Source organism: Bombina bombina, chromosome 2, assembly GCF_027579735.1.
Source record: "Bombina bombina isolate aBomBom1 chromosome 2, aBomBom1.pri, whole genome shotgun sequence".
In the NCBI taxonomy this organism is placed as follows: domain Eukaryota; kingdom Metazoa; phylum Chordata; class Amphibia; order Anura; family Bombinatoridae; genus Bombina; species Bombina bombina.
In genome coordinates this window covers 1,238,622,004-1,238,694,092 of record NC_069500.1, presented here as the reverse complement: position 1 = coordinate 1,238,694,092, position 72,089 = coordinate 1,238,622,004, and positions in this window count along the sequence as shown.

Genomic DNA, 72,089 nt, shown 5'->3' with positions numbered 1-72,089 from the left:
ACGGGGGGCTGGACCATGTCAGACTACTGTGGTCACTTTATAAAGTACTGGGACGGGTAGGGTCAGGCCAGCTATCTCACCGGCAGATTACAGACTGTGTCACTAACTCACTATATACAGTACTGGTGGGTTAAACAGTGTCACTATATACAGGAATAGGGGGTCAGACCATCTCACAGACTGTGGGCACAGGGTACCTCCTTTTGCAGACATTTAATCTGATTCATTTTTTTTTTCTGTGTTAAAGGGACGTAATACTCATATGCTAAATCACTTGAAACTGAGCAGTATAACTGTAAAAAGCTGACAGGAAAATATCACCTGAGCATCTCTATGTAAAAAAGGAAGATATTTTACCTCACAATCTCCTCAGCTCAGCAGAGTAAGTTCTGTGTAAAAAGTTATACTCAGCTACTCCCAGCTGCAGGTAAAAAAAAATAAAAAAATGAAGACATGAACAGCAGCCAATCAGCATCAGCAGTGCTGAGGTCATGAACTCTTTTACTGTGATCTCATGAGATTTCACTTAACTCTCATGAGATTTCATAGTAAGCTGAATAGGGAAATAATATGAGAGTGCATGAGGCTCATCCCCTTACCTGTCCCAGGACAGACATACTAAAATGCTTCTTAGAAATCCTTTACAATGGGATGTGGCTACTGAGGAACTTTTGAGGTAAAATATCTTTCTTTTTTTTACATAGAGATGGTCAGGTGATATTTTCTAGTCAGCTTTTTACAGCTATGCTGCATCACTTTCAAGTGTTTAAACATTTGGGTATTATGGCCCTTTAAATGTAAAAAAATAAAATAAAAGATACGTATAAAATTCACCTTTTTTTTTGGGGGGGGGGGGGCTTCTTATATTCTTGCACCTGGGTCCTGTGGTTTCTAGTTACGCCTCTGAGTTATTACTATATTTTAGTATAATATTCGTAAATGGTTTCCCACAAACATGTTTATCACAATAAAACATTTGCATCATAGCGGCAATTTCTTGCACTTAGTGTAATTCAGCTGAACCAATTATTTAAATAAGGGTCCAATTCTTAAAACTTCACCAGGCTAGCAACGGGTTTTCATGCCAAAACTTACAGGGGAAGCCCTATTGGAATTCTAAAAAAAAAAAGGGGGGGTGTCCCTGTGAGTAGCAACATGTCTTCCATATAGGGTGACCATATTGCCTCTTTAAAACGCCTATGAAAAATCCATGTTAGGGCTGTTTTCAGGGCTGTTTAAAGAAATGTTTTGTATAAGAACCCTGACATATGTATGTTTCATATGTGTCCCTTTTTAAAGCGGCAATATAGTCACCCTACTTTCATAGAAATAATGAGAGCTCACGGCTATGTAAACAAGAGTACTTGGCGCATGTTTAAACTTTAATATTATGCCTAATACAAATCAAATTATGCTGTTTTCAGTGCACTTACCTTGAAATCGCTGTTATTTTCATACGCATAGGTTTTCATTTTAGAGTAATCATTGTTTTAAGAATTTTAATAACAACTCAATAATTTATTTGCAAGAAAATAAAAATGAGAATTACCCATGGAACACCCATGTTCAGCCCATTTTACAATACAGTTATGCTTTGTATTTACAAATTTTCATGCGTTTTTGCACATCCAGTGTACTTAAATTATGATTTACACTGTGCATATTTAATATGATTTATTCCTGTGTAATTTACATACAAATGGGTTTTTTTTAATAAAATACGATTTTTGGAGAACAATTTTGTTACGATTTTTGATGAACGTCAGCAATACAATTTTTATGGTAAAAAGTGGCTTTAAAAAACTCCACCAAGGAAAAGTAAGTACTTGTGAGCAATCTTATAGAATTAGGTTCTAAGGGGTATATTTATTAATGTGCGAGCAGACATGATACGCTACATACGCTGTCAGCATTAATCATTGCACCAGCACCATACGAACCACTATATGGAGCTTGATAAATCAGCCTCTAAGTGCTCTTAATTGGAAATAATAATAAAGTGTTGTAACATTCAAAAACACTAGAAATAAAACTGGTGAACCAACAATTATACAGAGAATCTGAAAATGTGAAATAGATAATCTAATACAAAAATGACAAGCTTTAATTAATTAGCGCATGTGGTTTTTGTATTACTGACCCCATATAATTATGTGTTTTAACCCTCCTCTGCGGCAAATGGATTAAACACATAGATAAAGAAGTAACGCCTTGCGGCTCCTGAGCAGAACAGGATAAGTAGGAGTAGCACTAGCAATAGTATAACCCTGCCAATCACCAGCAAGACTTTATATGTTTAACCCTTTATGAAGGTTAAACACATTGCAATCTCACCTAAGTTCTGCTCTGTGCCAAGGGAATTCAAGGGACGCCATCTTGGATGACGTCATTTAAAAGAACCTTCATTCTTCATTAGGACGTTGTTTGAAGAGGATGGCTCCGCGTCAGCTGGATTGAAGATGGCTCCGCTCCACTCCGGATGGATGAAGATAGAAGATGCCGCTTGGATGAAGCCTTCTGCCGTCTGGAGGACCTCTTCTGCCCCGATCAGATGAAGACTTCTGCCGTATGGAGAACCACTTGTGCCCGGCTGGGTGAAGACGGCTCAAGGTAGGGAGATCTTCAGGGGGTTAGTGTTAGGTTTTTTTAAGGGGGGATTGGGTGGGTATTAGAGTAGGGGTGTGTGGGTGGTGGGTTTTAATGTTGGGGGGGGTATTGTATTTTTCTTTTACAGGTAAAAGAGCTGATTACTTTGGGGCAATGCCCCGCAAAAGGCCCTTTTAAGGGATATTTGTAAATTAGTATAGGGTAGGGAATTTTTTTTATTTTGGGGGGCTTTTTATTTTATTAGGGGATTAGATTAGGTGTAATTAGTTTAAAATTCTTGTAATTCTTTTTTTATTTTCTGTAATTTAGTGTTTTTTTCATAATTTAGTTTATTGAATTTAATTGTAATTAATTGTAGATAGTTTAGGTAATTTATTTAATAATAGTGTAGTGTTAGGTGTAATTGTAACTTAGGTTAGGATTTATTTTACAGGTAATTATTTACTTAGTTTAGCTAGGTAGTTAAGTATTTAATAACTATTGTACCTAGTTAAAATAAATACAAAGTTGCCTGTAAAATAAATATAAATCCTAAGCTAGCTACAATGTAACTATTAGTTATAGTGTAGCTAGCTTAGGGTTTATTTTATAGGTAAGTATTTAGTTTTAAATAGGATTCATTTATTTAATTATGTTAAATGTAGACAGGTTAGGTTTTATTTTACAGGTAACTTTGTATTTATTTTAACTAGGTAGCTAGTAAATAGTTAATAATTATTTACTAACTAGTCTACCTAGTTAAAATAAATATAAACTTACCTGTAAAATAAAAATAAAACCTAAGATAGCTACAATGTAACTATTAGTTATAGTGTAGCTAGCTTAGGGTTTATTTTATAGGTAAGTATTTAGTTTTAAATAGGATTCATTTATTTAATTATGTTAAATGTATTTAGTTTAATTCAAATTATATTTAAGTTAGGGGGCGTTAGGGTTAGGTTTAGACTTAGGTTTAGGGGTTAATAACTTTAATATAGCAGCGGCGATGTTGGGGGTGGCAGATTAGGGGTTAATAAATGTAAGTAGGTGTCGGCGATGTTAGGGATGGCAGATTAGGGGGTAATAAAATTTAACTAGTGTTTGCGAGGCGGGAGTGCAGCGGTTTAGGGGTTAATACATTTATTAAAGTGGCATCGATGTCCGGTCGGCAGATTAGGCTTAATAATTGTAGGTAGTTGGTGGCGGCAGATTATGGGTTAATAAATATAATGTAGGTTTCGGCAATGTTAGGGGCAGCAGATTAGGGGTTCATAGGTATAATGTAGGTGACGGCGATGTCCGGGCGGCAGATTAGGGGTTAAATAATTTTATCATAGTGTTTGCAATGTGGGGGGCTCGGTTTAGGGGTTAATAGGTAGTTTATGGGTGTTAGTGTACTTTGTAGCACTGTAGTTAAGAGTTTTATGTTCCGGCGTTAGCCCATTAAACTCTTAACTACTGACTTTTAAATGCGGTCGAAGTCTTGACAGAAGAGGGTCTACCGTTCACTTCTTCCAAGACTCGTAATACCAGAGTTAGGCAAATCCCATTAAAAATATAGGATACGCAATTGGCGTAAGGGGATTTGCGGTAGCCTCGAGTCGCGGAAGAAAAGTGCGCGGTACACCTGTACCTGTCAGACTCGTAATACCAGTGTTAGGTAAAAAGCAGCATTGGGACCTCTCAACGCTGCTTTTTAAGGCTAACGCCAAACTCGTAATCTCGGTGATGATTTGCAATCCAGAGTTATAGCTCATTACATGCAGTTTTATTTTAGTATACACACACCAATGACACTATGATAATGGTATATATCACTATTTACTGAACATCTAATCTGTAAAAAAAAAAAAAAAAAAAAAAGAGATAAAAGTGTGTTTCAGTTATCTTTAAAGATTATGGGGCCGAATTATCAAGCCTTCATGCTCCCTGGAAACAGTAGTTATGAAGCAGCGGTCTAAAGACCACTGCTCCATAACTTGTCCGCCTACTCTGAGGCTGCTGACGTCAATCAGCCCGATCCTATACGATCGGGCTGATTGACACCCCCTGCTAGTGGCCAATTGGCCGTGAATCTACAGGGGGCGGCATTGCACAAGCATTTCACAAGAACTGCTTGTATAATGATAAATGCCAACAGCGTATACTGTCGGCATTTATCGATGTGCGGTGGACATGATACGCTACATCGTATCATGTCCGCTCTAACATTAATAAATAGGCCCCTATCTAGATAGATAGATAGATAGATAGATACAGGGAGTGCAGAATTATTAGGCAAATTAGTATTTTGACCACATCATCCTCTTTATGCATGTTGTCTTACTCCAAGCTGTATAGGCTTGAAAGCCTACTACCAATTAAGCATATTAGGTGATGTGCATCTCTGTAATGAGAAGGGGTGTGGTCTAATGACATCAACACCCTATATCAGGTGTGCATAATTATTAGGCAACTTCCTTTCCTTTGGCAAAATGGGTCAAAAGAAGGACTTGACAGGCTCAGAAAAGTCAAAAATAGTGAGATATCTTGCAGAGGGATACAGCACTCTTAAAATTGCAAAGCTTCTGAAGCGTGATCATCGAACAATCAAGCGTTTCATTCAAAAAAGTTAACAGGGTCGCAAGAAGCATGTGGAAAGGCGCAAAATAACTGCCCATGAACTGAGAAAAGTCAAGCGTGCAGCTGCCAAGATGCCACTTGCCACCAGTTTGGCCATATTTCAGAGCTGCAACATCACTGGAGTGCCCAAAAGCACAAGGTGTGTAAAACTCAGAGACATGGCCAAGGTAAGAAAGGCTGAAAGACGACCACCACTGAACAAGACACACAAGCTGAAACATCAAGACTGGGCCAAGAAATATCTCAAGACTGATTTTTCTAAGGCTTTATGGACTGATGAAATGAGAGTGGGCCAGATTCACTCTCAGATCTTGATGGGCCAGATGGATGGGCCCGTGGCTGGATTGGTAAAGGGCAGAGAGCTCCAGTCTGACTCAGACGCCAGCAAGGTGGAGGTGGAGTACTGGTTTGGGCTGGTATCATCAAAGATGAGCTTGTGGGACCTTTTCGGGTTGAGGATGGAGTCAAGCTCAACTCCCAGTCCTACTGCCAGTTTCTGGAAGACACCTTCTTCAAGCAGAGGTACAGGAAGAAGTCTGCATCCTTCAAGAAAAACATGATTTTCATGCAGGACAATGCTCCATCACACGCGTCCAAGTACTCCACAGCGTGGCTGGCAATAAAGGGTATAAAAGAAGAAAATCTAATGACATGGCCTCCTTGTTCACCTGATCTGAACCCCATTGAGAACCTGTGGTCCATCATCAAATGTGAGATTTACAAGGAGGGAAAACAGTACACCTCTCTGAACAGTGTCTGGGAGGCTGTGGTTGCTGCTGCACGCAATGTTGATGGTGAACAGTTCAAAACACTGACAGAATCCATGGATGGCAGGCTTTTGAGTGTCCTTGCAAAGAAAGGTGGCTATATTGGTCACTGATTTGTTTTTGTTTTGTTTTTGAATGTCAGAAATGTATATTTGTGAATGTTGAGATGTTATATTGGTTTCAATGGTAAAAATAAATAATTGAAATGGGTATATATTTGTTTTTTGTTAAGTTGCCTAATAATTATGCACAGTAATAGTCACCTGCGCACACAGATATCCCCCTAAAATAGCTATAACTAAAAACAAACTAAAAACTACTTCCAAAACTATTCAGCTTTGATATTAATGAGTTTTTTGGGTTCATTGAGAACATGGTTGTTGTTCAATAATAAAATTAATCCTCAAAAATACAACTTGCCTAATAATTCTGCACTCCCTGTAGGTATAGGGGGGTAGTTATCAAGCCGTCTACTTTTCTGGCTTCGCCGGCCCAATACGCCTGCCTAAACTCGCCTCACATCGCCGCCGCGGACCTGAAAAAATACGCCTAAGTTATCAAATAAAGCTGTCCAAAAGCCGCGGGGCGATGAGCAGCGGACTGTGACAGTTATCACTCATCCGATCTCGCTGCCCTTCGGCTTTTTCCCAGCTTTATTGCTAGCCTGTCACTAAGCACTCACACTAAACTACACTGTTCTACCCCCTATACCGGCGCCCCCGGAGCCTCCCGCAACTAAATAAAGTTACTAACCCCTAAACCGCCGCTCCTAGACCCTGCCGCAACTCTTATAAATGTATTAACCCCTAAACCGCCGCTCCTAGACCCTGCCGCAACTCTTATAAATGTATTAACCCCTAAACCGCCGCTCCCGGACACCGCTGCCACCTACAGTATACCTAGTAACCCCTATCCTGCCCCCCCTACACCGTCGCACTCTATTATAAAATTATTAACCCCTATCCTGCTGATCCCACACCTCTCCGCAACTAAATAAATAGTTTAACCCCTAAACCGCCGCTCCCTGAACCCGCCGCAACCTATATTAAACCTATTAACCCCTATCCTGCCCCCCCTACACCGTCGCCACCTATAATAAATTTAATAACCCCTAATCTGCCCCCCTACACCGTCGCCACCTATAATAAATTTATTAACCCCTAATCTGCCCCCCACTACACCGCCGCCACTGTAATAAAATTATTAACCCCTAAACCTAAGTCCAACCCTAACCCTAACGCCCCCCTAACTTAAATATTAATTAAATAAATCTAAATAAATTAACTGTTATTAACTAAATGAATCCTATTTAAAACTAAATACTTCCCTTTAAAATAAACCCTAATATAGCTACAATATAAATAATAATTATATTCTAGCTATCTTAGGATTTATTTTTATTTTACAGGTACCTTTCAATTTATTTTAACCAGGTACAATAGCTATTAAATAGTTATTAACTATTTAATAGCTTACCTAGCTAAAATAAAGAGAAATGTACCTGTTAAATAAATCCTAACCTAAGTTACAATTACACCTAACACTACACTATACTTTAATAAATTATTCCTATTTCAAAATAAATACTTACCTGTAAAATAAACCCTAAGATAGCTACAATATAATTAATAATTATATTATAGCTATCTTAGGATTTATATTTATTTTACAGGTAACTTTGTATTTATTTTAGCTAGTTAGAATAGTTATTAAATAGTTATTAACTATTTAATAACTACCTAGCTAAAAGAAATACAAAATTACCTGTAAAATAAATCCTAACTTAAGTTACAATTAAACCTAATACTACACTATCATTAAATTAATTAAATAAACTACCTACAAATAACTACAATTAAATACAATTACATAAACTAACTAAAGTACAAAAAATAAAAAAAGCTAAGTTACAAAAAATAAAAAAATAAGTTACAAACATGTTAAAAATATTACAACAATTTTAAGCTACTTACACCTAATCTAAGCCCCCTAATAAAATAACAAACACCCCCAAAATAAAAAAATGCCCTACCCTATTCTAAATTAAATAAATTTCAAAGCTCTTTTACCTTACCAGCCCTTAAAAGGGCCATTTGTGCGGGCATGCCCTAAAGAAAACAGCTCTTTTGCCTGTAAAAGAAAAATACAACCCCCCCCCAACATTAAAACCCACCACCCACATACCCCTAATCTAACCCAAACCCCCCTTACAAAAACCTAACACTAATCCCCTGAAGATCATCCTACCTTTAGTTGTCTTCACTCAGCCGAGCCACCGATGGAACTGAAGAGGACATCCGGAGCGGAAGAAGTTAATCCTCCAAGCGGCGCTGAAGAAATCTTCCATCCGATGAAGTCATCATCCAGGCGGCGCTGAAGAAAAGTCTTCGATCCGGCCGATGTCATCTTCAGAGGTCTTCTATCCGGGCGAAGTCATCTTCCAAGCCGGGTCTTGAATCTTCCTTCCGCTGACGCGGAACCTCCTTCTTCACCGACGGACTACGACGAATGACGGCTCCTTTAAGGGACGTCATCCAAGATGGCGTCCCCTCAATTCCGATTGGCTGATAGGATTCTATCAGCCAATCGGAATTAAGGTAGGAAAATTCTGATTGGCTGATGGAATCAGCCAATCAGATTCAAGTTCAATCCGATTGGCTGATCCAATCATCCAATCAGATTGAGCTCGCATTCTATTGGCTGATCGGAACAGCCAATAGAATGCAAGCTCAATCTGATTGGCTGATTCCATCAGCCAATCAGATTTTTCCTACCTTAATTCCGATTGGCTGATAGAATCCTATCAGCCAATCGGAATTGAGGGGACGCCATCTTGGATGACGTCCCTTAAAGGAGCCGTCATTCGTCGTAGTCCGTCGGTGAAGAAGGTGGTTCCGCGTCGGCGGAAGGAAGATTCAAGACCCGGCTTGGAAGATGACTTCGCCCGGATAGAAGACCTCTTCAGCGCCTCTTTGAAGATGACATCGGCCGGATCGAAGACTTTTCTTCAGCGCCGCCTGGATGATGACTTCATCGGATGGAAGATTTCTTCAGCGCCGCTTGGAGGATTAACTTCTTCCGCTCAGGATGTCCTCTTCAGTTCCATCGGTGGCTCGGCTGAGTGAAGACAACTAAAGGTAGGATGATCTTCAGGGGATTAGTGTTAGGTTTTTGTAAGGGGGGTTTGGGTTAGATTAGGGGTATGTGGGTGGTGGGTTTTAATGTTGGGGGGGGTTGTATTTTTCTTTTACAGGCAAAGAGCTGTTTTCTTTGGGGCATGCCCCCACAAATGGCCCTTTTAAGGGCTGGTAAGGTAAAAGAGCTTTGACATTTATTTAATTTAGAATAGGGTAGGGCATTTTTTTATTTTGGGGGGGTTCGTTATTTTATTAGGGGGCTTAGATTAGGTGTAAGTAGCTTAAAATTGTTGTAATATTTTTAACATGTTTGTAACTTATTTTTTTATTTTTTGTAACTTAGCTTTTTTTATTTTTTGTACTTTAGTTAGTTTATGTAATTGTATTTAATTGTAGTTATTTGTAGGTAGTTTATTTAATTAATTTAATGATAGTGTAGTATTAGGTTTAATTGTAACTTAAGTTAGGATTTATTTTACAGATAATTTTGTATTTCTTTTAGCTAGGTAGTTATTAAATAGTTAATAACTATTTAATAACTATTCTAACTAGCTAAAATAAATACAAAGTTACCTGTAAAATAAATATAAATCCTAAGATAGCTATAATATAATTATTAATTATATTGTAGCTATCTTCGGGTTTATTTTACAGGTAAGTATTTATTTTTAAATAGGAATAATTTATTAAAGTATAGTGTAGTGTTAGGTGTAATTGTAACTTAGGTTAGGATTTATTTAACAGGTACATTTCTCTTTATTTTAGCTAGGTAAGCTATTAAATAGTTAATAACTATTTAATAGCTATTGTACCTGGTTAAAATAAATTGAAAGGTACCTGTAAAATAAATATAAATCCTAAGATAGCTAGAATATAATTATTATTTATATTGTAGCTATATTAGGGTTTATTTTAAAGGTAAGTATTTAGTTTTAAATAGGATTCATTTAGTTAATAAGAGTTAATTTATTTAGATTTATGTAATTAATATTTAAGTTAGGGGGGCGTTAGGGTTAGGGTTAGACTTAGGTTTAGGGGTTAATAATTTTATTACAGTGGCGGCGGCGTAGTGGGGGGCAGGATAGGGGTTAATAAATTTATTATAGGTGGCGACGGTGTAGGGGGGGCAGATTAGGGGTTAATAAATTTATTATAGGTGGCGACGGTCTAGGGGGGCAGGATAGGGGTTAATACATTTAATATAGGTTGCGGCGGGTTCAGGGAGCGGCGGTTTAGGGGTAAATACATTTATTATAGTTGCGGTGGGCTCCGGGAGCGGCGGTTTAGGGGTTAATATGTTTATTATAGCTTGCGGTGGGCTCCGGGAGCGGCGGTTTAGGGGGTAATAACTTTATTAAGTTGCGGCGGTGTAGGGGGGACAGATTAGTGGTGTTTAGACTCAGGGTACATGTTAGGGTGTTAGGTGTAGACAGCTCCCATAGAAATCAATGGGATGTCTGTCAGCAGCGAACTTGTACTTTCTCTATGGTCAGACTCCCATTGATTCCTATGGGATCCGCCGCCTCCAGGGGTGGCGGATTGAAAACCAGGTACGCTGGGCCGTAAAAGTGCCGAGCGTACCTGCTAGTTTTTTGATAACTAGCAAAAGTAGTGAGAATGTGCCGCACTTGTGTGCGGAACATCTGGAGTGACGTAAGAATCGATCTGTGTCGGACTGAGTCCGGCGGATCGATGCTTACGTCACAAAATTCTACTTTTGCCGGTCTCGAGCCTTTGATAACTAAGGCGTATCAGCCTCGCCACAAATACGCTGCGGAATTCCAGCGTATTTGAGGTTGACGGCTTGGTAACTAGGCCCCATAGTCTTTAAAGGGATGTGAAACCCACATTTTTTTTTATTTTTTTCATGATTCAGATAGAACATGCAATTTGTTAACAATTTTCCAATGTACTTCTCTTGGTATCCTTTGTTAAAAAGCAGAGAGGTAAGTTCAGGAGTGTGCACGTGTCGGGAGCACTATATGATAGCAGTTTTGCAAATATGTTATACATTTGTAGGAGCACTAAATTTCAGTGATCCAGATGTGCACACTACCTTCCTAGGTATCTCATAAACTAAGAATACCATGAGAACAAAGCAAATTTGATAATAGAAGTAAATTGGAAAAAAAAAGTTTAAATTGTTTGCTCTGCTTGAATGATGAATGAAAATGTAAGGCTACTTAAATATTGATTTGCAGTTGCAATGCGGTAGGAAATTGGCCATCACTGATATAGAGATATTATTATATCCTCTTATCATATGATAGTGATTGATTGCAATGTTGAATGTTTTTTTCTATGTTTTTGTATGATGAGATGTTTTTTAAGCATCAAACTACTTTGGACAAACACTTTGCCAACTTTAAAACCCAAACATTTTCTTTCAATATTTAGAGAATACAATTTTTTAAAAGTTTCCAATTTACTTCTATTATCAAATTTTTTTTTCGTTCTCATGATATTCTTTGTTGAAGGGATACCTAGGTAGGTAACGTGCACATGCCTGAAGCACTACATGACAGGAAATAGTGCTGCCATCTAGTGCCCCTGCTAATGTATAACATTGTTGCAAAACTGCTGCTATATAGTGTTGTGGACACGTGCACATGAGCTTACATCCCAGCTTTTCAACAAAGGATAACAAGAAAACGAAGAAAATTTGATAACAGAGGTAAATTGGAAAGTTATTTAAAATGGTATGCTCTATCTGAATCATGAAAGAAATTTTTTTGGGTTTTATGTCCCTTTAAGTCATTTTTGTTGTTTTATCAATGAGTTACATAAATTGATTTTAACTTGGAAAGGCAAATCTAAGCTATGGCTGTACACTTGTACAATAGAGCCCTGAGTTAATCAAGTCCAACATCTGCTTATACCATAAGTGTATACGTTGAATCATACCGGGATCATAGATTATGTTAGAATATGTCTAACTTTCTCAGGGTCCAAAATGCATAAGTATTAAATCAACTATCTTTTACCCCTTGGAATTACCTAATTATTATTTCATGTGAAAAATATGCAGCATCCCAGGGTTGCAAGACTCTTCTCCATGTCTATGATCAGCATGACGGCCTATAGGGACGCAAAACAATGTTTATGCAGATTATTTTTCATCAGACGTGAAATGGAGATTTGCGTATTCTGTGACTATGATGTCTTATGACTTCTATATAGAACAATAATGAAATCACCGAGTGAGATTGTTTATTTTTCTTATATGTACAAACCATTTAGAGGGAGGACGTTCAACAACTATAATGTTTTTCTATAAAGTAATTATGGGCCAGATTACGAGTGGCACACTAAGAGTTGCGTGCAAGCGATATCAGGTTTATCTTGCCTGTTTGCTTGCGTCTAAAGTAGGGTGCGTATTACAAGTTTAAAGTAGAAGTGTTTGCTCGAGTGTAATTATATTTAACGCCTGTTGTGTTAGCGCGACCTCAGAGCTCTGGTTAACTGTTACATTTGAATAAAATGTTGCACAAAAAACTTTTAAATTACAGTTTCATAATAACACTGTAATAAAAAAAAATGAAAAAAATTGCAATAATAAGTTATAAGGGCTCAAAGATATGAGGTCTCAGGTGTTAGAAAAAAAAGGGCTTTTACATAAAGATACATAAATATAGATGTCTAAAAATGTATATATATGTACAGTATATATATGATATATTTATTTGTATATCTGTGTACATATGTATTTATATGAGTATTTATGTATTTACAGACATATAAACACATATAAACACATGAATACATATAAAGACATATATAGAAGTGTATTGGAGCCCTTTGCAGTCAAGTAGCTGAAAATATGTAATCATGTTTATGCCATTTTCATATTTAATAAAGATTTTAACTGTATAAGTTGAGCGCAGTTAGTGCAAGCATAAATTATAAATAGCACTTCACTCTTAATCCAGTCATATGTCTTTTGGCTTATTTTTTTCTATCTACTGAAATGCAAATCAGACTTTACAATTCCACTAATATTATAATTACTATTTATTTGTATAGCACTACAAGATTCTGTAGCGCTGGGTACAGAGATAGGGGAATACAATGACAAGGATAACATACAAAACATAACAGCCTAAACAAATCTAGTAGTGCTGCGGAATCTGTTGGCGCTCTACAAATAACCGATAATAATAATAGTACAGGAGGAAGAGGGCCCTGCTCCAGAGAGCTAACAATTTACAGGTATTTTGGGTAGGATGAAAAACAGTTGCAAACCTCAATGAATTAGTGTGTTTTCAAGGATCATCTGAAGCTATACAAGGTTGGGGACAGTCTTATGGTACAGGATAGAGTTTCAGAGGACAGGAGCAGCATGTGAGACGTTTTGGAGGCAGGAGTGGGACGTTTAGATAATAGTAGTGGAGAGAAGTAGGTCAGAGGTTGATCGAAGGGAATATTTGTAGATGAGAGAGAAAATATAGTTGGGAATGAGTGCTTTGTAAGTTAGGGTTAATACTATGTTTTCTGGAGTGTATGCAGAGCCAGTGTAGAGACTGGCAGACCAGGGCAGCTGATTTAGATTGGCGACTTAGGTGGATGATAAAAGGCCATATAGAAGTATATTTCAATAGTCAATGTGTGACAAAATGAGGAAATTAATTTGTATTTTTATAGTTTTTTGAGTAAGAAAAGGACGAATTCTGGAAATGTTGCATAGGTATGCACGGCAGGATTTGGTAAGCACTTGTATATGTGGGGTGAATGTGAGTTTTGAGTCAAGTGTGACCCCAAGACAGCGGACCTGGGGTGAGGTGTTGAGAATAGAGTCTCCAACCATCAGAGAAATGTCAGGTGTCAGATGTCTCGAAGAGGGGCGGAATAAGAAGCAGCTCAGTTTTGGACAGATTGAGTTGGAGGTAGTGTGAGGACAAGAGGAAATTGCAGAAAGACAGTTAGTAATCTGGTTGAGTAAAGAGGGAAGGATATCAGGAGAGGAAAGATAGATTTCAGTTTCATCAGCACATAAGTGATACTGGAACCCAAAGGAGGATATAAGTTTTCCAAGGGAGGATGTATAGAGAGAGAAAAGCAAGGGACCCAAGACAGAGCCTTGTGGTACTCCAACTGCGAGAGGCAAAGAATCAGAAGATATGCTTTTAAAGGAAGCTGAAAACTGGTTTAAGAGATATGAAGCAAACCAGGAGAGGGCTGTGTCTCGGATGCCAAATTAATGTAGGATTTTTAGGAGGAGAGGATGGTCAACTGTGTCAAAAGCAGCGGATAGGTCAAGAAGAATTAGTAAGGAATAGTGGCCCTTTGCTTTAGCTGATAACATATCATTTTTTACTTTAGCGAGAGCAGTTTCTGTTGAGTGTTTAGGGCGGAAACCAGATTGTAGTGGATCAAGTAAGGAGTTAGTTGTGAGAAATAATGTTAGCTGATTATAGACCAGTTGTTCCAATAATTTGTAAACTAAGGGAAGTAAGGAGACTGGTTGATAGAAGTGGAGGAGGGGTCAAGCAAGGTTTTTTTTAGGATTAGTGTGATTAAGTCATGCTTGAATGTTTTAGGAAAATGTGTCCGTGGTGAGAGACTGGTTAACGAGGTGAGTTAGGATAGGGGTTAGTAAAGCAGAGAGACAGGGTAGAAATAGGATCATGTGGTCAGGTTGTGAGATGAGCGAAAGATAGGAGTATGGAGAGTTCTTCCTCTGTTACAGGAGGAAATTAGAATAGAGTTTTTTTAATAGAAGGGGTGGGTAAGAGGGCTGGTTTTGAGGGGTGTTGTGGTGACATTTTATCACTGGAATTATTCACCTAGCTGTTATTAAAATCTCTTCCCCCAGGTACACCTTTCTCTCTGAACTAAAGACACTCCCAATGGCCTTTTGAGTGGCATTTGAAAGGCCACTCCCTTTTGAATTGGGGTATAAAATACTGTAACACCAGAACCTCTCTCTCTCTTTATCCTGCTCCTGCTAAAAGATGAATGATGTTGGACACAGAGAATCTGGCTAAGTATTTCTGGGATAATATTCTGTGTAGCAGTATTGCACAAATTGGGATTTGTGTAGTAAAGTTGCCCTGTATCTTAAATGTGGACTGTATTGCTGTAAAATAGATTTTATATATATATATATATATATATATATATATATATATATATATATATATATATATATATATATATATATATATATATATATATATATATATATGTATACATATATATATATATATATATAAATATATATATATATATATATATATATATATATATATATATATATATATATATATATATATACCTGTAAATATTTATCTTATTATTAACATATATTGATTCCTAAATAAACTGTTTGGCAAGTAATGGAGACCCTCTCATAGAGTTTATTTCACAATTTATTTGTGTTGGGTTTTAGTGGTTTCACCATAGAGATTTAGTATATTATATTTAGTAGAAAGTAAAGATATTTTAAATTAATAGATAACCACAGGTGTGAGTTGTAGATGTCTTTTCTAATGGTGTCAATTTTAATTTGAAGTGATCAGCAATAATCTGAGCACTGAGTTTGGTAGTGGTTGGAGGTACAGGAGGACGTAGAATGGTGTTAAAGGTTGAGAACAGCTTTCTGGGGTTGGATGCATGAGTTAACACAAAGAGGAGAAATAGACTTATTTGGCTGAGGGCAGAGTTGTATGACTTAAGGATTCATTTATAATGTAGGAAATCAGCACAGGTGTGTGATTTCCTCCACTGCCGTTCAACAGTTTGTGAACATCTCTGAAGATATCGGGTCTAATATATTTTATTATCTATTATCTAATTAGTATATGGATCAAAATGTATTGCTTGGAAATGATCTGCCTTTTACCAGCTGCACATGGGCCATTTTATGATGTTGATTCTATCACAATTAGACATTGCCATTGTTAATCAGAAGAACTTTTTACATTATTGGCTTGGTGAAATAGGGCCCTATACTTAACATGTGTTAGACCTGTTCTGGCTGATCATAATCCAATCCACAGCTAAAAGGGTTTGATAATACCCCATACAATACTTATTGCCTTATCGAGTGTAACAGTGGTTTTTGCGCATGCTCAAAACACACTGACATTACGCCATCATATTGGATGACGTCAAGAAGCAACATCACCAAACAGATACAAATGTTACCTACTTAATTAAAGTAAAAAAGGTAATAATAAGCATTTTTATCACAATAAAAATTAGCAAAATCCACAAGAAACACACATGTCCACTGTACGGATATGTATTTTTTGAGTACAACAGGTTAATCGTACATATGTCACCTATTAGCATCACTAATTTTCATTCAGTGATGTAATCTGATAAATCCCTGATAACGCCATTTTGTTTGCTTTGTTTCCAGTAAAATATGAGGTTAACAAGGCAAATCACTGTTTTGTGTTTTACATGTTTGAGAGTATTAATGACATTTTGTGAGAGCTGGCAATATAATCCAGGATTCAGAAATCATTATTTGCATAAAAATCAATCCCTTAATTTGACAGATTGTCAAAATAATATTTTTGGTTTAATTATTTCTAAAAAAAAAAGCCTTTATTCTTCATAAGTTTTTCTACTAATACTGTATATGTCCCATGTCTTTTTCTTTTCAAAGAAAAATTTTTAATTCTACAAAAAACACAAAAATATTTTTTTTAAGAATTCTCCCCATTGTTGCTTTAGAAAGAAATAATATTTACTAGAATTTAGTATATTTAGTATTTTATTCTAATGCATAGATTTACTCACTTTCACAGAGTGTTGCAGCAGCTTGGTAAATATTCACTTTAAGCTCCAAATTCTATTTTATTTTCATCTCTGTAACTCATCACTTTTCACCCCATCAGAACATCTGTATTAAGTTATCAGGAGCCATAAACTCTCAGCCAGGTATCAAATCTCAACAGAATTGAAGTTTTCGTAATTATTATTGCTATGTAATCTCCAAATAGATAGAATAATGGGAATTAATTATTGTTGAAAGTCTAAGGAGCTTTCCGGGAGCTTCCCGGGCCATCCCCTCAGGTCTCAGCAAACGAAGAAGAATGACTTCTATTCATCTCGGCATTCCACGTGGAGGGATGCTGAGACTCTGGCACCTGTCTTCAGCTTTGGATGCAGCCCACTGCCTAGATTTAAAGGGGCTGCATCCTAATTATAGGAACTCCCACCTGGAGGACTCAGGTGTGGGAGTTCCTTTAAAAGCTCAGTCAGCCCATTCCTGTGGGCTGAGTTATTGCTTTACCTACCTTGTTCCTGGATCCAGAAACCAATTATACTTACCTGATACATGTTTATGCCCTCCTTGTTCCTGAGACCAAGCATACTTACCTCTGAAAGACAGAGAAGAAGGAGATTGAATCTATGCTTCTATTGTGGTTCTAACTCCCACCAACTAAAGAATTGTGACATTCGGCCAGGAAAAGCCAATGCTTAGAGGATAACACTGGGGTACCTCTAATCATGATCACTCTAAATCCCCTCACTCCTCTCGGATCCTGGTACCCTGTTAACCTTGCCTTCTTCAGAATTATGTCAACACTCAAGCCTTCATTGATTCAGGGGCAGCTGGAAACTTTCTGGATCACCATTTTATGATTCGGGCTGGGTTGCCTCTTCTGCAGAAATGACATTGTCTCAAAATAACTACTCTGGATGGAACTCCCCTTGGTTCAGGGTTAATCTATTTCGAGACAGCGCCCCTGACTGTGGGAGTCCTTTTTACTGAACAGATGCAGTTTGAGGTCATTCATTCCCCAGCACAGCCCGTCATCCTTGGCTTCGTATACACAATCCACAGTTCGACTGGGCTGAGGGACAATTGGCCTCCTGGGGTACCTCCTGCTTCAACTCCTGCCTTGCTAAGGTTACTCCTCTTCTATGCATCCCCATAGCCAGTCTACAGACCCCTTCAAGCCGTCCCTCAGTATATGTGGACTTCACAGATGTGTTTGAAAAAAAAGCAGCCGATGTGCTGCCACCCCACCCTCCCTACGACTGCAAAATTGACCTCTTTCCCGGAACCCCACTTCCTAAACGGAGGACTTATCTTCTCTCCAAAGCTGAAACCAAGTCCATGGAGGAGTACATCCAAGAGAACCTAGCTAAAGGTTTCATTCGCACTTCCTCCTCTCCTGCTGGGGTTGGCTTCTTTTTCATCAGTTAGAAGGATGGTGGGCTCAGACCCTGTATTGACTACAGGGCCTTAAAAAACATCACTATCAAGAATCGCTATCCCATTCCTTTGATCACTGAACTGTATCATTCACTTCGGAATGCTCACTACTTCACCAAGCTGGACCTACATGGGGCATACAATCTGATTCATATCTTCCCAGGGCACGAATAAAAAACTGCCTTCAAGACAAGATCAGGGCATTACGAATACCTCATAATGCCCTTTGGTCTGTGTAATGCCCCTGCAGTCTTCCAGGCATTTGTCTGTGACATCCTCAATCGCACTGTCATCGTCTACGTGGATGATATCCTTATTTTCTTCTCCTCCCTGGAGGAGTATCATAAACACGTGAGACAGGTACTTCTATGTCTTAGAGACAATTCTCTGGTAGCCAAACTAGAAACATTTGAGTTTGATCAAATTCAGATCCAGTTCCTTGGTTATGTCATCTCAAAGGAGGGCTTTGCCATGGATCCTGCTAAGCTCACCGCAGTTTTGGAACGGCCTCAACCCACTTAATTAAATAAACTACAGAGATTCTTGGGGCTCTCCAATTATTACCGCAAGTTAATAAAGAAGTTTTCCCAAACAGTCGCTCCACTGAATTGACAAAACGGAACAAAGACTGTATACATTGGCCTCCTGAAGCCATAAATGCCTTCTCTCATCTGAAAAAAAAAGTTTTCTTCTGCTCCTGTGCGCCGCCATCCTGATCCTGACCTACAGTTCACTTTAGAGGTTAATGCCTCCGAGATATGGGCTCAAGCAGTTCTAACCCAAAAGGATACTTTAACCTCTAAGTTGCACCCTGTAGCCTTTTTCTCTAACGCTTTACTCCTGCAGATATGAATTACGACGTGGGTAATCGTGAACTCTTAGCCATTAAGATGGCCTTGACTGAATGGCATCATTGGTTATAGGGCACCGCCAATCCCATTCAGATTCTCACTGACCACAATAATCTGACTTACCTAGAGACTGCTCATCAACTCAATCCTTGACAGGCCAGGTGGGTCTTGTTCTTCTCCCGTTTTAACTTTGTGGTTTCTTATCTTCCTGGGACCAAAAACAAGAAGGCTGACACCCTTTCCCATCAGTTTCCTCACTCTAGCAATTCATCTGAGGCTCCTATTGAACACAGCATACACGCCTCCTATGTGGTTGCTCAACTGAACACCACCGTTCTTCAAATACTGCAACGTGCCTAGTCTAGAAAGCCTCCTAAAGCCTCCGTGGCTCCCGATATCCTTTTTGTACCTATGAACCTACGCACTATTGTGCTTTCCTGGGCTCATGATAGTAAACTTTCAGAACATTCAGGTTTGATAAGGACTTTTAAGCTTCTTTCCCAACATGTATGGTGGCCTACTATGAAGTCTGACGCTCAGGATTATGCGAAAGCCTGCATGACCTATGCTGCCAACAAAACTTCCCAATCCTTGCCTCCTGACTTGCTCCAATCATTGTTCATTCCCAAACAACCATGGACACACATAACAACGGACTTCATTGTGGACCTCCCTCCTTTTGACCATCATACGGTTATCTGGGTTGTGGTGGCTCATTTTGTACCCCTAAAGAAACTGCCTTCTGCCCAAGAATTATCGTCTCTTCTTCTCTTGCATGTGGTACAACTTTATGGCATTCTATCACACTCTTCAAGGAAGCAGGCTCAGGTGTTGGGAGCTGTTGTGCAGAGGTGTCAGGTTCTGGGGTTAAAGTTGTGTTTTGTCTGTATGAGTCTTTCCTTTTTGGTATAATTAAACTGGTGCAAGGTTTTAGGAAATAAAGGTGATGGTTTTATTGATAGGTTAATTAGTAATGCAGAGAGATGAAAACTAGATAAAAGGCAAAAGTCTCAGTGCAGGCAAGAATACAGAGTTACTTGGTTAAGACAGTCTTAAAGCAAGCAAAAATGTAAATAAACTGTAGACAAGAAACTTGGCAATAGCAGGCAGGATACGTAGATATGCTGTAGACCAAAACTTGGCAGTAACAGGCAGGATATGCTGTAATCAGGTAACTTTGTAATAATAGACAGGATACTTGCATAGGATATAAACTGGAACTCAGTAGTAACCGACAGGAATGTAGATCTTTGTAATAACAGGCAGGATTCTTGCATAGGCTGTAGACTGGAACTCTGTAGTAACAGACAGGAATGCAGATCTTTGTAATAACAGGCAGGATACTTGCATAGGCTGTAGACTGGTAACTTTGTAGTAACAGACAGGAATGCAGATCTTTGTAATAACAGACAGGATACTTGCATATGCTGTAAACTGGAACTATGTAGTAACAGGCAGGAATGCAGATATGCTCTGAGGCAGTCCTTAGGAAATATCAGAGAATTAGCCAAGGTCAATTGCCAGGAAATCAGCCCAGAAACAAACACAGTGCCAAGGGAAAATCTAGAAGAGTAGTCTCAAAATGAAGCAGTAATCAGGCACCAGGAAATCCAACAAATCTGTTATCAAACAGGAATCTGGTCTAGAGGCTCTGTCAGAGTGCAACACTCAATGTCAAGGCCCAGAACTGAAAGTAAACCTGCCTAATATAGCAGGCTGCTGATTATATGATGTGTTATAGCTGGTAGGCAGGTGGAGCCAGAGAGCCAAAGTTGCAGCAAATAGAAAACGAATATTCTCAGCCTGTGACCAAGCCATCTGGTGGCAAAAAGGTAAGTCAGCAGGCTGGGAAAGAACAGTAACAGAAATAGAAACAGGTCCCAGGTTCAATTCTAGGCTGGATCATGACACATTCCCATGAATATTGTTTCCGATAGAGGTCCACAATTCAGCTCTTCCTTTTGGACAGTCTTGTGCAAGTTTATTGGAACCACTATTTCTTTGTCTTCTGGCTACTATCCTCAGACTAATGGGCTAACTGAGAGAGTAAATCAGGATCTTGAGGCCTATCTTAGAACCTTTGTTAATTATCTCCATACCAACTGGTCAGAGTTGTTACCCCTAGCTGAGCTGGCAAGGAACGCTCATTGGCACTCTTCTCTATGATGTTCTCCATTTCAAGCCACAGCAGGTTATCAGCCTTGTGTCTTCCCTCTTTTTGTTCAGTCCACAGGGGTTCCTACTTCAGGCCAACACATTACTAATCTAACCACTTATTGGCAATGTATTCGCTCTCAATTACGTTCAGCTGTCTCTGGATACAAGAAGTTTGCTGATCATCATAGAGCTTCTGTACGTGCCATCTCGGTAGGTTAACGTGTTTGGGTCTTTACTTGACATATTTGTCTACGTCACCCCAGTCACAAATTAAGGCCTAGGTGTATTGGTCCTTACAAAGTCTTAAAAAGACTGTCTCCTGTTGCCTACATCAAGAATAGATATACCCAGCTCCAAGCTACTCCTCCTCCACTCCTGGTCCGTGGTGACCCTGAATATGAGGTTGTTAAGATCCTGGACTCCAGATACAGGCACAGACAACTACAGTATCTGGTACAATGGAAGAGTTACTCTGTGGCGGATTGCTCCTGGTTTCCTGCCCCTGGTGTGCATGCTCCATCTTTGGTCTCCAGATTCCATGCTGCTCATCCTTTGAGGCCGACTCTTGTTCCCAGAGGGAACCCTTGAGAGGGGGCTATGTCACGCCGTGCTGCTCTAGCTGTTGCTAGGGATGCGTTGCCTGCTGTTCTGCTTGTTGCCTAGGGTAGAGTCGGCTCCTGTGTGCGTGTGGCAGTGACATCATCGCCGCACGCTCCTTTCATTCTGAAGCTGGTCAGGATCTCCTGTGGCACAAATTCTGCGCCTATGTAAGTTGCTCACTTTCTACCTTTCACTGCCCAAGTATAGGTGTTACTTAGTGTGCTCCTGGGTGTGATTGTTACTGTATTCTGGATTGTCATAACATTATTGAACTCTGCCTGTCTGACTACTCTGCTTGCTTAACCCCTAAACTACTGGATTGCCATAACGTTATTGAATTCTGCCTGTCTGACTACTCTGCTTGCTTAACCCCTAAAGTACTGGATTGCCATACTGTTATTGAACTCTGCCTGTCTGACTACTCTGCTTGCTTAACCCCTAAAGTACTGGATTGCCATACTGTTAATGAACTCTGCCTGTCTGACTACTCTGCTTGCTTAAACCCTAAAGTACTGGATTGCCATACAGTTGCTGAACTCTGCCTGTCTGACCACTCTGCCTGTTTAACCCTAGAACCATTGGATTGCTATACTGTTACTGAACTCTGCCTGCCTGACCATTCTATTGGTTTATTCCTGAACTGTAATTATTGGATTCCCTTTGTTGCCGATTCCTGCCCTTTTATTAGTTTACCCTTGAACTGCCATACCGCTGGATTTCCTACCTGTTGCCGCCAAAGACTACCCTGCCTATTGTGAGTACCGTTTACCTCATTTTGCAAACTTTCTCTGCTCTGGGATATGCCGTATCATTCCAGCTTGACGCCGGGATAAGAAGACTACTGGCCAAGTTTTGTCTGATAGTGGAATATCCCACGAGCATTACACATACATAGAGAAACATGGATTTATATGTATAGACATATGTTTAACTATGGAGATAATTAAAAGATTTCACATTACAATCTTATACACATTAAATAATATCTCAGAAGGATTTTCAATGAGATATTCGCATATAGATCTCGAGATATCTAGACATATATATATATTCATATACGTATCTCACTATAAATAGATATATCAGTCTAAAAATCATCACATAAATAAAGAAATATTTATTTATAAATAAATAGAACATATTCCATTATGAAAACATTTTGGCAATATGAAATATTTGCATTTTCATGTACACTTTTCGAGGAGAATACGTCATGGGCTTTGCACAACAGATTAGGGTTTTAGTGGGGGGGTTTCTATTTGTCTTCTCCTTTGACTTCTATGGGGAATGTGTGAACGCGCACGCAATTTGGCTGTTTGGATTATGCGGCTTAATGCGCACGCAAAATAAGTTATTTTGCAACATGTAATAGCTGCGCAACCCCAAATGTGAAAAAGCCATAACGCATGTGGAATTTTCACAACTGATTTGCAGCACGACTGGGGGCACCATTTATTAAATGTCTGAATAGTTGTTACTAATGGCATTAAATGTAGAAATAGTCATGTAAGATACCAGATATTATTTCAGTAGAAGAATCAAAACTGTATAAGTTAAAATTACTCACCCTCGGATCCAATGGTAGAACCTCCCATACCCTCTCCTGGAGAAACAAACCGCTAGATTTAGAGTTCTGCCGGTAAAATCCCGCGTACCAGCGTTGTCTACGGTAGCGGTAAGCAGCTAAAACGTGCTCGTGCACAATATCCCCATAGGAAACAATGGGGCATTTTGGGCTGAAAAAAAACCTAACACCTGCAAAAAAGCAGCGTTCAGCTCCTAACGCAGCCCCATTATTTCCTATGGGGAAACACTCTCTAAGTCTGCACCTAACACCCTAACATGAACCCCAAGTCAAAAATCTTAAACTTATTAACCCCTAATCTGCCACCCCCGCTATCGCTGACACCAGCATTATATTATTAACCCCTAATCTGCCACTCCGTACACCGCCGCAACCTACATTATCCCTATGAACCCCTTATCTGCTGCCCCTAACACCGCCGACCCCTATAATATATTTATTAACCCCTAATCTGCCCCCCCAATGTCGCCGCTACCTTATCTACACTTATTAACCCCTAATCTGCCGACCGGACCTCACCGCCACTATAATAAATGTATTAACCCCTAAACCTAACTCTAACCCTAACCCTAACACCCCCCTAACATAAATATAATTTAAATGAAACGAAATAATATTCCTAAAATTAACTAAATTATTCCTATTTAAAACTAAATACTTACCTATCAAATAAACTCTAATAGAGCTACAATATAAATTATAATTACATTGTAGCTATTTTAGGATTTATATTTATTTTACAGGCAACTTTGTATTTATTTTAACTAGGTACAATAGCTATTAAATAGTTAAGAACTATTTAATAGCTACCTAGTTAAAATAAATAAAAAATTACATGTAAAATAAATCCTAACCTAAGTTACAATTAAACCTAACACTAGACTATCATTAAATTGATTAAATAAATTACCTAAAATAAAACACAATAAAATAAACTATTCTATAACAAAACAAAACAAAACACTAAATTACAAAAAATAAAAAAGAATTACAAGCAGTTTAAACTAATTACACCTAATCTAAGCCCCCTAATAAAATAAAAAAGCCCCCCAAAACAAATAATTCCCTACCCTATTGTAAAATACAAAAGTAATCAGCTCTTTTACCAGCCCTTAAAAGGGCTTTTTGCGGGGCCTTGCCCCAAAGTAATCAGCTTTTTTACCTGAAAATAAAATACAATACCCCCCCCAACATTACAACCCACCACCCACATACCCCTACTCTAACCCACCCCAAAAAAACCTTTAAAAAACCTATCACTAACCCCCTGAAGATCATCCTACCTTGAGTCGTCTTCACTCAGCCGAGCCGAATTCTTCATCCAAGGTGCACATAGGAGGTCCTTGATCCGGTAGAAGTCTTCATCCAAGCGGGGCAAGAAGAGGTCCTCCATCCGGTAGAAGTGTTCATCCAGTCGGCCTCTTCAATCTTCATCCATCCGGAGCAGAGCGGAGCCATCTTCAAAGGAGCCGACGCGGAGCCATCCTCTTCTACCGACGGACTAACGACGAATGAAGGTTCCTTTAAGGGACGTCATCCAAGATGGCGTCCCTTCAATTCTGATTGGCTGATAGAATTCTATCAGCCAATCGGAATTAAGGTAGAAAAAATCTGATTGGCTGATGCAATCAGCCAATCAGATTGAAGTTCAACCCGATTGGCTGATCCAATCAGCCAATCGTATTGAACTTGCATTCTATTGGCTGATCGGAACAGCCATTAGACTGCGAGTTCAATACGATTGGATCAGCCAATTGGGTTGAACTTCAATCTAATTGGCTGATTGCATCAGATTTTTTCTACCTTAATTCCGATTGGCTGATAGAATTCTATCAGCCAATCGGAATTGAAGGGACGCCATCTTGGATGACGTCCCTTAAAGGAACCTTCATTCGTCGTTAGTCCGTCGATAGAAGAGGATGGCTCCGTGTCGGCTCCTTTGAAGATGGCTCCGCTCCGCTCCGGATGGATGAAGATTGAAGACGCCGACTGGATGAACACTTCTACCGGATGGAGGACCTCTTCTTGCCCCGCTTGGATGAAGACTTCTACCGGATCAAGGACCTCCTCTGCGCACCTTGGATGAAGAATTTGGCTCGGCTGAGTGAAGACAACTCAAGGTAGGATGATCTTCAGGGGGTTAGCAATAGGTTTTTTAAGGGGGGTTTGGGTGGGTTAGAGTAGGGTATGTGGGTGGCAGGTTGTAATGTTGGGGGGTAAAAGAGCTGATTACTTTGGGGCAAGGCCCCGCAAAAAGCCCTTTTAAGGATTTTTTATTTTGGGGGGGCTTTTATATTTTATTAGGGGGCTTAGATTAGGTGTAATTAGTTTAAACTGCTTGTAATTCATTTTTATTTTTTGTAATTTAGTGTTTGGTTTTTTTTTTGTATTATAGAATAGTTTATTTTATTGTATTTTATTTTAGGTAATTGTAGGTAATTTATTTAATTAATTTAATGATAGTGTAGTGTTAGGTTTAATTGTAACTTAGGTTAGGATTTATTTTACATGTAATTTTGTATTTATTTTAACTAGGTAGCTATTAAATAGTTCTTAACTATTTAATAGTTATTGTACCTAGTTAAAATAAATACAAAGTTGCCTGTAAAATAAATATAAATCCTAAAATAGCTACAATGTAATTATTATTTATATTGTAGCTATATCAGGGTTTATTTGATAGGTAAGTATTTAGTTTTAAATAGGAATAATTTAGTTAATTTTAGGAATATTATTTTGTTTCATTAAAATTATATTTATGTTAGGGGGGTGTTAGGGTTAGAGTTAGGTTTAGGGGTTAATAACTTTATTATAGTAGCGGCGACGGTGCGGGTGGGAGATTAGGGGTTAATAATTGTAGGTAGGTGGCGGCGATGTTAGGGAGGGCAGATTAGGGGTTAATACTATTTATTCTAGTGTTTGCGAGGCGGGAGTGCGGCGGTTTAGGGGTTAATACATTTATTATAGTGGCGGCGAGGTCCGGTCGGCAGATTGGGGGGGGCCTCGGTTTAGGGGTACATAGGTAGTTTATGGGTGTTAGTGTACTTTAGAGCACAGTAGTTAAGAGCTTTATATTCACGCGTTAGCCCATAAAGCTCTTAACTACTGACTTTTTTTGTCGTTAGGAGTCTTGTCGGTAGAGGCTCTACCGCTCACTTCTCCCAAGAATCCAAATACCAGCGTTAGGCAGATCCCATTAAAAAGATAGGATACGCAATTGGCGCAAGGGGATCTGCGGTAGCCTGGAATCGCGGTAAGGAAGTGAGCGTTAGACCCTTTCCTGCCTGACTCTAAATACCAGCGGGCGGTAAAAAGCAGCGTTAGGACCCCTTAACGCTGCTTTGGACGGCTAACGCAGAACTCTAAATCTAGGTGATTGTTTAGGAAGAGGAACAAATAAAGAAGGAATTATACTTTGCTTTACAATTATTGGAGCTTCAAGATGCATTTAATTCTGGAAAATCTCCCCAGATTTTAAAGCTAGGGAAGGCCTTTGTCCTTCAGAACGCATGCATCATGAATGCTTCTACCCATACTAAAGTATACTTTTGCATTTTTTATAGACATATTATTGATCTGAGATGCCCACATTTTAGTATCTTTAGACCTTAGTTCATCCATTTTTAAGGGCTTCTGAAGTTACCAAATGTAAAAGTTTATACGTATAAACTAATAAAACAAATCTAGTCCTGGTGGTTAAATATTAAAGAAGTGGTCATTCAATTCTGCTGCAGTATTTGTCTTGCTATTTGGGAATATGGTAATTGAGAGCAGGATCACAGTTAATTATAAAACATAAATCACAGTATGGGGGCTCATTATTTTAGACACAAAAAGTGCATAAAAGCTTTATCCGACAATCTCCAATTACAGTAAAAGAGAATTTTTTGGCACAAGCAAATCTTTTGGCCTCACACATTCAGAGGCATGTGGGAGCAATATCTGAAAACAAGAGTGAATTAAAAAAACACAGTTTTACACTCAAGAAAATGGATTTTTTAAATACCTTAATAATGTGTGTTGTAAATGTTACGTTTCTGACCTTTTTTATGACATTATGTAATACTGTGTAGCAATGGTCAATTTAGAAATCCACAATGAATGTTCTTAAGCATTGATAAGTCAAAATGACCCAATACTTTATATAAGAAATACTCTACCTGTTTATTTGTAGATTAGGAATCTAAATGCAATTTTATATTAAAGAGACAGTAAATTAAAAAAAAATACCTCATGCATATTAAAGAGCACTATTTAAACATTTTATATATGTTTTGTATGAAAAAAGTTTCCATTAAGCTATTCAAGCTATGTATTTAAATTTAGAAGCTATTAGGGAGTACATGACTTGTGTACAACTGGTCCATAGGGGATGACTACACATTGGCTGATAAACAGAACTCCCACTGCCTTATTGAAAAAAACTAAAATAAATGTTAAAGTAACCTCTTTATTTGCAACCAAGACAACTGCCTTTTGTTAAAGGGACAGAAACCCAAAAAAATAATTAATGATTCATATAGAACATACAATTTTAAAGAACTATCAAATTTACGTTATCAAATATGTTTCATTCTCTTATCCTTTGCTGAAGGAACAGCATTGCACAAGTGGCAGCTAGCTGAATACATCTAGTTAGCCAATAACAAGAGACAAATGTATGTAGGCACCAATCAGCTGCTAGTTCCCACTAGTGAAGTATATGTGAGTATTCATTTTCAACAATGGATACCAAGAGAATAAAGCACATTTAAAGATAGAAGTAATTTTAAAAGTCTTAAAATGACATTCTCTATCTGATTCTTGCAAGTATAATTTTGACTTTCCTATCCCTTTAAAGGGACAGTCTACACAATAATTTTTATTGTTTTAAAAGATAGATAATCCCTTTATTACCCATTCCCTAGTTTTGCATAACCAACACTGTTATATTAATACACTTTCTTACCTCTGTGATAATCTTGTATCTAAGCCTCTGTAGACTGCCCCTTATTTCAGTTCTTTTGATAGACTTGCTTTTTAGCCAATCAGTGCTGGCTCCTAGGAACTCCACGTGCATGAGCACAGTGTTATCTATATGAAACACATGAACTATCACCCTCTAGTCGTGAAAAACTGTCAAAATGCCCTGACATAAGAGGCAGCCTTCAAGGACTTAGAAATTAGCATATGAACCTCCTAGGTTTAGCTTTCAACTAAGAATACCTAAAGAACAAAGCAAAATTAGTGATAGAAGTAAACTGGAGAATTGTTTAAAATTAAATGCCCTATCTGAATCATGAAAGTTTGTTTTGGACTAGTCTGTCCAAAGCATAAGAATAAGCATATACAAGGAACATGATTTTGGTAGTATAATCAGGTAAGAAAACTTATTTAACCCCTTAACGACCGACAACGTACGCGGTACGTCCTCTAAAAAAATACAGTTAATGACCGAGGACGTACCCCGTACGTCGTTGGTCTTGGAAAGTGGTGGAAGCGATCCTGATCGCTTCCAGCCGCTTTCCGGTTATTGCAGTGATGCCTCGATATCGAGGTATCCTGCAATAACGTTTTATAGCCATCCTCTCTGCCAAAGTGGGTGGACAGCCATCGATGGCGTTGGTAAGTAAGAGGGGGAGGGATCGTGGGTGGGGTGGGAATTGGTAAATATAAGATCCAAGGGATCTGGGAGGGGGTGGGGGTTGGTCTTTGGGGGGGAGGCTACACTACAAAAAAGCCAAAAAAAATAAAAAAAAATCTATTTTTTTGTAAACTGGGTACTGACAGACAGCTGCCAGTACCCAAGATGGCTCCCAATAAGGTAGAGGGGGAGGGTTAGAGAGCTGTTTGGGGATCAGGGAGGTTGGGGGCTAAGGGGGGATCCTACACAGCAGAATAATTTAAAAAAAAAACAACTTTTATTTTAGTACTTTATTTAGACTTTCTGCCAGTACTTAAGATGGTGGGGACAATTGTGGGGTGGGGGAGGGAAGAAAGCTGTTTGGGAGGGATCAGGGGGTCTGATGTGTCAGGTGGGAGGCTGATCTCTACACTAAAGCTAAAATTAACCTTGCAAGCTCCCTACAAGCTCCCTAATCAACCCGTTCACTGCTAGACCTAATACACGTGTGATGCGCAGCGGCATTTAGCGGCCTTCTAATTACCAAAAAGCAGCGCCAAAGCCATATATGTCTGCTAGAGAAGCATGGGGATCCCAGAGAAGCATGTACCTAAAGAAACCTAAAGTTTGTGAAAAAGTTTGTGAAAAAGTGAACAATTTGGGGGGGCGTGTCCTAGCAGCGGCCATGACAGGTCACATTATCTGAAGCTCGTTAAGGATCTGCAATAATTTGCCAAATTATATCAGCTGATTACATAATCTACAGCACACGCTCTTCTTAAAAGACGCATGAGCTCAGGACAAGCCGAAGAAATCTATTTTATGCTTAATTAAGTGCGTCTATACTCGATTCCGGACAGCTGCGGCCTACCTATATGAGCGTGGCACTTCCCCCCCTGACCATCTGGGTTAAGTGGTCACTTACAGAGACTAAAAGGAAGCTTTAAGATACAATCCCATATTATTCCGCTGTTGATCTCATACTAGCCCTGAGGGACGGGTATGGAACACGTAACTGGAGTGACTTGGAGGGCCTTGGAGGAACTATTAAAGGACCATTACGCCAGATTGGAGAACCGCATAGACTCAATAATTTGGAGCTGCAACCTCTCGGAAGGATCACACATTGAGAACTGTGGCTCTGTAGAAGCAGTCTCCCATTCTAGGGCAAACGCTTTGCTCCCCATTGTTGTCACAGAAGAACGGCTGATTGATTAGGCCATAGCACACACTGGGCAAGCCCACAGCAAGGCGATCTCCCTGTCATACAGGGTAACTGGTGTCTCAGCTGCAGCAGGACCTGTTCAAAAAGCAGAGCATCACAGATCTACAAATTGGTCGGATCAAGAGAAACCTCAGAGACCTACGGCAAAAAGGGGACCCTGGGGATCGTGTATCTCTATGCTCCAGTGGCAGCTGAAGTCGCTATATCCATGGTATTTCATTGATCTGCCTTGCTCACAAAATTGCATGAGGGCCCTACTCACAAAGGCCTAGATTTGGAGTTTGGCGTTAGCCGTTAGCCGTGAAAACCAGCGTTAGAGGCTCCTAACGCTGGTTTTAGGCTAACTCCGGTATTTGGAGTCACTCAAAAAAGGGTCTAACGCTCACTTTTTAGCCGCGACTTTTCCATACCGCAGATCCCCTTACGTCATTTGCGTATCCTATCTTTTCAATGGGATCTTTCTAACTCCGGTATTTAGAGTCGTGGCTGAAGTGAGCGTTAGAAATCTAACGACAAAACTCCAGCCGCAGAAAAAAGACAGTAGTTAAGAGCTTTTTGGGCTAACGCCGGTTCATAAAGCTCTTAACTACTGTGCTCTAAAGTACACTAACACCCATAAACTACCTATGTACCCCTAAACCGAGGTCCCCCCATATCGCCGCCACTCAATTACATTTTTTTAACCCCTAATCTGCCGACCGCCACCTACGTTATACTTATGTACCCCTAATCTGCTGCCCCTAACACCGCCGACCCCTGTATTATATTTATTAACCCCTAATCTGCAGAGCGGACCGCACCGCTACTATAATAAAGTTATTAACCCCTAATCCACCTCACTAACCCTATAATAAATAGTATTAACCCCTAATCTGCCCTCCCTAACATCGCCGACACCTAACTTAAATTATTAAGCCCTAATCTGCCGACCGGAGCTCACCGCTATTCTAATAAATGTATTAACCCCTAAAGCTAAGTCTAACCCTAACACTAACACCCCCCTAAATTAAATATAATTTTAATCTAACGAAATTAATTAACTCTTATTAAATAAATTATTCCTATTTAAAGCTAAATACGTACCTGTAAAATAAACCCTAATATAGCTACAATATAAATTATACTTACATTGTAGCTATTTTAGGATTAATATTTATTTTACAGGCAACTTTGTAATTATTTTAACCAGATACAATAGCTATTAAATAGTTAAGAACTATTTAATAGTTACCTAGTTAAAATAATTACAAAATTACCTGTAAAATAAATCCTAACCTAAGTTACAATTAAACCTAACACTATACTATCATTAAATTAATTAAATAAAATACCTACAATTACCTACAATTAAACCTAACACTACACTATCAATACATTAATTAAATACAATATCTACAAATAACTACAATGAAATAAACTAACTAAAGTACAAAAAATAAAAAAGAACTAAGTTACAAAAAATAAAAAAATATTTACAAACATAAGAAAAATATTACAATAATTTTAAACTAATTACACCTACTGTAAGCCCCCTAATAAAATAACAAAGCCCCCCAAAATAAAAAATGCCCTACCCTATTCTAAATTACTAAAGTTAAAAGCTCTTTTACCTTACCAGCCCTGAACAGGGCCCTTTGCGGGGCATGCCCCAAGAAGTTCAGCTCTTTTGCCTGTAAAAAAAAACATACAATACCCCCCCCAACATTACAACCCACCACCCACATACCCCTAATCTAACCCAAACCCCCCTTAAATAAACCTAACACTAAGCCCCTGAAGATCTTCCTACCTTGTCTTCACCATACCAGGTTCACTGATCGGTCCAGAAGAGCTCCTCAGATGTCCTGATCCAAGCCCAAGCGGGGGGCTGATCGGAACAGCCAATAGAATGCGAGCTCAATCTGATTGGCTGATTGGATCAGCCAATCGGATTGAACTTGATTCTGATTGGCTGATTCCATCAGCCAATCAGAATATTCCTACTTTAATTCCGATTGGCTGATAGAATCCTATCAGCCAATCGGAATTCGAGGGACGCCATCTTGGATGACGTCATTTAAAGGAACCGTCATTCGTCGTTCAGTCGTCGGCCAGGATGGATGTTCCGCGTCGGAGGTCTTCAGGATGCTGCCGCTCCGCTCCAGATGGATGTCGATAGAAGATGCCGCCTGGATGAAGACTTCAATCGGATGGAAGACCTCTTCTGCCCCGCTTGGATGAAGACTTCAATCGGATGGAAGACCTCTTCTGCCCCGCTTGGATGAAGACTTCAATCGGATGGAAGACCTCTTCTGCCCCGCTTGGATGAAGACTTCTACCGGATCATGGACATCTTCAGCCCCCCGCTTGGGCTTGGATCAGGACATCGGAGGAGCTCTTCTGGACCGATCGGTGAACCTGGTATTGTGAAGACAAGGTAGGAAGATCTTCAGGGGCTTAGTGTTAGGTTTATTTAAGGGGGGTTTGGGTTAGATTAGGGGTATGTGGGTGGTGGGTTGTAATGTTGGGGGGGGGGGGTATTGTATGTTTTTTTTTACAGGCAAAAGAGCTGAACTTCTTGGGGCATGCCCCGCAAAGGGCCCTGTTCAGGGCTGGTAAGGTAAAAGAGCTTTTAACTTTAGTAATTTAGAATAGGGTAGGGCATTTTTTATTTTGGGGGGCTTTGTTATTTTATTAGGGGGCTTACAGTAGGTGTAATTAGTTTAAAATTATTGTAATATCCATCAAAACTTTGATACATCGTAAGTCATTAGTAAATTGCAAGGAATTGAGGTGAAAGTAATTCACCTAGGTTGAACCCTGACGTGGGCTCTAGCTATGGGGGGCAGCGGGGGAAGAGGCGTGTAGAATAAATTTAAATTTAGTACTCCAAAGAGCAAAGTTTATATAAGTTGCTTTACAATAAATAAATAAAATCGATCACATAAATTGAGGAGCAGATTCTGCAAACATACTAGACGACAAAAGGAGTGAGTGATTATTTTAAAGAAGAGGCAAGACTATTAGATAATGTCAGGGTTAGTTGTAGGAGATGACTGCTTAGGAACTACACACAGGACCTAGCACATGCAGTGCCTAGTACATAAAAGGACCAAGCGCACCTAGTACCTGGCACACGCAGCACCTGGCACACGCAGTACCTATGGCACTCAGCACTTAGCCCACGCAGCAGCACCTAGCCCACGCAGCACCTAGCACACATAGTACCTAGCCCACGCAGCACCTAGCACACGCAGCACCTAGCACACATAGTACCTAGCACACGCAGCACCTAGCACACATAGTACCTAGCACATGCAGCACCTAGCACACATAGTACCTAGCACACGCAGTACCTAGCACTCATAGTACCTAGCACACACAGCACCTAGCACACATAGTACCTAGCACACGCAGCACCTAGCACACGCAGCACCTAGCACACATAGAACCTAGCACACGCAGCACCTAGCACACATAGTACCTAGCACACACAGCACCTAGCACACATAGTACCTAGCACACGCAGCACCTAGCACACATAGTACCTAGCACACGCAGCACCTAGCACACATAGTACCTAGCACACGCAGCACCTAGCACACATAGTACCTAGCACACGCATAGTACCTAGCACACGCAGCACCTAGCACACGCAGCACCTAGCACACGCAGCACCTAGCACACACATAGTACCTAGCACACGCGGCACCTAGCACACATAGTACCTAGCACACGTGGCACCTAGCACACATAGTACCTAGCACACACGGCACCTAGCACACATAGTACCTAGCACACACAGTACCTAGCACACACAGCACCTAGCACACATAGTACCTAGCCCACGTAGTTCTTAGCACACGCATAGTACCTAGCACACGCAGCACCTAGCACACACATAGTACCTAGCACACGCGGCACCTAGCACACACATAGTACCTAGCACACGCGGCACCTAGCACACATAGTACCTAGCACACGTGGCACCTAGCACACATAGTACCTAGCACACGCAGCACCTAGCACACATAGTACCTAGTGCACGCAGTACCTAGCACACACATAGTGCCAAGCACATGCGGCACCTAGCACACATAGTACCTAGCACATGCGGCACCTAGCACACATAGTACCTAGCGCACGCAGTACCTAGCACACACATAGTACCTAGCACACGCAGCACCTAGCACACATAGTACCTAGCACACGCGGCACCTAGCACACATAGTACCTAGCACACGCAGCACCTAGCACACATAGTACCTAGCACACGCAGCACCTAGCACACACATAGTACCTAGCACACGCAACACCTAGCACACATAGTACCTAGCACACGCAGCACCTAGCACACGCAGCACCTAGCACACGCATCACCTAGCACACGCAGCACCTAGCACACGCAGCCCCTACAGTACCCAACACACCCAATACCTAGCACAAACAGAGCCCAGCATATATAGCACCTAGCACACACTGCACCTATCATTTTACTCTATAGACTAGTCTATGTAGGATTTTCTAAAGTATGTGGAATATCTTAACAAACATTCAAACAATAAATATCTTAACAATAGGTTTGAGACTGAAGCCATCAATCCTAACTAGTAAGTAGCGTATCAGACTAAATACATCAGCAAACATATATATAATATAAATGTAGTTAGAAAAGCTCAAATTTAAATAGTGTATATCATGTCTAAGCTATGTTGAGTGCGAAAGGCACTGGTGTCGGCAATATATGGGAGCTAGTATTTAAGGGACAGTATACCTAAAAGCCTCACATGTTGTCAGATACAATATCGTAATAGTATGAGACTGTATAGAACTCCCTAAAAATATCATGACATACTAGCACATTGATACATGTGTTGTTGTAAACACAACCTGGGCAGTTAGACAGAAATATTTTACCATGTGAAGTCCTGCACAGCTATGTACCACAGGATATGAGTACAAGAACATGCCCCCAATAAGGATTAAGCTGTGGAGTAGACATCATACACAAGTTTATAGTAGGCAACAACAGTGTATTTTATACATATGGTCCCCAGTTTTTAAGCCATAGGCGAACATCAGGGTATATTAGTCCTTCTGTGGAAGTCATATTTAAACAGGTAGCGACATAAACCAAAAATAAAAGTATAAGTCTGCTGTTATCAGGGGTGAGTAGTGAGCCCCCATGAAAGTAGATGTAGGTTGAACAGTTCACGAATGTGATCATTGGTATGTTGGAGCCCTGTATACAGTATTATCTCTAGGGCAGCATAATGTCTGTCTAGCAGCCGGTAGAGTTTAATTAAGAAGCGCTCTGGATCCATAACTATCATCTACGACTGTATGACGACTCTTTTGTCTGATGGGACATTCCCCTATGTGCTAATGAGGAAAAATTATTTACAATGTGAACCCCTGATATTTTGACCAGCTGTTGTTTTCCCTTACCTATTATACCCTAAAGTCTCCCACTGTATAACTGTTTTTTATCTTGTATGCATCATATAGGGAAGCCAATTTATAAGTTAACTAAACAATCTATGCTTTAAGTTCATTCCTGGGGGTTACAGTTCACAGATAAGCAGACTGCAGACACCTATATTTATGTTTACTTATTAGCTTACTTATTTGTATGGGGATATATAAATATATAAATGTATATAGCGAACTGTGAACCCTATAAGCTCTTGCAGCGATTCAGAGGCTTATTTATAGTGTCAGGGAAAGTAACATAGATTTTACTGATGTTCTTAGCCAATAGATTAGTATAGTAACAGCAGATACCCTGCTTGGAATAGAAGGTGGACGCAAGAATTGATAGTTTGGGTGTGGTAATGTTGTCTACTCTCATTGGGGAGCGTGTGCCCCCCGATCATAAGTTGATTGATGTCCCCTAGAATAAAACGAGTGTATTATTGTCTATACATTTGTCAAAATAATCATAGTTTACAGAAATCTACGGGTCTGAGACCTGACAATAGCTGATAGCTCATACCCTACAAGACCAGTTTTATAGATTAGAACATAGAGTATCTGGATGAGCTCATAATATGGTCCTTTAGCAAGCATATGTACCTAACTTATCTTTTGGCACAGTGTAAGGTATATTTTTATTCCGTTTGTGCTTAAAAATTGTTGTGTAAAAATTTAACCGAGGGAACTGCCAGGGTCTACTTTGATTCATATAGTATGCTACTTCTTCTGATTACTATAATGCACCTGCCATGTACTGCTACTGTTTTAACTCTATGTCCCTAGTAGTAAACTTAGTAGACATTGCCCTCATTAAAGTGCCTTATACCAGATAGGAGGTTAATATTGTCACTTACTTTAAAATTACAGCAGTCCCCTTCTAATAATATATGTTGTGTTGTTAAGAGCATTTACACCACATATAATTTAGGTTACATGGCCTACCCAAGGAAGGGGACTTTATCTCCAGCCCTGAATCTGCCCCCCCCCTCACTGTGTGGTAAGGGATAAATGGTTTACCCTCCATACTCCCCTTTTGACAGAGTTATGTAGTCTCTGTCCTATACGTAGAGCCTTTGCTTTGGTTTGTACCCGCATGTGTATAAGAATGGCTCTCTGGATCTTATTATTGAAAGTTCTATTATGACTATTATTCTATGTACTAAAGTCTGCAAATTGTTCATCCCTATAATTTGTGTATACATATCAGTCTCTGTATGCACTTAATGTATGCAATAGATTCATTGGTAAGATGATTAGAGGTTAGAGGGCCTAAGGTAATCTATATAAGTATTTCCCGTGTTCTTCACAGTATAGGACCCTGTTGGGGCGACTGATGATCAATAGAGCCATTGGTTAATCTTAACTATAAGCTGGATATATATTATTACCTTTGGGTGAAATATTTGCTCGTTTTTTAGCATAAAGTAACTAAACGTGACTGTGATTAATTGTATTCCTCTACCTCTTAGTGTACAGACTTATTGGTGAAGCTGTTTCTGCAGCTTTATTTGTCTGATATAATGTTTAGTATGAGAATATTTAATGTTGTTATGTTTAAGTATACCATCTCCTTCAATTTTACTACTAGTTTTCAGGATCTACCCGTGGTCCTAGTAGACATATGAAGGAGCTTGCAAGTGCAGACCTTAACTGGGCCCATGCTCAAAAACCTTCTGATTAGCAAATTAAATTTATTGGGGTCCATAAGTGGCCTCAGGTGTCTTTGAGGGTAAAAAGAGGGCGCTTTTAGGTTTGCTCCCCAGTCCCTATTCATTTGAGTTATGTTTCAACTTGGGTACACTATGCAACTTTTATGATAAGGGATCTATCCCTAAATATGTTCTTATGTACTTCTTGTGTATATGATTTGTTTTTGCATTTACTGCACATCATAAGTTTACTTGAGCAAACCGTTTGGTTCTTTATTTGATCGCATTTGGCGGTAAAATGCTGGCATGAAATATAACAAAATAGGCCTAGATCAATACTTTGGGTTGTCTACTACACTACACTAAAGCTAAAATTAACCCTACAAGCTCCCAACAAGCTCCCTAATTAACCCCTTCACTGCTGGGCATAATACACATGTGGTGCACAGCGGCATTTGGCAGCATTCTAATTACCAAAAAGCAACGCCAAAGTCATATATGTCTGCTATTTCTGAACAAAGGGGATCCCAGAGAAGCATTTACAACCATTTGTGCCATAATTGGACAAGCTGTTTGTAAATAATTTCAGTGAGAAACCTAAAATTGTGAAAAATTTAACGTTTTTTTTTTTCATTTGATTGCATTTGGCGGTGAAATGGTGGCATGAAATATACCGAAATGGGCCTAGATAAATACTTGGGGTTATCTACTACACTACACTAAAGCTAAAATTAACCCTACAAGCTCCCTACATGCTCCCTAATTAACCCCTTCACTGCTGGGCATAATACATGTGTGGTGCGCAGTGACAATTAGCTGCCTTCAAATTACCAAAAAGCAATTCCAAAGCCATATATGTCTGCTATTACTGAACAAAGGGGATCCCAGAGAAGTATTTACAACCATTTATGCCATAATTGCACAAGTTGTTTGTAAATAATTTCAGTGAGAAACCTAAAATTTGTGAAACAATTTGTCAAAAAGTGAACAATTTTTTTTTTTATTTGATCGCATTTGGCGGTGAAATGGTGGCATGAAATATACCAAAATGGGCCTAGATCAATACTTTGGGATGTCTTCTAAAAAATATATGCACATGTCACGGAATATTGAGGGATTTCTGAAAGATATCAGTGTTCCAATGTAACTAGCGCTAATTTTGAAAAAAAGTGGTTTGGAAATAGCAAAGTGCTACTTGTATTTATTGCCCTATAACGTGCAAGAAAAGCAAAGAACATGTTAACATTGGGTATTTCTAAACTCAGGACAAAATGTAGAAACTATTTAGCATGGTTGTTTTTTGGTGGTTGTAGATGCGTAACAGATTATGGGGTCAAAGTAAAAAAAAAGTGTGTTTTTTTCCATTTTTTCCTCATATTTTATAAAAGATTTTATAGTAAATTATAAGATATGATGAAAATAATGGTATCTTTAGAAAGTCCATTTAATGGCGAGAAAAACGGTATATAATATGTGTGGGTACAGTAAATAAGTAAGAGGAAAATTACAGCTAAACACAAACAAAGCAAAAATGTAAAAATAGCCTTGGTCCCAAACGGACAGAAAATGGAAAAGTGCTGTGGTCATTAAGGGGTTAAAGGTACAGTAAAGTAAAAAAAAAACTTTTGTGATTTAAATAGGGCATGTAATTTTAAACAACTTTCTAATTTACTTTTATTACCAATTTTGCGAAGCTCCTAGGAGTCAGCACTGATTGGCTAAAAAATGCAAGTCTGTCAAAAGAACTGAAATAAGGGGGCAGTTTGCACAGGCATAGATACAAGGTAATCACAGAGGTAAAAAGTATATTATAACTGCAAAATTGGGGAATGGGTAATAAATGGATTATCTACCTTTCTAAACAAAAAAAATTCTGGTGTTTATTGTCCCTTTAATGAAACAAAGCAGCATGATTAAAAAAAAAAAAAAAAAAGATAAAATAGCAGCTTTGATAGTTGTCTTATTATTTTCTCAACTAAAAATAAAAGGATGAATGTCCATGAAAATGTTTTGGTGTCGTGCATACACAAATAAATTAATACAAGTAATATTAATATATACACACATGGATTTTATCTGGGGGGTGGTCGTAAAAAAATAAAATGCCATGATTAGAATATCAAATAAATTCACCAATTCCGTGACTTCTAGGGGGCCATGTTAGTTCTTTGAAAGAGTCTATTTTTCCATTGATTTAGTTTTTTTACAGAGAAACAGTTTCAGCTCCCTCAGAGTTATATTACTGTAAACCTGATATATAATGGGATGTAAAATTGCAAGTTTTACACCAACAACATGCTATCTACATGGTTCCTCACTTGAAAGTGGAGATTCTATTTTTTTTAGACACAAGGGTAAGATTACAAGTGTCGCACTATTGTTAGCGCAAACACAATCACAAGATTGCAGTATTTTTGTGCTCGAATCCACAGTTGGTACTGTATTTAAATTATCGCAAATCCATTTGCGTTAACTCGCAGTAATTTATGCTCCGCATATTTTCTATGGGTGCCGTAAAGCGTATGTTTAAAGTAAATGCAATTTTGCAAACTCTATCGCATTTTACGTTCAACTTTTTACATGACTTGAAAGTTCGTGTAAAGAGTTTGGGCTGAGAATAAAGTTGCACTAAACACACACACAAAAAAAAAGATAATAAAGTTTTTCCTTAGTGAGATTACTGAACTAACAGAATACTCCAACTAGGTCATATGTAGTAATAATGATTATGTCATATAGTTTGTTTTATGACTTGTATAATCTGAAAATTGTTCAAATCAACTTTATTAGAAAATAAAATTAAAAAATGAGTGTGCAACTTAAAAACAATAGTCACAATTGCAGTAGATTGACACCAGAATACACTTGAAGAAGTTTATAATTCCTAATTAGGAACCCAGGGGGATAGACAACTATTTGTATATAAAGTCACTTTTCTTGCAATCTCACGAAGATTACAGCACTGTTTTAAATTCCTTGGATGTTGAACTTCAGCTCCACAAAGCGCTGTATTAGCGAAGCGCTGTAAAGTGAGGTATACCTGTATTTCAAAATGGAACCTTAGATTTAGGATACTCTGATTAATACTATCTGTATCAATCTAGTGCCTTTGGTTTATATATTTACCAGATATTCATTAAGTGTAATGCGTTTAAGATTTTCTTTTTTGTGAGTAGCTATCTAATATCAGGGGTAGCGTGGTAAACTAGGTGCCATAAACCCTCAATAGAAATACATGTTTAAATCTGTGATGCATAAATGCATTTAATATATTTTGCTATTAGAGGCAATAACTATTGCACTTGAGTATAAGGTCAGGTAATGTGTAAGATATAAAACATAATATAAAAACTGTTTCAAAATAGTGCCAATTTATGATGGTTATGTTCAAATACCTTCAGATTGTCTGAAAGTCATAAGCATACATTGTTAATAATTGTTTCATGTGGTTACATGGTATATGTGTTTATTATTGGTATGAATGCATTTTTAAACACTCGCTTATTATTTGTGATTTAAACTTAAACTGTAGGGAATATATAGAACACACTAAGGCACTTAATCTATTTTCATATGGATACATTAGTAAATGAATCTCGAATATTAAAATTGCAAGTTTGAATATACGCAACTAAGTAGCTGCGAATTACTTATGGATACATTCCTCCTGTCCCAATATACTAGATAAATTCTTATTATTTTCCAGAAATAATTAATACATTTGAATCATCAAATAGGTGTAATAAATATTTAGCAATCTAGACACATTCACTGATATTACTTCTGGGTACACCAAATACTAGCGGTTCACCTAATATAGAATTCCCATATGGTTATTTCGCTTCTTCAGTTAAAGTTTGCAATAAAGTGAACCTGAAAATTGACTATATTAAAACAGTGTGGAGTACTCTTTTAACTCCTCCTTCCATAATACTTAATTAATACTAGATTTACAGGTGGTGTCTTATATTTTTTTATCTTTGTAAATAAAGTTTTGCCCCCTTTACTATCCACCGCCTATCTGATCGCGGAATGAAAAACTCTGTAACGCAGTCCCATTGATGCCTATGGGAAAAAAAAAATTACGTTTAAACCTAACACCCTAACATAAAAACCACGTTTAAACACCTCTAATCTGCCGCACCCGACATCGCCACCACCTATATAATTTTATTAACCCCTAATCTTTAAACTAGTAACCCCTAAACCTAACGCCCCCCCTAACTTTATATTAAAATTACAATTTCCCTATCTTAAATTAAATTAAAACTTACCTGTCAAATTAAAAAAACTAAGTTTAAACTAACAAACTAATATAACTATTAAACTAAAATTAAACTAACTACCAATTAAAGAAAACTAAAATACACATTAAAAAAATCCTAACACTACTATAAAAATTACAAAGTATCTAATTACAAAAAATAAAAAATACTAAATTACAAAAAATAACAAACACTAAATTATGAAAAATAACAAACGAAATTAAAAAATAAATAAAAAAGAATTACACCTAATCTAATAGCCCTATAAAAATAAAAAAGCCCATCCATAATAAAAAACCTAGACTGGGAGGGGCGGAGCCTGGCTGTGCAGGAGTATGGCCGCATTTGTGTAGTGCTCCTGAGCCGTAGGTCAGCCAAATGCCATCAATGTGCACAACGAGACTTATAATTTGATTCAGATTGAGCCTAAGAACCAAGGGAACAAGCATCAATCCATATTTGACCTAACCTGTCATCTTACCGGAGCCGCGGTAAACTTTTCTGAAGGGGGCCGTTACACATTATTGCTGGGTTGTGGCTAGCCCGTGGGCCTATACATTGTACCAGCACTGAGCCCTGCATCTGTCTGAAACCTAGATCTGCAACCGCTCGCATGGAGAGCAGATCGGACATCTTACACCGCTATCCCCCAAACAGAGCTGAGCCGCCCGATTACCAGCAGTGTGAAAGCAGCAGTTAGGGAGCGGGACTCTTAAGCCAGACGCCGCAGACACATAGCGCGAGTGCTGCTTCCACTCCGAGAAAGATTTGAAGGAAACCGGGTGTCCTACTGACTAACCTGTCAGCCGGTCTTTATGCAGCTGGGCAATTGATACGCCTAAAGCATCCATACCACTACTGCCATATTAGAAGCTATTAGGAGCCCTGCAGTGCTGTTGAGAAGATCGCGGCCTGGTGTGTGTGAGTAACGGCTCTCAGTATAAAGGGTGAAGACACTAAGGGATATAATTCTATTTGGGACCTTGCTTTATTACACCGTAGCTACTTGTTTTGGCCTGAATCTAGTGGGCAGATAGGATAAATCCATTGCAGGCCTAAAGGTGTTGTGTCGCATGTAAAAATTGGGAGACAAGACAAGTTGGTGTTTTTATTGTCATAAATACGTGTCACTCCCTGCATTTAGCAAACCCACATTAAATCACATAGCTCAGGCTTTTTACTTGGCCTACATTCTAACAAAGCATCACACTGCCTGTTTCATACCCAGGAAGCTGCTTTTCTTTTCCTTCTCTTTTTTTTTCTGGATTTCTGCAACTGAAGCTAACAGACTAGGCCTGTGGGTTCTGTTATAGTGACATTTGTGGTTAAATCAGCTATAGACTACCCCTGTTCAGGCTTGCAGGGTCAGCTCTTTCTTGAGAATACAGATATGGCACAAAAAAACAGCCTGGTGCTGAAAAAGGCACGGAAACAAGAAATATGAATTATTATATAAAGCCCACTGACTCACAAATGTCAGATGAAAGCCAGATACAGGAGCCCTCTAGGGAAGATGATGCTGCTCCAAGTGCCCCTGTTTTGTCAAGATATGTTACTAAAGAGGATTTGCAGTCTCTGTCTTCCAAGGAGGACATAAAAGAAATAGCAGCGGATTTTAAAAATGTATTTGGCGAACTAAAAAGGGACTTGTCTGAACTTTCTCAGAGGGTTACTGTTGTTGAGACCTCACAGATCTCTCTGCAAGAGCAGTTAAAAGACACTACTTCCCAGACACAACAAAATACCAACATTATTCATAGTCTCCTGGATAGAATAGAGGATTTGGATAACCGCAGCAGGCGGAACAATCTGAGGGTGAGAGGAATACCTGAAACAGTTAACCCTACTGCTCTGTTGGGGTATCTACAAGATCTTTTCAGGACAGTCAAGGGAACTCCCTTGGCGCAAGAAGTGGTTATAGAGAGGGCGCATAGGGCGCTGCGACCTAAGCCATCATTAAAAGCACCTCCGAGGGATGTCATCCTTAGGCTGTTGAATTACAAAGACAAGGAAGAGATACTTCGCTGCAGCAGGAATAAACACCCGGTTCAACACGCAGGGATTACCCTGCAAATATTTTCCGACCTATGCCCTGCTACCTTACAAAAACGTAGGGAACTACGTTTCCTAACATCTGTCCTGCAGGAGAAAAAGATCCCTTACAGATGGGGATTCCCCACCTGCTTGGTGGCCTCTAATGGAGAAAAGTCCACAGTCTTCCGCTCCATGTCTGATTTGGAGTCTTTCTGCTCAGTGCTGGGCATAGAGATCCCGAGCCCGGATGGCTTGGCAGGATCTTCTTCAGAACTTACCGAGAATAGTCGCTTGACCTGACCGGAGAGGTAAGACTAACGGCTCATCCCCCTTGGAACTGTTCAAAATATATAGGGGTTATAGTGCTTTAATCAGACTTCCTCATGGAGAACTAACCTCTACTAAAAGCTTTGTCTCTCCCTTACCATGGTTAATTGTTCTGCCTGTTTGGGTTTCTGTTCAGTATAGGTGCAAGTTTGACGCATGATAATATGTTAACAATGTGACACTTTTTTCATGTTCCTTGCATAGCTCTATGCAGATATATATGTTGTGGGGGACTGTGTGACTTGGGATTGTGTGGTACCTATTTCTTTGTGGGAGGCCCACCTTGATTCATATATATTCCACTTGGATATTTGGTCTGCAACAAGAATTTTGCCCCTCCCTTACCATAACTCATTTGATCTATCTGTTTACGTAACTGTTATATATAATTGTAAGTTTTATGTATGTGAAATGTGTTTACAATATGACACTTTTTTCATGCTTTTTGCCTTGTTCTGTGCAGATGTGTGTAATTCTCCAGGGAAGGTGTGGTTTGGGAGTGGACGGTATGCGTCTCTCTATGGGAGGTCCACCTCAACCCATATATATTCCCCTTAGTTCTAAAATGTTGGCTCTTTTTAATATCTTATAATATAATTGTTAAAACTAATTGAATGTTTTGTAGTAATGTTTAGGTAATATTAAGCTATCTTAAGTCTCTTCAAAATATTTTTATTCTCAATTTCAATAGGCCGGCCGTAGGCATATTCCCTTTAGCAGAAGCCGATACAGAGGCTAGTTGGTCTTCATTAGACCCAGTTTTGTTGTTATACTCATTGTTAAAGTACTGCCATTTATCTGACATCTCTCTGCATTTCATCTTGATAGAAGAGGGGATTCAGATATCCAGCAAACACATTCTCTATAATCTGTGATCCCCATTGCACTCAAAATCCTCTTTTCCCGTTCCAGTGCCTTCTCCCTTACTATTTGATCCCCTTCCTTTGCTGTCAGTTCCTCTAACCCCCTTTTCTCCCCTTTGACTCCCTTTTCCTCCCTCTTCTACACCCTCTTCTCACCTCCCCCTTTTTTTTTTTTCTCACAATGGACGCCAGGCGCAGGAAGCCATAGGTACACCCTTTGCGATTCTTATCAATAAATGTGAAAGGGCTGAATAGCCCTGGTAAACGTTCTATTGTCACGAGAGAGCTACATAAACTCCAGGGAGACGTGGTTGTCTTACAAGAATCCCACTTTGCCAAACAAAAAGAACCAAAATGGCATAACCATAGATATCCGACTGCCCTTTTCTCCTCCGGCTCTCGTAAACAAAACGGGATGGGTATTTTAATCCACCACAGAGTGCCATTTCAGGTGCAAGACGTAGTGAGAGATAGGGAAGGCTGATACATCATTGTGGTGGGATTGCTGTATAGTGTCCAAGTTACTTTGATTAATGTTTATGCCCCGAATGTAGCACAGCACATCTTTTTTAAGACACTCTCGGGTAGAATGCTTGAACTTTCCAAAGGTATAATCATAATGGGTGGAGATTTTAATGTTCCACTCATCCCGAAACAAGACACTTCCAATGGCCTCTCAAGTGTGTCCCAACATATACTGAAACATATCAATGCGACACTTAGAAATCACATGTTACATGACATATGGCGCACGCTACACCCCACTGAGTCAGAATTTACATTCTATTCCAATCTGCATAGGAAATACTCCTGCATCGACTACTTCTTTACGGACTCACAGGGTATCGAATATGTACAGAATAGTGACATAGCCCCAATTACATGGTCTGACCATGCACCAGTCTCCTTTGAGATGTTATGGCCTGACATGCCTGCAACCGCTTACATCTGGAGGTTAGATGAAACCCTCCTGGGCAATCCTGGCATTCTGGAGGACATCTCAGCATGCATGCGAGATTACTTTGAATTGAATCTAACAGAGGGCATGCCCCTGACTACTGTATGGGAGGCCCACAAGAGTGTTATTAGGGGCCATCTTATTAAACATAGGGCTAGACTGCAGACTCAAAAAAGAGAGAAATATAACCACCTATTGTCTGCTATTAAGTCGCTAGAGGAGCAGCATAAAAAAAACCCCTTAAATAATGACATTGAAACGCAATTGGCGCAAGCTAGAATAGACTTTAGACAACTTCTCCGCGAAGAGAATCACAAGATAGCGATATGGCTCAAGCAAAAATATTACGAGGAAGGGGACAAAGCCGGCAAATTATTGGCTAGAACGTTAAAACGTTCCCAACTTAAAGCTTATGTGTATTCCATGAAGGACCATAGAAATGTGGCTCACAGGGACAGTCGTAGTATAGCGGAAGTGTTTTGCGCTTACTACAATGGCCTTTACAACCTTGAATCTGTGATGGGCACTCAGTCGGAGGCAGAGACCACACAAAGCCAACCAGCTCAGGACTACCTTAACACCACTAGGCTCCGAGTCTTGAATGAGGAAGCCATAACCTTCCTGGAGACATCCTTGTCTCAGGAGGAAATACAAAACGCACTAAAAAGCCTTCCGAATGGAAAATGTCCCGGCCCCGATGGGCTAAGTGCGAAATACTATAAAGTATTCCTCCCGGAACTATTACCACACTTGCAGGACTTGTTTAACTCCTTGCCTGAAAGTGGGGCTTTGCCGACATCTATGCTGTCAGCATACATTACAGTGCTACCAAAACCGGGAAAGGCGCCAGATAGGCCGCAAAGCTATTGGCCAATATCATTGTTAAACACTGACGTCAAGATTTTGGCGAAGGTGTTGGCAAACAGAGTTAATAAGTACCTACCAGACTTTATTGCTTTAGATCAAGTTGGATTTATACCGGGCAGGGAAGCTAGGGATAATACCCTCAAGGTGCTGCAGCTGATCTCGCATTCTGTTAAACAGGAGCTGCCGTTCGCCCTGTTGTCCACAGACGCTGAAAAAGCTTTCGACAGGGTGAGCTGGCAGTTCCTTAGATGTACTTTGGAGGCGATGGGCTTTGGGAGGCGGTTTATCAGTACCGTCTTTAGCCTCTACTCCTCACCCAGTGCAAGAATACGAGTCAATGGCCTCCTCTCTGAGCCGTTTGATATTTCAAATGGAACCAGGCAGGGATGTCCCTTATCCCCCTTGCTTTTTGCTATCTCGGTAGAGGCCCTAGCCTGTAATGTCCGTGCTAATAATCAAATCAGAGGCTATCCGATAGGAGAGCGAGAGTGTAAGATAAGTATGTATGCAGATGATTTGCTATTTACTTTGAGAGACCTGGGGACATCGGTCCCTGCTTTAATACAAGAGTTTGCCAGATACGGAAGGGCCTCTAACTTTTTGCTGAATGCCACTAAGTCGGAGGTTCTGGGAGTCAATCTGGGCCCAGCTGTCAAAACTTGGCTTAAGGAACATAGTCTGTTTCAACTGAAAGAAAAATGATTAAAATATCTCGGTATCTACCTGACTGTCTCCGTAACAGACTTATTTGAAGTGAACTATATGTTGCTCAGACGCGAAATCGCGGCTGATCTTTCAGCGTGGAAACATAAAACTATCTCTTGGCTAGGAAGGATAGGGGTAGTAAAAATGAATGTGCTCCCCAGATTATTGTATCTGTTTCAGACTTTGCCTATCCCACTTCCTCTTACCTTCCTTACGCAGTTTCAAAGCCTAATTGAGGAATATATATGGCAGGGGATCAGACCGAGAGTTAGCAGAGTGACAATGATTTTAGAAAGGGAAGATGGTGGGCTGGGCCTCCCAGACCTTGGACTTTACCGAAAAGCAGTGATCTTGCAGAGAGTGGTCGAGTGGTGCCAGGGTAATCTGCATAAAGATTGGATTGCAGTAGACAAAGACATTTTACAAGTATGTGATTTGTCAACCCTGCTGTGGTCGACCAGTAAGCACAGGACTTCACGGATAACAGGGTTTCCCCTGCTGGAGGAGCTGCTTGGAGTATGGGGCAGCACGTTACGTGTGTTCTCCCATGTCTCCACACAGCTTTCCCCCCTGACGCCTGTATATGGTAATCCTGAACTACCTTTACAAACCAGGATACCCCCGGAAAAGTCCGGACTATGTAGCAACAGAGTGGCCAGTTTTGTTTCAATGGGGAGACTAAAGACCAAGGAAGAGATTTTGACTGATTTTCCTGAACTCCAGATATCATGGTTCACATACCTACAAATAGGACACTACAGAAACACCCACAAGCATAAGTCGCAATTACTGAGGGACCCTACACCCTTTGAGACACTGTGTATGAAAAGCACCCCATCTAGGCATTTGATCTCTATCATTTACGCTCTTCTTCTTCATCCTAAGGATGGCCCTTTACCAAACTACACTAGAATGTGGCACAAAGAACTGGGTACAGAGTTATCTGAGGAGGATTGGCGGCAAATTTTTATCGGTCTCCGCTCGCATACAGGAGTCTCACTACAAGTTTTTGAGCCGATGGTACCTTACGCCATCCAGGCTCCGGGCAATCTACCCTAGAGTCTCAGACAAGTGCTGGAGGGGGTGTGGAGAAACAGGAACGATTTTACATATCTGGTGGGATTGCCCTCTTCTAGAGCCCTTCTGGAACTCCGTTTTGCGGGAGATTCAGGTGATACTGGATATAGAAATACCAAAAATACCAGAGATTTTACTATTTCATTTCCCCATTGAAATTAAGAACAAACCAAAAAAAATCCTCTTAAAACTGATGTTGATTGGAGCAAAAACTCTCATTCCCCAGAGGTGGAAGTCTGCCCAGATCCCCACGTCTGCGGATTGGAGACAAAGTGTACAGGATGTTCTGCTCCTGGAAAAATACCATTATGTCAAAACTCTGAAATTAGACGTCTATGAGACGCTTATGCAGATGTGGGATGGTGCCCGCTCTGAAGGTTAGCTTGTGGATCTGGTGCCCCTGAGATTTAATATTTAGTTGGTGAATGTGAGAATTTTTTTTTTTCCTCCTCTATCTCTCTCTATCTTCCCCCCTCACACCCCCCTTTGCTTGGTCATATACACTTTTATTTCCACTGCTGGACTTCTCCTTTGTCAAAACTGAGAGGAGTGCAGAGTTAAGCTTACCTACATTTGGCAACATGCTGGAATGGGTTGATGTACTCTTTATATTTCAACTGGCCCTGACAGGTTTATGAGTGTTTGCATTATCCACGTATTGGGTCTACTTTTTAAGGATTTAATATGTGTTATGAAAATTTTAAAAAAATGTAAATATGGAGCTAAATTGATAATAGTGGTTTTGTCAAAAATACTCGCTTTTTTGTATGTCATACCACTGTTTTTCATGTATAATTTTTATTTTTATCTTCAATAAAGCTCCTTTGAAAGAAAAAAAAAAAAATGTCAAGCACATGCAGAATGTAATATGTCTAGTAAAATACTAAAATGATGTAATGCAATATTTCCAGTTCACACTTTATGTACAAACTATACATTTACACTACAGAATAAAAAGGGAACTGCATCAAAAAAAAAAAAAAAAACCTAGACTGTTCAAATCAGCCAATAGAATTTCAGAAGCTCTCATCCTATTGGCTGTTTTGAATATCCAATAGGATTTCACTAGCTCTCATCCTATTGGCTGATTTGATTTTCCAAAATCAGAAGATGCCGCCAGGATGAAGATAGAAGACTCCTCCTGGATGAATGAAGACCTCGCCGTCTGGATAAAGACCTCTCCCCGCCTGGATGTCCGGACTTCAGGAACTGTAAATGGATCTTCGGGGGTTAGTGTTAGGATTTTTTAAACTGTTTTGGGTGGATTTTTTTTTTTTTTTTTTTTTTTTTGTGCTTTTCTTAAAAGAGCTGAATGCCCTTTTCAGGACAAGCAAAATAGCCGAATGCCATTTTAAGGGCAATGCCCATACAAATGCCCTTTTCAGGGTAATGGGTAGCTTAGTTTTTTGTTACAGTTAGGTTTATTATTTTTGGGGGTTGGTTGGGCAGTGGGTTTTACTGTTGGGGGGGTCTTTGTGTTTTTGTTTTTTACAGGTAAAAGAGCTGATTTATTTGGGACAATGCCCCACAAAAGGCCCTTTAAAGGACTATTGGTAGTTTATTGTAGGCTAGGGTTTTTTTTACTTTGGGTGGGCTTTTTTATTTTTATAGGGCTATTAGATTAGGTGTAATTCTTTTTTATAATTTTGTTTGTTATTTTTCGTAATTTAGTGTTTGTTAGTTTTTGTAATTTAGTATTTTTTATTTTTTGTAATTAGATACTTTGTAATTTTTATATATTAGTGTTAGGATTTTTTAAAGTGTATTTTAGTTTTCTTTAATTGGTAGATTGTTTAATTTTAGTTTAATAGTTATATTATTTTAATTTTTAGTTTAAACTTCGTTTTTTTAATTTGACAGGTAAGTTTTAATTTAATTTAAGAAAAGGAAATTGTAATTTTAATATAAAGTTAGGGGCGTTAGGTTTAGGGGTTACTACTTTAAATTAGTTTATTGTGATGTGGGGGCTTTTCGGTTTAGGGGTTAATAGCTTAATTTTGTATATTTTGTTGTGGGGGCTTGTGGTTTAGGGGTTAATAGTTTAATTTGGTATATTTTGTTGTGGGGGCTTGCGGTTTAGGGGTTAATAGTTTAATTTAGTTTATTTTGTTGTGAGGGGCTTGCAGTTTGAGGGTTAATAGGTTTATTATAGTGGCGGTGGTGGCGGGGAGCGGTGGAATAGGGGTTAATAACTTTAGTATAGTGGGGAGATGTGGGCGGACGGCAGATTAGGGGTTAATAATATTTAAATAGTGTTTGTGAGGGAGGGCCTCGGTTTAGGGGTTAATAGGTAGTTTATGGGTGTTAGTGTACTTTGTAACAGTTTAGTTATGAGCTTTATGTAACAGTTTTGTAGCGTAAAACTCATAACTACTGCTCTCAGATGATGGTACGGATCTTGTCATTATAGGGTGTAACGCAAGCTTTTTAGCCTCACCGCAAAACTTGTAATGGCAGCGCTATGGAAGTCCCATGACAAAACTTAAATTTTATGAGTGCGGGACTGATGTTGCGTTAAAGGCTAAAAGGCTTGCGTTACAGCTATACCAACAAGACTTGTAATGGCTGCATTGCTGTTTTAATGCAGAAATTACCATTTTTTCAGTGTTAAAAGACAAACGCACAACTCGTAATCTACCTGATTATTAACACATTATTTGATGTTTTGTTTTGTGAATTTAATGTTTTTTTTTTTTAAAAATATACACTAATTTTAAATCTGATGACTGCAACACACTCCAAAAAAGTTGGGACAGTCGACTGTTTACCACTGTGTAACATCACCTTTTCTTTAAATATAACCAGTTGGTTAAGTTTAGCAAGCATAATTTTCCCCCATTCATCCATTATGCATGTCTTCAGCTGCACAACTGTACGGGGCCTTTGTTGTCTTATTTTGCACTTCATAATGTGCCACACATTCTCAATTGGAGACAGGTCAGGACTGCAGGCAGTTTGCGTAACCATGTAATTATAATTCAGTCAGAATGTAGTTTGGCGTTGTCCTGCTGGAAAATGCACGGATGTCCCTGGAAAAGACGACGTCTGGATGGCAGTATATGTTGCTCCAAAATGTATACATATCTTTCTGCATTAATGGTACCCTCACAGATGTGCAAGTTACCCATGCCATGTGCAAGTTACCCATGCCATGACAGATGCTGGCTTTTGGACCTGATGCTGAGAACAGCTTGGATGGTCCTTTTCCTCTTTGGCCTGGAGAACACAACGTCTGTTTTTTCCAAAAGCTACTTGAAATGTTGACTTGTCGGACCACAAAACACAATTCCACTGTGCTACTGTCCATCTCAGATGAGACCGAGCCCAGAGAAGTTGGCGACGCTACTGGACAGTGTTAATGTATTGCGTCTGCTTTGCATGGTAAAGCCTTAACTTGCATCTGTGGATGCAGCGGCGAATGGTGTTGACTGACAAAGGTTTACCAAAGTATTCCCGAGCCCATGACAGGATATCCATTAAAGACTCATGACGGTTTTTGAGACTGTGATGACTCAGGGATCGGAGATCACACGCATTCAGAAGTGGTTTTTGGCCTTGCCCTTTACACACCGAGATTTGACTGGATTCCTTGAATCTTTTAATTCTATTGTGCACTGTAGAAGGTGAAATGCACAAAATCCTACCAATTTGTCTTTGGGCAATGTTGTTCTCAAAGTGTTGGTTATTCGCTGAAGCATCTGTTGGCAGATTGGGGCGAGCCTCGATCCATCCTTGCTCTTGAAGGACTAGGCCTTTTTTGGAGGCTCCTTATATACTATGATTACACAATTGTCTCGCCTGTTTCACATCACCTTCTTATTTAAACTTGTCACATCACTATTAGTTCAAAATTGCCCATACTGTCCAAACTTTTTCGGAATAGGGGTTATCTGTCTAGCTACAATATTTTACAGAGGAAGTTATAAAAGCTCTCAAACAGGTTTTATTACCTAGTAATGCCTTTTTTTAAATCTTATTCCAGATTTTTGCCCTATCTGCCAATCTCACAAGTGATAACTTCTCTATTGGTCTAGTTGATGTGATTTTTCTGATGCTTCTGGTAACTGATATGCAGGTTTCCTTACCATATAGCAAACTGTTGGAAGTCAAAGCTTGAGAGACAGTTGGCCAATCAAAAGGGAGGAAACAACATAACCAGCCATTTGTCAATTTATAAGACGGATACAATTTGCTACAAAGTATTTGTTGAGCCTACAGATGATCCCACTGAACAAAAAATTGTTTATTTGAATATTGTTTATTTTTATCTGAAAAACATAATTTATGCTTACCTGATAAATTTATTTCTCTTGTAGTGTATCCAGTCCACGGATCATCCATTACTTATGGGATATTCTCCTTCCCAACAGGAAGTTGCAAGAGGATCACCCACAGCAGAGCTGCTATATAGCTCCTCCCCTAACTCTCATATCCAGTCATTCGACCGAAAACAAACAGAGAAAGGAGAAACCATAGGGTGCAGTGGTGACTGTAGTTTAATTAAAATTTAGACCTGCCTTAAAAGGACAGGGCGGGCCGTGGACTGGTTACACTACAAGAGAAATAAATTTATCAGGTAAGCATAAATTATGTTTTCTCTTGTTAAGTGTATCCAGTCCACGGATCATCCATTACTTATGGGATACCAATACCAAAGCTAAAGTACACGGATGATGGGAGGGACAAGGCAGGATTAAGCGGAAGGAACCACTGCCTGAAGAACCTTTCTCCCAAAAACAGCCTCCGAAGAAGCAAAAGTATCAAATTTGTAAAATTTGGAAAAAGTGTGAAGCGAAGACCAAGTCGCGGCCTTGCAAATCTGTTCAACAGAGGCCTCATTTTTTAAGGCCCAGGTGGAAGCCACAGCTCTAGTGGAATGAGCTGTAATCCTTTCAGGGGGCTGCTGTCCAGCAGTCTCATAGGCTAGGCGTATTATGCTCCGAAGCCAAAAGGAAAGAGAGGTTTCCAAAGCTTTTTGACCTCTCCTCTGTCCAGAGTAAACGACAAACAGGGTAGATATTTGACGAAAATCTTTAGTAGCTTGTAAGTAAAACTTCAAGGCACGGACTACGTCCAGATTATGTAAAAGACGTTCCTTCTTTGAAGAAGGATTAGGACACAATGATGGAACAACAATCTCTTGATTGATATTCTTGTTAGAAACCACCTTAGGTAAAAACCCAGGTTTGGTACGCAGGACTACCTTATCTGCATGAAAAATCAGATAAGGAGAATCACATTGTAAGGCAGATAGCTCAGAGACTCTCCAAGCCGAGGAAATAGCCATCAAAAACAGAACTTTCCAAGATAAAAGTTTAATATCAATGGAATGAAGGGGTTCAAACTGAACTCCTTGAAGAACTTTAAGAACCAATTTTAAGCTCCACGGGGGAGCAACAGGTTTAAACACAGGCTTAATTCTAACCAAAGCCTGGCAAAATGCCTGGACGTCTGGAACCTCTGCCAGACGCTTGTGCAAAAGAATAGACAGAGCAGAAATCTGTCCCTTTAAGGAACTAGCTGATAATCCTTTGTCCAAGCCCTCTTGGAGAAAAGACAATATTCTAGGAATCCTAACCTTACTCCATGAGTAATTCTTGGATTCACACCAATAAAGATATTTACTCCATATCTTGTGGTAGATTTTCCTGGTAACAGGCTTTCGTGCCTGTATTAAAGTATCAATGACTGACTCGGAGAAGCCACGCTTTGATAGAATCAAGCGTTCAATCTCCATGCAGTCAGTCTCAGAGAAATTAGATTTGGATGATTGAAAGGACCTTGTATCAGAAGGTCCTGTCTTAGAGGCAGAGTCCATGGTGGAAAGGATGACATGTCCACTAGGTCTGCATACCAAGTCCTGCGTGGCCACGCAGGTGCTATCAGAATCACAGATGCTCTCTCCTGTTTGATTTTGGCAATCAGTCGAGGGAGCAGAGGAAACGGTGGAAACACATAAGCCAGGTTGAAGAACCAAGGCGCTGCTAGAGCATCTATCAGCGTCGCTTCTGGGTCCCTGGACCTGGATCCGTAACAAGGAAGCTTGGCGTTCTGGCGAGACGCCATGAGATCCAACTCTGGTTTGCCCCAACGATGAATCAACTAAGCAAACACCTCCGGATGGAGTTCCCACTCCCCCGGATGGAAAGTCTGACGACTTAGAAAATCCGCCTCCCAGTTCTCCACGCCTGGGATATGGATTGCTGACAGGTGGCAAGAGTGGTACTCTGCCCAGCGAATTATTTTTGAGACTTCTAACATCGCTAGGGAACTCCTGGTTCCCCCTTGATGGTTGATGTAAGCCACAGTCGTGATGTTGTCCTACTGAAATCTGATGAACCTCAGTGTTGCTAACTGAGGCCAAGCCAGAAGAGCATTGAATATCGCTCTTAAATCCAGAATATTTATTGGAAGGAGTTTCTCCTCCTGAGTCCACGATCCCTGTGCCTTCAGGGAATTCCAGACTGCACCCCAACCTAGAAGGCTGGCATCTGTTGTTACAATTGTCCAATCTGGCCTGCGAAAGGTCATACCCTTGGACAGGTGTACCCAAGACAACCACCAGAGAAGAGAATCTCTGGTCTCTTGATCCAGATTTAGCAGAGGGGACAAATCTGTGTAATCCCCATTCCACTGACTCAGCATGCATAATTGCAGCGGTCTGAGATGAAGGCGCGCAAATGGCACTATGTCCATTGCCGCTACCATTAAGGCGATTACCTCCATACACTGAGCTACCGAAGGGCGCGGAATGGAGTGAAGAACACGGCAAGCATTTAGAAGTTTTGATAACCTGCACTCCGTCAGGTAAATTTTCATTTCTACAGAATCTATAAGAGTCCCTAAGAAGGAGACTCTTGTGAGTGGGGATAGAGAACTCTTTTCCTCGTTCACTTTCCACCCGTGCGACCTCAGAAATGCCAGAACTATCTCTGTATGAGACTTGGCAACTTGAAAGCTTGACGCCTGTATCAGGATGTCATCTAGATACGGAGCCACCGCTATGCCTCGTGGTCTTAGAACCGCCAGAAGTGAGCCCAGAACCTTTGTAAAGATTCTCGGGGCTGTAGCCAACCCGAAGGGAAGAGCTACAAATTGGTAATGCCTGTCTAGAAAGGCAAACCTTAGAAACCGATGATGATCTTTGTGAATCGGTATGTGAAGGTAGGCATCCTTTAAGTCCACTGTGGTCATGTACTGACCTTCTTGGATCATGGGTAGGATGGTCCGAATAGTTTTCATTTTGAAAGATGGAACTCTGAGGAATTTGTTTAAGATCTTTAGATCCAAAATTGGTCTGAAGGTTCCCTCTTTTTTGGGAACCACAAACAGATTCGAATAAAAACCCTGTCCTTGTTCCGTCCGCGGAACTGGTTGGATCACTCCCATAACTAGGAGGTCTTGCACACAGCATAGGAATGCCTCTTTCTTTATCTGATTTGCAGATAGCCTTGAAAGATGAAATCTCCCTTGTGGAGGGGAAGCTTTGAAGTCCAGAAGATATCCCTGAGATATGATCTCCAACGCCCAGGGATCCCGAACATCTCTTGCCCACGCCTGGGTGAAGAGAGAAAGTCTGCCCCCTACTAGATCTTTCGCCGTATAGGGGGCCATTCCTTCATGCTGTCTTAGAGGCAGCAGCAGGCTTTGAGCAAAAGTTCTCTCTTGTTTTGAAGCGGAGGAAGTTGATGCTGCACCTGCCTTGAAATTTCGAAAGGCACGAAAATTAGACTGTTTAGCCTTTGCTTTGGCCCTGTCCTGAGGAAGGGTGTGACCCTTACCTCCAGTAATGTCAGCAATAATTTCCTTCAAACCAGGCCCGAATAAGGTCTGCCCCTTGAAAGGAATGTTGAGTAATTTAGACTTCGAAGTCACGTCAGCTGATCAGGATTTAAGCCATAGTGCCCTACGCGCTTGGATGGCGAATCTGGAATTCTTAGCCGTTAGTTTAGTCAAATGAACAATGGCATCAGAAACAAATGAGTTAGCTAGCTTAAGTGTTCTAAGCTTGTCAATAATTTCAGTCAATGGAGCTGTATGGATGGCCTCTTCCAGGGCCTCAAACCAGAATGCCGCCGCGGCCTTGACAGGCGCAATGCATGCAAGGGGCTGTAAAATAAAACCTTGTTGAATAAACATTTTCTTAAGGTAACCCTGCAATTTTTTATCCATTGGATCTGAAAAAGCACAACTGTCCTCAACCGGGATAGTAGTACGCTTTGCTAAAGTAGAAACTGCTCCCTCCACCTTAGGGACCGTCTGCCATAAGTCCTGTGTAGTGGCGTCTATTGGAAACATTTTTCTAAATATAGGAGGTGGGGAAAAAGGCACACCCGGTCTATCCCACTCCTTGCTAATAATTTCTGTAAGCCTTTTAGGTATAGGAAAAACATCAGTACACACCGGTACCGCATAGTATTTATCCAGCCTACACAATTTCTCTGGTACTGCAACTGTGTTACAGTCATTCAGAGCAGCTAATACCTCCCCAAGCAACACACGGAGGTTCTCAAGCTTAAATTTAAAATTAGAAATCTTTGAATCAGGTTTCCCCGAATCAGAGATGTCACCCACAGACTGAAGCTCTCCGTCCTCATGATCTGCATATTGTAACGCAGTATCAGACATGGCCCTTACAGCATCTGCGCGCTCTGTATTTCTCCTAACCCCAGAGCAATCGCGCTTGCCTCTTAATTCAGGCAACCTGGATAATACCTCTGACAAGGTATTATTCATGATTGCAGCCATGTCCTGCAAGGTAATCGCTATGGGCGACCCTGATGTAATTGGCGCCATATTAGCGTCCATCCCCTGAGCGGGAGGCGAAGGGTCTGACACGTGGGGAGCGTTAGTCGGCATAACTTCCCCCTCGTCAGAATCTTCTGGTGATATTTCTTTTATAGTTAAAGACTGATCTTTACTGTTTAAGGTGAAATCAATACATTTAGTACACATTCTCCTATGGGGCTCCACCATGGCTTTCAAACATAATGAACAAGTAGTTTCCTCTGTGTCAGACATGTTTAAACAGACTAGCAAAGAGACTAGCAAGCTTGGAAAACACTTTAAACAAGTTTACAAGCAATATAAAAAATGTTACTGCACCTTTAAGAAACACAAATTTTGTCAAAATTTGAAATAACAGTGAAAAAAGGCAGTTACACTAACGAAATGTTTACAGTGTATGTAACAAGTTAGCAGAGCATTGCACCCACTTGCAAATGGATAATTAACCCCTTAATACCCAAAATGGAATAATAAAAGACAAACGTTTTTTTTTTTTTTTTTCAAACAGTCACAACAACTGCCACAGCTCTACTGTGGCTTTTTACCTCCCTCAAAAATGACTTTGAAGCCTTTTGAGACCTCCAGAGATGTCCTGGATCATGCAGAGGGAAACTGAATGTCTCTGTCAGTATTTTTATCTGCACAGAAAGGCACTAAAAAAGGCCCCTCCCACTCATATTACAACAGTGGAAAGCCTAAGGAAACTGTTACTAGGCAAAATTCAAGCCAGCCATGTGGAAAAAAACTAGGCCCCAATAAGTTTTATCACCAAATACATATAAAAACGATTAAACATGCCAGCAAACATTTTATATTACATTTTTATAAGAGTATGCATCTCTATTAATAAGCCTGATACCAGTAGCTATCACTGCATTTAAGGCTTTACTTAGATTAGTTCGGTATCAGCAGCATTTTCTAGCAAATTCCATCCCTAGAAAAATATTAACTGCACATACCTTATTGCAGGAAAACCTGCACGCCATTCCCTCTCTGAAGTTACCGCACACCTCAGAATATGTGAGAACAGCCATGGATCTTAGTTACTTCTGCTAAGATCATAGAAAACGCAGGCAGATTCTTCTTCTAAATACTGCCTGAGATAAACAGTACACTCCGGCACCATTTAAAAATAACAAACTCTTGATTGAAGAATAAACTAAGTATAAAACACCACACTCCTCTTACGACCTCCATCTTGGTTGAGGCTTGCAAGAGAATGACTGGATATGACAGTTAGAGGAGGAGCTATATAGCAGCTCTGCTGTGGGTGATCCTCTTGCAACTTCCTGTTGGGAAGGAGAATATCCCATAAGTAATGGATGATCCGTGGACTGGATACACTTAACAAGAGAAATCATGTTAAGTTTGAGAAGTGAAAGCTTGTCTCACAGCTAATTAGAGTGGGATAACAGTTACACGGTGTCATCTACAGGACTGCAAGGATATTCCTTATATATTCCCTTATATATATCTTATATTTTTAATTCTAAAAGATGGAGAGCTTAATTTTGGTCCAGAACTTAAACTCTGTCATAAATTTAATTTTTTGCCATTGAATTTTCTATTTTTTCTTGTAAAAATATGTATGTTTGTCTGTATATGTGTGTGTTTAGTATGTTTAGTCTTTATAGTACATATAGTACAATATTGTATGTTAGCTTTGGGGATTACAGCACAATCTTGTTGTGAAATTGTAGTGGATTACAACACCACTGTTGAACTGTCTATATGCAAAGTGTAGGGAGGGGTTACATGCCGCAAAAACAGCTGAAAAGCTTGTTATAAGTGGGTTATCTACTATATGGATTCATGTGGGTTTAAATTTGGAAACATGGGGTACTTGGGGGGAATATCAATGGATTGTAATGAGAGTCACAGTTATAAAAATTATTTTCAGGAATACTAGTGGTTTATTTATGTCTACATTTAGCCTTGCCCTAGGCTAACATATTTTTGTTTTCCTTACAGCTCTACTGCCCACACCCTTCTTAACTGTGCCTGGAGGAGCTGTTGGACTTAGCGCTGGGTGTACCACTGATTCGGGGTGCTCTAAAGGTGATACAACATAGGGCAAGCTTTGAGGCCTGTATGTTAGATTGTACTATTTGTGACTTACATGTTGGAAATGACCTCAAGAGAGAAAATATAAAAGGTTCATGAAGAACTATTTGATGCTTTGCTACTCATCTGTGATGATTCGGCAGTTCTTGTTCCTAACCTCACTATCTTGTTATGACCCTAGCTTGTTTCTTGGCCTCGTCTCTCACTTTGCTGAAATGTTTGTTTACCCCTTCTTCTTCAAAATGAAATGTGTTAAAAGGAACCACACTTTGCAAAATGAGTTGAGTTTTTATCAACTTAATTCTTATAAACTTTTAGAAAACAAACGCCTAGATTACTGGTCTTGTGTTAGCCTTAAAAAGCAGCGTTGAGGGGTCCCAACGCTGCTTTTTAACGCCCGCTGGTATTACGAGTCTGGCAGGTACAGGTGTACCGCTCACTTTTTTCCGCGATTCTCGCATACCGCAAAAATGGGATTTTCCTAATGCCGGTATTACGATTGCTGGGAAAAGTGAGCGGTAGACCCTCTCCTGTCCAGACTCCTACCGCATTTAAAAGTCAGTAGTTAAGAGTTTTATGGGCTAACGCCGTAACATAAAACTCTTAACTAAAGTGCTAAAAAGTACACTAACACCCATAAAATACCTATTAACCCCTAAACCGGGCCCCCCCCCCCCACATCGCAAACAATTAATTAAATTTTTTAACCCCTAATCTGCCGACTGGACATCGCCACCACTGTAATAAATATATTAACCCCTAAACCACCGCACTCCGCCTCGCAAACACTAGTTACATTTTATTAACCCCTAATCTGCCGTCCCTAACATCGCCGACACCTACCTACATTTATTAACCCCTAATCTGCCCCAATTTTACCGCTACTCCCTCCCTAACTTAAATATAATTTAAATAAAACGAAATTAAATTACTACAATTAAATAAATTAATCCTATTTAAAATGAAATACTTACCTATAAAATAAACCCTAAGCTAGCTACAATATAACTAATAGTTACATTGTAGCTATCTTAGGGTTTATTTTTATTTTACAGGCAACTTTGTATTTATTTTAACTAGGTAGAATAGTTATTAAAAAGTTATTAACTATTTAATAGCTACCTAGTTAAAATAAGTACAAATTTACCTGTAAAATAAATCCTAACCTAAATTACAATTACACCTAACACTACACTATCATTAAATTAATTACATGAACTAACTACAATTAAAATAAATAAACTAAAGTACAAAAAACAACAAACACTAAATTACAGAAAATAAAAAAATAATTAAAATTTTTAAAGCTAATTACACCTACTCTAATCCCCCTAATAAAATAAAAAAGCACCCCAAAATAATAAAATTCCATACCCTATACTAAATTACAAATAGCCCCAAAGTAATCAGCTCTTTTACCTGTAAAAAATAATACAATACCCCCCAACATTAAAACCCACTACCCACACACCCAACCCTACTCTAAAACCCACCCAATCCCCCCTTAATAAAACCTAACACTACCCCCTTGAAGATCTCCCTACCTTGAGATGTCTTCACCCAGCCAGGCACAAGTGGACCTCCAGAGGGGCAGAAGTCTTCATCCGATCCGGCCAGAAGAGGACATCCAGACTGGCAGAAGTCTTCATCCAGGCGGCATCTTCTATCTTCTTCCATCCGGAGCGGGTCCATCTTGAAGACATCCGACGCGGAGCATCCTCTTCCATCCGACGGCGACTGAAGAATGAAGGTTCCTTTAAGTGACGTCATCCAAGATGGCGTCCCTGCAATTCCGATTGGCCAATTAAGGTAGGAAAAATCCTATTGGCTGATTGGAACAGCCAATAGAATGTGAGCTCAATCCTATTGGCTGATTGGATCAGCCAATAGGATTGAACTTCAATTCTATTGGCTGATTGCATCAGCCAATAGGATTTTTCCTACCTTGATTCCGATTGGCTGATAGGATTCTATCAGCCAATCGGAATTGAAGGGACGCCATCTTGGATGCTCTGCATCGGATGTCTTCAAGATGGACCCGCTCCGCTCCGGATGGAAGAAGATAGAAGATGCCGCCTGGATGAAGACTTCTGCCGGTCTGGATGTCCTCTTCTGGCCGGATCGGATGAAGACTTCTGCCCCTCTGGAGGTCCACTTGTGCCCGGCTGGGTGAAGATGTCTCAAGGTAGGGAGATCTTCAAGGGGGTAGTGTTAGGTTTTATTAAGGGGGGATTGGGTGGGTTTTAGAGTAGGGCTGGGTGTGTGGGTGGTGGGTTTTAATGTTGGGGGGTATTGTATTTTTTTTTTACAGGTAAAAGAGCTGATTACTTTGGGGCAATGCCCCGCAAAAGGCCCTTTTAAGGGCTATTTGTAATTAAGTATAGGGTAGGGAATTTTATTATTTTGGGGGGCTTTTTTATTTTATTAGGGGGATTAGAGTAGGTGTAATTAGCTTAAAAAAATTGTAATTATTTTTTTATTTTCTGTAATTTAGTGTTTGTTGTTTTTTGTACTAGTTTATTTATTTTAATTGTAGTTAATTGTAGTTAGTTTAGGTAATTAATTTAATGATAGTGTAGTGTTAGATGTAATTGTAAATTAGGTTAGGATTTATTTTACAGGTAAATTTGTACTTATTTTAACTAGGTAGCTATTAAATAGTTAATAACTATTTAATAACTATTCTACCTAGTTAAAATAAATACAAAGTTGCCTATAAAATAAATTTAAATCCTAAAATGGCTACAATGTATTTATTAGTTATATTGTAGTTAGTTTAGGGTTTATTTTACGGGTAACTATCTAGTTTTAAATAGGAATAATTTAGTTAATTATAGTAAATTTATTTAGATGTATTTAAATTATATTTAAGTTAGGGGGGTGTTAGGGTTAGGGTTAGATTTAGGTTTAGGTGTTAATAAATTTAATATAGTTGCGGCGACGTTGGGGGGGCAGATTAGGGGTTAATAAATAAAATGTATGGTTCGGTGATGTTGGGGGCATCAGATTAGGGGTTCATAAGTATAATGTAGGTGGCGACGATGTTGGGGGTGGCAGATTAGGGTTAATAAGTGTAAGATTAGGGGTGTTTAGACTCGGGGTTCATGTTAGGGTGTTAGGTGTAGACATAACTTTTATTTCCCCATAGGAAACAATGGGGCTGCGTTAGGAGCTGAACGCTGCTTTTTTGCAGGTGTTAGGTTTTTTTTCAGCCAGCTCAGCCCCATTGTTTCCTATGGGGAAATCATGCACAAGCACGTTCAGCCATCTTACCGCTGACTTAAGCAACGCTTGTATTGAGGTGAGATGTGGAGCTAAATTTTGCTCAACGCTCGCTTCTCTGAGGCTAACGCCGGCTTGCAGGAAACTCATAATACCAGCGTTGTCTTAAGTGAGCGGTGAGGAAAAAAAGGCTTGTTAGCACTGCACACCATTACCGACAAAAACTTGTAATCTAGCCGATAGGTTCCTAAAATGATCTCTAACAACATGGTTCACTACAATTTTTCCATTCTCATAAAAAAATAACTATTTCACTTTAAGATACCAAGTTTATGAAAGCCTCATTACAGATTATGTGCAAATATTTTTGTAAGGGCTAACTCTATTCCAGATATTTCATGTCACTCTTTGCTTCCATGCAATTATTGTAATTCCAGTTATTTACTTTTATTATCAAAATTAACTTATTTGACTCTGTATCCTTTGTTGTAAAGCATAGGTAGGCTCAGGAGTAGCAATGCACTAATGGAAGCTAGCTGATGATTGGTGGCCAAACACATATGCCTCATGTCATTGGCTAACCAGATATGATTGGCTAGCTCCCAGTAGTTCATTGCTGTTCTTGAGCTCACTTTACCTATGTGTTTAACCCCTTTGCTGGAATTAAACTAATAGTTAGAACATGTTATAATTGCACTTTTTGTAGCATATAACACATTAGAACATTTTCTTTTTACATTTTTTAAGTCCTTTTTAGAAAAGCTATGGGGACCAAACTCACTCTGAGTTCTGTCTGAATGTAACTGTAGGAGGTGATTTTAATTTTACACCAACTCCTCTAATAGATAGAATGAGGTGTAGCAACCCTAGAGAGATTAAAAGAGAAGTTAAAATCTTTAATGCATTTTGTAAGGGTCTCAAACTACGAGATGTATGGATAATTCAGAACCCTGACGTACGAGCTTTCTCCTGTGTTTCTAAAACACATAGTACCTTCTCTCGAATAGATTTATTTTTAGTGTCAAATAATCTAATGGGATTAGATCTCCATGCAGATATTAAAGATATTAATATAGCAGATCACACGATTATATCGCTTGAGCTGCAGAACACAGCTAGGCCAAAACATAGTGTTAATAGATTCATATTCCCCAGATATTTGACAGAAAATATACATTTTAGAAATCATGTCTGTGAGAGATTAAAGGAATACCAACAATCTAACACAGCATATTTAGGCAAATGGGAAATATATTGGGAAGCAGCAAAAGCATTCTTAAGGGGTTTCATTAAAGCCTATGTATGTAAGTGGAAGAAAAAAAATAAAGAGAGGAGCCTCCAACTAGCTAATCAGTTTAAAAATAGCTACAGAACATATATACATAACCCTAACCCAAGATTATGGAAGAAATATACAACTAGCAAACAGGAAAGGGATGTGTTTCTGAAACAGAGCGCAATTCAGCAGGATAAGAAAGATAGAGCCCTATATAGAGGATATTATGGAAGATCGGCTAAGTATTTAGCCAGACTGATTAAAAACAATAAACAGAAAAACTATATATCCTCAATTAAGATAGATTCACGGAGAGTGACCACTAATAAAGAAATAAAACAAGTAATATATGAATATTTTCACCAATTATATACAAACAGTGAGGTAGATATAAATAGTAAAACAGCTTTCTGGGAGAAAGTAGCTACCACAAAACCAGCAGAGGAAGATAATGAGTTTTTAAATCAAATTATAACAGAGGAGGAAATAGGGGAGACCATATCCAAAATAAAAGTAAACAAAGCCCCAAGGCCAGATATTCTCCCGGCAGAATTTTACCAAATGATGTCTAAAGAGATAATATTGATACTCACCAATTTATATAATAGCTACTTTATACAAGGAGAAATGAATTCCAAATATTTTGCAACATCCTCTATTACATTAATTGCCAAAAAAATAGGGATCCAGAGGATCCAGCATCATACAGACCAATTTCATTATTAAATAATGATGATAAAATATTAACAACTATTATTGCAAATAGAAATAAAAGAGTTATGTATAAATTGGTGCATATGAATCAAGCTGGGTTATAGAGGGACGCAATCCTGCAAGGAACATATGCAAAGTCTTTACTATGATTAACTACTGCAGACAAAGATTAGATCAGGACATAGGGAAAGCAGAAACAGATATAGCAGTGCTTGCAGTTGATACCGAAAAGGCATTCAACTCTATAACATGGGACCATTTATTTATGGTCCTGGACAAATTTGGGATACAGGGTAACTTAAAGACATGTATACGATTGATATATAGGGACCCTACCTCCAATATCATTGTAAATGATGAACTAGCACCAAACATCCAGTTAAAAAATGGAACAAGACAGGGCTGCCCACTATCACCACTATTATTCAATCTCTCAATAGAGCCATTAGCTATTATGTTAAGACAGGAGCTAGCTGGCATCAATATACAACAGCATAAAATAGTACTATCATTATTTGCGGACGATTTACTAATCTTTCTCAAAGACACAAAGCAGAGCATGAAACATTTTATTTCAATAGCTAATAACTTCAGCTCCTGTTCAGGATATAAGATCAATATAGATAAGTCAGAAATTATGTGGATATCTGGCTCTGAACATGAAAGGGGAGAATGCCCATTTAGGAAGGTGGAATGCATGAAATATCTGGGTATTTTTATAACTAAGAACTCTAGACAATGGTACAATAGAAATATTATGATATGCTTAGATATTTCGATGCTAGCTAGAATAATGTTAATAAAAACAATTATTTTTCCACGTATATATTATGTACTTAAAAATATGCCTTTAATTATCAAACAAAAAGATTATAGCAAGTTCAATAGAATGTGTGCCAAATTGATCTGGCAAGGGAAAAAAAGCAGATGCTCAATAGAAACATTGTGCCTACCAATTAAGGCAGGCGGTCTAGCGCTTCCAAATTTAAAGATATATAATCTGGCGATATTAGTCAAATATGCTATAGATTGGATACAAGAAGATAACTATGTAACATATTGCCAACTAGAAACTGCTATATGTAGCCCGTACTCTTTAAAAGCACTACTCCACTGTGATTCTACGAAAATCCCAAAAGAGATATCGCAAATTACCGTGATTAACAATGTGATAATTGCATGGCATAAATTCGGTAAAGAATTAGGAGTGAATACATGTGTTTCACACTTTCTCCCAATTATGGGAAACCCCAATTTTAAGCCAGGTTGTAATAAAGGGGGGACATTTCAAAAGTGGGGCGAACAAGGTCTGAGTTATGTGTCACAACTCCAAGATGTAGCATTGAATACTAATAATTAATTTGAGACATTAAGTAGAGAATTTAATTTACCCAAAAAAGAATTCTATGCATATCTCCAAATTAGACATCTATTTAGCACATTACAAAATAAATACGGATCAAACTGGAGTTTGGGTGAATTAGAAGAAGTAATAAGAACATTTGCATGAAAGAAATATGCAGTTAGTAAGATATATAATTTATATATGTTGCATAAATCTGAAATACATGCCCAGGTGTAACATGGGAAGTGGTCAAAAACATTTGATACTCTTACATTGGTAGAGGTTACTAACAATTTAAATAGGATTGTCAAGTCAACTAATATCACTTCATGGAGAGAATCACACTTTAAAAAAATAAATCAACTATACATTACACCTAGCAGATTGGCATATTGGTGTAAAAATGACAGCATAGTCTGTTATAAATGTGGATCAAGATTTGCAGATTTCGAACATTGTCTATGGGCATGCCCAAAAATTAAGCAGTTTTGGTTAAAAGTACAATATTGGTTGAACAAGATGTTAGAACAAGAATGTCAATTTAACAGTAACAGCTAGATTAAGAGTTTTGTCGGTAACGACCCGAAAAGCTAATGCTGGCTTTTTTCTGTCCGCACCTTTTAAATAACTCTGGTATTGAGAGTCCACAGAATGACTGCGTTAGGCTCCAAAAAAGGAGCGTAGAGCATATTTAACAGAACTTCAACTCTCGATACCAGATTTGCTTATGCAAGCGGCCAGCTTCAAAAACGTGCTTGTGCACGATTCCCCCATAGGAAACAATGGGGCTGTTTGAGCTGAAAAAAAAACCTAACACCTGCAAAAAAGCTGTGTTCAGCTCCTAACGCAGCCCCATTGTTTGCTATGGGGAAACACTTCCTACGTCTGCACCTAACACCCTAACATGTACCCCGAGTCTAAACACCCCTAACCTTACACTTATTAACCCCTAATCTGCCGCCCCCGCTATCGCTGACCCCTGCATATTATTTTTAACCCCTAATCTGCCGCTCCGTAAACCGCCGCTACTTACATTATCCCTATGTACCCCTAATCTGCTGCCCCAGCACCGCCGACCCCTATATTATATTTATTAACCCCTAATCTGCCCCCCACAACGTCGCCTCCACCTGCCTACACTTATTAACCCCTAATCTGCCGAGCGGATCTCACCGCTACTATAATAAAGTTATTAACCCCTAATCCGCCTCACTCCCACCTCAATAACCATATAATAAATTGTATTAACCCCTAATCTGCCCTCCCTAACATCACCGACACCTAACTTCAATTATTAACCCCTAATCTGCCGACAGGAGCTCACCGCTATTCTAATAAATGTATTAACCCCTAAAGCTAAGTCTAACCCTAACACTAACACCCCCCTAAGTTAAATATAATTTAAATCTAACGAAATAAATTAACTCTTATTAAATAACTTACTCCTATTTAAAGCTAAATACTTACCTGTAAAATAAACCCTAATATAGCTACAATATAAATTATAATTATATTGTAGCTATTTTAGGATTTATATTTATTTTAAAGGTAACTTTGTATTTATTTTAACAAGGTACAATAGCTATTAAATAGTTAAGAACTATTTAATAGCTAAAATAGTTAAAATAATTACAAAATTACCTGTAAAATAAATCCTAACCTAAGTTACAATTAAACCTAACACTACACTATCAATAAATTAATTAAATACAATACCTACAATTACCTACAATTAAACCTAACACTACACTATCAATAAATTAATTAAATACAATACCTACAAATAACTACAATGAAATAAACTAACTAAAGTACAAAAAATAAAAAAGAACTAAGTTACAAAAAATAATTTTTTTTTTACAAACATAAGAAAAATATTACAACAAGTTTAAACTAATTACACCTACTCTAAGCCCCCTAATAAAATAACAAAGCCCCCCAAAATAAAAAATGCCCTACCCTATTCTAAATTACAAAAGTTCAAAGCTCTTTTACCTTACCAGCCCTGAACAGGGCCCTTTGTGGGGCATGCCCCAAGAAATTCAGCTCTTTTGCCTGTAAAAGAAACCATACAATACCCCCCCCCCCAACATTACAACCCACCACCCACATACCCCTAATCTAACCCAAACCCCCCTTAAATAAACCTAACACTAAGCCCCTGAAGATCTTCCTACCTTGTCTTCACCTCACCGGGTATCACACCGATCCGTCCTGGCTCCGATATCTTCATCTAAGCCCAAGCGGGGGCTAGACATCCATCATCCGACGGCTGAAGAAGTCCAGAAGAGGCTCCAAAGTCTTCATCCTATCCGTGAAGAAGAGTAGATCCCGACCGGCAACCATCTTCTTCCAAGCGGCATCTTCTATCTTCATCCGATGAGGACCGGCTCCATCTTGAAGACCTCCACCGCGGACCCATCTTCTTCTGACGACGACTTCCCGACGAATGACGGTTCCTTTAAGGGACGTCATCCAAGATGGCGTCCCTCGAATTCCGATTGGCTGATAGGATTCGATCATTCAATCGGAATTAAGGTAGGAAAATTCTGATTGGCTGATGGAATCAGCCAATCAGAATCAAGTTCAATCCGATTGGCTGATTCAATCAGCCAATCAGATTGAGCTCGCATTCTATTGGCTGTTCCGATCAGCCAATAGAATGTGAGCTCCATCTGATTGGCTGATCGGATCAGCCAATCTCATTGAACTTGATTCTGATTGGCTGATTCCATCAGCCAATCAGAATTTTCCTACCTTAATTCCGATTGGCTGATAGAATCCTATCAGCCAATCGGAATTCGAGGGACGCCATCTTGGATGACGTCCCTTAAAGGAACCGTCATTCGTCGGGAAGTCGTCGTCGGAAGAAGATGGGTCCACGGTGGAGGTCTTCAAGATGGAGCCGGTCCTCATCGGATGAAGATAGAAGATGCCGCTTGGAAGAAGATGGTTGCCGGTCCGGATCTACTCTTCTTCCCGGATATGATGAAGACTTTGGAGCCTCTTCTGGACTTCTTCAGCCGTCGGATGATGGATGTCTAGCCCCCGCTTGGGCTTAGATGAAGATTTCGGAGCCTGGAACGATCGGTCATACCTGGCATGGTGAAGACAAGGTAGGAAGATCTTCAGGGGCTTAGTGTTAGGTTTATTTAAGGGGGGTTTGGGTTAGATTAGGGGTATGTGGGTGGTGGGTTGTAATGTTGGGGGGGGTATTGTATGTTTTTTTTTACAGGCAAAAGAGCTGAATTCTTTGGGGCATGCCCCGCAAAGGGCCCTGTTCAGGGCTGGTAAGGTAAAAGAACTTTGAACTTTAGTAATTTAGAATAGGGTAGGGCATTTTTTTATTTTGGGGGTCTTTGTTATTTTATTAGGGGGCTTAGAGTAGGTGTAATTAGTTTAAAATTGTTGTAATATTTTTCTGATGTTTGTAAATATTTTTTTATTTTTTGTAACTTAGTTCTTTTTTATTTTTTGTACTTTAGTTAGTTTATTTCATTGTATTTATTTGTAGATATTGTATTTAATTAATTTATTGATAGTGTAGTGTTAGGTTTAATTGTAGGTAATTGTAGGTATTTTATTTAATTAATTTATTGATAGTGTAGTGTTAGGTTTAATTGTAACTTAGGTTAGGATTTATTTTACAGGTAATTTTGTAATTATTTTAACTATTTTAGCTATTAAATAGTTCTTAACTATTTAATAGCTATTGTACCTGGTTAAAATAATTACAAAGTTACCTGTAAAATAAATATTAATCCTAAAATAGCTATAATATAATTATAATTTATATTGTAGCTATATTAGGATTTATTTTACAGGTAAGTATTTAGCTTTAAATAGGAATAATTTATTTAATAAGAGTTAATTTATTTCGTTAGATTTAAATTATATTTAACTTAGGGGGGTGTTAGTGTTAGGGTTACACTTAGCTTTAGGGGTTAATCCATTTATTAGAATAGCGGCGAGATTCGGTCGGCAGATTAGGGGTTAATAATTGAAGTTAAGTGTCGGCGATGTTAGGGAGGGCAGATTAGGGGTTAATACAATTTATTATAGGGTTATTGAGGCGGGAGTGAGGCGGATTAGGGGTTAATAACTTTATTATAGTAGCAGTGAGATCCGCTCGGCAGATTAGGGGTTAATAAGTGTAGGCAGGTGGAGGCGACGTTGAGGGGGGCAGGTTAGGGGTTAATAAAAATAATATAGGGGTCGGCGGTGTTAGGGGCAGCAGATTAGGGGTACATAGCTATAATGTAGCTGGCGGCGGCGTGCGGACGGCAGATTAGGGGTTAATAAGTGTAGGTAGCTGGCGGCGACGTTGAGGGGGGCAGGTTAGGGGTTAATAAATATAATATAGGGGTCGGCGGTGTTAGGGGCAGCAGATTAGGGGTACATAAGGATAATGTAGGTGGCGGTCGGCAGATTAGGGGTTAAAAAATTTAAATCGAGTGGCGGCGATGTGGGGGGACCTCGGTTTAGGGGTACATAGGTAGTTTATGGGTGTTAGTGTACTTTAGAGCACAGTAGTTAAGAGCTTTATGCCCAGAAAGCTCTTAACTACTGACTTTTTTCTGCGGCTGGAGTTTTGTTGTTAGATTTCTAACGCTCACTTCAGACACGACTCTAAATACCGGAGTTAGGAAGATCCCATTGAAAAGATAGGAAACGCAATTGACGTAAGGGGATCTGCGGTATAGAAAAGTTGCGGCTGAAAATTGAGCGTTAGACCCTTTCCTGACTGACTCCAAATACCGGCGGTAGCCTAAAACCAGCATTAGGAGCCTCTAACGCTGGTTTTCACGGCTACCACCAAACTCCAAATCTAGGCCTAAGTGTATTATATTCCTATATGATGTACCCGGGCAACTGAGTAATATTAACTTGATTAATACCGCTATTTTACAGGGACGTATATTGATACTTGCTAAATGGAAATCTAGTCAGGTGCCAAGTATTGCTCAATTTAAAGTTGAAATGATAAATAAGATGGTTATGGAAAAATATAATATAAAACCAGAGTCAGAGAGAGTACTAAAATAATTCCTGTTTAAATGGCTAAAAGTAATAGAAGTACAACCAATGGTGGTACAAATACAAATTATTAGGCCACTAATAAAATCAAGTCAAGTAAGACACTGGATAGCTAACAATATAATGCCGGCTACATGGAAGACATTAATGTAGGTAAATTACTGTGCATTGAAAGGATTTATAAACCTCTTAGTTGTTATATACCCCACCCCCCGGCACATAAAGAAGTATACAAATAAGTATCATTGTTATTATGAGGGTTATATTTAGGATAACCCCCAATATTTAAAGAAGGTTATATTTGATGTAAATATGTGGACATTACAATATACTACAAGAGGATGACAGAGAATAAAATGTAATAATGAATTGGATAAGGTTCGGAATGTAGTGAAGTTACAAAATTATAATATGATGCCACCCGGAAATATCTGTATAACTGGATATACATGTTGATACTTCTCTGCTGGTTTTGTTTTTTTTTGTTTTCTTTTTTTTTCTCTTTCTTATTCTTCTCATATATTCTGTCTCTCATGAGAGCTGGATTTAATCTCAGCTGCTAGAAAGAGGTGTAAGCCATACCAGAAGGTATGTTGGATTAAGTTGGTATGATATAGTTTAAACAGTTAATATAGCAAGTGCGAACAAGATTTGTTACAATATAGAGATTACGGAATATATGTGATCGATGTTGTATTTATGAAGGCATTAAGCCTGCCTAGACATTTTTTATTTCTATTTTTGTTTATGTATGTGAAAAATCAATAAAAAAAAATGATTAAAAAAAAAGAAGATTGATTATCTGTTTATACTTTTTTATTACAGAACACATTAGAAATAAAACATTGATCCAAAGAATCATTATTCAAAAAATGGCCTTATATACAAGCAGATCCCATTATTGGTGATAAAGTTACATAAACACATACATTTGTATACAGAATGGCAAACAATTTGAAAGTATTCTTGCACCAAGTGAGTTTGAGTAATAATGGTAAACGCATTTTTGTGTTATTTATGGTGAGAGATTACAAGAAGTTTTAAATGCAAAGCTTGTAGACATAGATGGAAGTTCAAGTATTTCTCTCCCAATGGTTCTCAACTTAAAAATGATGTGAAAGACATTATTAAATGTACT